Below are 60948 nucleotides of genomic sequence, written 5' to 3' on the forward strand. Positions count from 1 at the left end.
TCTTTATTTTTATTATTTTATTTTATTTAGAGATACAGCACTGAAACAGGCCCTTCGCCCCACCGAGTCTGTGCCGACCATCAACCACCCATTTATACCAATCCTACATTAATCGCTTATTCCTACCACATCCCCATCTTCCCTCAATTCCCCTACCACCTATCTATACGAAGGTCAATTTATAATGGCCAATTTACCTATCAACCTGCCAGTCTTTGGGAGGAAACCGGAGCACCCGGCGAAAATTCACGTGGTCACAGGGAGAACTTGCAAACTTGACACAGGCAGTACCCAGAACTGAACCCAGGTCGCTGGAGCTGTGAGGCTGCAGTGCTAACCACTGCGCCACTGTGCCACCCCAATCCTTCTGTTAACAGGAACAGTTTCTCCCCATTTACTCTGTCCAGACGCCTCGTGATTTTGAACACCTCTATCAAATCTCCTCTTCTCCAGAAGAACATACCCAGCTTCTCCAATCTATCCATGTAACTGACGTTCCTCATCCCTGGAACCATTCTCGTGAATGTTCTCTGCACCCTCTCTAATCTCTACTCTCTACTCATCTTTCCTGAAGTGTGGTTCCCAGAACTGGACATAATATTCGAGTTGAGGCCAAACCAGTGTTTTATACTGGATTACCATAACTTCCTTCCTTGCCTTTGTACTCAATATCTCTACTTATAAAGTCCATGTACCTGTCAGATTTAGATTTAGGGATACAGCACTGAAACAGGCCCTTCAGCCCACCAAGTCTGTGCCGACCATTAACCACCCCTTTATACTAATCCTACACTAATCCCATATTCCTACCACATCCTTACCTGTCCCTATATTCCCCTACCACCTATCTATACTAGGGGCAATTTATAATGGCCAATTTACCTGTCAACCTGCAAGTCTTTTGGTTGTGGGAGGAAACCGGAGCACCCGGAGGAAACCCACGCAAACACAGGGAGAACTTGCAAACTCCACACAGGCTGTACCCAGAATTGAACCCGGGTCGCTGGAGCTGTGAGGCTGCGGTGCTAACCACTGCGCTGCTTTTGAACAGCTTTCTCAACCTATCCTGCCACCTTCAATCATTTGTGCACATATACCCCCAGGTCCCTCTGCTCCTGCACCCTATTTAGAAATATACCCTTTATTTTATATTGCCTCTCCTCGTCCTTCCTACCAAAATGTATCACTTCACATTTCTCTGTATTAAGTTTCATCTTCCACTTGTCCACACATTCCACTGTCCTGTCAATGTCCTTGTGAAGTTTATCACTATCCTCCTCACAGTACACAATACTTCCAAGTTTTGTGTCATCCGCAAATTTTGAAATTGTGCCCTGTACTCCCAAGTCAAGGTCATTGATATATATCAGAAAAAGTAGTGATCCTAACAAAAATCCCTCGGGAACCCCACTGTATACCTTCCTCCAGTCTGAGAAACCAACACTCAGCCAATTTCAGACCCATGCTGCTACTCTCCCTCTTATTCCATGGGCTCTAACTTTGCCGACAAGCCTGTTATGTGGCTCTTTATCAAATGCCTTTTAGAGGTCCAGGTACATCACATGAAACACATTATCCTCATCAACGCACTGTTTCCTCATCAAAAAACTCCAGCAATAAGTTCAGCACAATTTGCCCTCTGAAATGTCCCAGCAAGCCACTCAGGGCGATTAGGGACAGGCAATAAATGTTGACCTAGTCAGCAACGCCCACATCCTCCAAACAAATAAAATAAATCATTTCCAAAAGCCTTTACGCCACCGACATTAAACTGACTGGCCTGTAATTGCTGGGCTCATCCTTACACCCTTTCTTGAACAAGGGTGCAACATTTGCAATTCTCCAGTCCTCTGGCACCACCTCAGTATCTAAGGAAGATTATGTCCAGTGGAGACTCGATAGAGGTTTAGAACCATAGAAAAGTTACAGCACAGAAGGAAGCCATTCAGCCCATCATGTCTGCGCCAGCTGAAAAAAAAACTAGCCACCCAATCTAATCCCACTTTCCAGCATCTGCTCCTTGCAGGTTACTGCATTTCAGCTGCAGGTCCAGGTAACTTTTAAATGGGTTGAGCGTTTCTGCCTCCACCACTGATCCGGGCAGTGAATTCCAGACACCACCACCCTCTGGTTGGACAATATTTTCTTCACGTCCCCTCTAATTCTTCTATCAATCACCTTAAATCTGTGCCCTCAGTAAGTGACCTCTCCGCGAGGGGAAACAGGTCCTTCCTGTCTACTCTATCTTGGCCCCTCATAATTTTATACACCTCAATTAGTCAGCCCTCAGCCTCCTCGGTTCTGAGGAAAACAACCCTAGACGAACCAATCTTTCCTCATAGCGGCAATTTTACCAAGATTATGACAGGTTTGGATAAGATCGATAAAGAAATGCTGTTCCCATTAGTTGATGCTATGAGGACTAGGGGCCACAGATCTAAGATTTTGTGTAAGAGATGCAGGGGGGAGTGGAAAATATGAGGGAGAATTTTCTTCACAGCAAGTGTCAATGAGCTGAAACTCGCTGTCTCTCAGGACAGTGGAAGTGGAGATGATCAATGATTTATCAATGAAATTGGATGGGCACTTGAGAGAAATAAATTTGAAAAGCTATGGGGATAGAACAGGGGTATGGGGCTGACTGGATTGCACTACAGAGAGCCAGCATGGACGCAATGGGCCAAATGGCCTCCTTCTGTGCTGTAATACCTCAATTTAAGACTTGCGGTCAAACTAGTTGCATGAAAAAGCAGAGGCAGTGGAGGTGTCGAGAGAGGTGCAGCAGAGTGTTGTCAGTGGACATGTGAAAGCTGAGCCCTTGTCTTTACATTGTGTCTCCAAGGAGCAGCATAAGGATGAGAAATAGGAGGGGGTGAGGAGAGATCCATGGGGGTCTCCAGAGGCAATGGTGCAGGGGCAGGAAGAGAAGCCACTGAACAAGATTCTCTGGCTATCATTGGATGGGTAAGAGTGGAAACAAGTGAGTTCAGTCCCATTGAGCTGGACAATGAAGGAGAGGCACCGAAGCAGGATGTGTAGGAATCGGTTCGGACCTGTATAGGTAAAGAAGTCTCGACACCATTCGAAATCAATTACTCTTTATTGCTTGCAAGCTGAACTCAGCTGATTCTACTGCGCAGGAGCACACGCCCCACTGACAGTGTCACAAGTGAGTTCAGTTTAAACAATGCGAGTAGCATTTATACATTTCAGAGCGTCACTTGTTATTCTAAATTTAGTGTGGTTGCATAAGCAATTTACAGAAGCAGAAGGTTCAGCAGATTATTCTTTGCTCACATCCCCATATCTGTCATGGGTTCCGTCTACACCTTGAGACAGTTAGTGTGGTTAGATTAGGTACAAGCTGCATCCTGTTATCACTGTTTCTGAAGCGTTAGCACACCCAATCTGGAGGTCACGAACTTGCAATAGTTAGTGAATGAGTCATTTTTGTCTGCTGAGCTTTCTTATCCGAACAAACCAGATGGAACATTTTACTGCTGACATGACCTCGCAGATCATGCAGCCGGGAGTTTAGTCTCGTTTTCTCTAAAACTTGTTTTCATTGTCTTTTCTGGGTCAGGGCTAGGAGTCCGAGCAATTTTCCACATTTCCTCCTTTTATCATATCATGACAACAAAACATGCGGAGCGGAGAGGTAGGGGGCTTAAAGTAGTCGTGATCATTAAGTCCTTCAACATCAATACCTGCCAGTCGGGTAACCTCCCTGATTTCCACCTCGTCAGTAGCAGAGGTGCTTCTGGGAGGCTCCGAAGCGGTGGGACGATAACGTACGGGGAGCTGGGTCATGGTAGTCATTTCCCCACAATATCGGATCAGGAGGCACTTAATGATGCTTTGGAAGGCGGAAAAAAGGAGCATAACCACGACTATTACCAAAGAATGCATAATCCAGGTTCCCCAGCCACCGCCAAACAGCCAGTTCAGCCAATCCTCTCCTACTTTAGGGCCCTGCCTGAAATCATCAAGCTGGTCTTTAATGGCGTTAATGGCCTCGGTGATGTTGAGCGATTCATCCCGTACATTGGTAATACATTTGTCCCCCACGATCATACACACTCCCCCTTGCTGGGCCAGGGGGTAGTCTATAGCATAACGGGTCTGTTGGGTGTATAGTCGCAGTTCGGACAGCTCTCGATTGATGGCTTCCAGACCCCTTCTAGTGCTATTTCCCAGGATAGTTAGGCCGCAAATGAGATAATTCCTATTCTTAGCAGCTACGACTCCCGCCGATCCTCCCAGCGAGAGAGCACTAAGGAATCCGTAGCCCAGTGACGATCCCAGGGTAATAGGATCCTTCCAATCGGCGCAGAAGTCTGAACTGATAGCCCGGGCCACTATTCTCCTGCGAGTGTGAGAGTCTCTTGGGGGCATGGGACGGTGAGTGGTCCTATTGCTCCGACTGCAAAACGAATCGGGAGAGTTGGTGTTGCCGTTGTGTAAGTGCCGTTGAGGAGAAACATGAATCCCCTCTTGGCTCGGTAACATGTAATAATTTTGTTATTGATCTGTGTGAACTGGACGTACCACCAGTTGCGGGGGTCGGTTGATCTTCCATTTGACCCGATCATTTGGTGCGAATCGAATGGATACGACCATGCGTCTGAGCTCACATGGGTTCCATTACAATGGCCGCAAATGAATTGCCTGCCTGCCGTGACGTTGAAACATCTTTCCTTATCACATGTACATGAAAACTGGCCTCGGTGTATTTGGCAATGCTGGCGAGCACACTGTCTCTGTACACAAGTAGCGTTCTTAGGGACGAGGGCATAGGCACATCCCCAGCCCTGTCCCGTAAAACACAGGGGAAAATCCTCCCTCTTTGAACAGCTAGTCCCCCCTGTCCCCTGCACCCCCCTGCAATTGGGATGAGTGGGATCTATTAATTCTACACATCTTCCCTGCATACTCCTGTTGTATCTGCCCTCCTGTCCCTCACAGGGTTGACCTGATGTCTCGACAGTGTACAGTTGGAGAGGGTTCCAACCAGGAGTGGCCACAAATAAGGCCTCAACCGATCTGGCCAAGGGGTAACATACAGTCCGATTTCCATACAATTTGGTATGGACCTGGTGGAAAAGATTATCCTTCAATCCTTTGACCTGGGTGACCGTGACAATGTAGGTTATCGCAACTAAGAGTCCAAAGCTGAGGAGACTTTTTTGCAATGGCTCTTGTGAACCCATTTTGGTTTTCCTTTTAACTTGACAGCTGTAGGGGTTGTCAGGATGATATGGTACGGTCCTCTCCACCGGGTGCCGAGCTTCCGCTTGTTCCACTCTTTAATCAGGATGAAATCGCCGGGTTTCAGATCGCTCGACCAGTCGGCTGGTGATTCATCAGTCCCTTGGCATTTTTTTTCTGGACCGCTCTAACCTGCGAATGGAGAGCTTTGAGAGCAGAGGTTAGTGCCATCATTTAAGATATCATCTGGTCACTCATTACAGATCTAGAGTTCCCACAGGGTCAGTGGTTCATGGAGTCCTCATTGGTCGGCCATATAATATTTCGGCCGCCGAGAGTCCATGAGTTGTTTGAGGAGTGATCCTCATATGAAACAGGGCGATTGGTAAGACCTGAAGCCAATTTAGTCTAGTTTCGATTGTCAATTTTGCAAGTTTGGTTTTCAATGTTTGGTTAGCTCTTTCCACTACTCCAGCAGCTTGTGGCCGCTGTGGACAGTGGAATTGTTGTCTAATTTTTAATGCCGAACATAATTCAACGTTTATTTGTCCCACAAAATGTGGACCATTATCTGAACTTATAGCGTGAGGTATGCCGAACCTTGGAATGACATCCTTCATCAATATTTTCACCACTGTTTCAGCAGTATTATCTACTGTGGGGTAAGCTTCTATCCACCTCATAAATACATCGAATAAAACAAGACAATATTTGTAACTATGTACACGGGGTAATTCAATAAAATCAATCTGAACAGTTGAAAAAGGTCCATCTGGCAAGGGTGTGGAGCCCTGCTTACATTTTGCGCCCTGGCCAATGTTGTATTTCTGACAAGTTGTGCACCTTGCAGCCACTCTTTCAGCGCTTGAAGAGAAATTCGGGCTCCACCAGGATTGCAATAATAATTTTACCATTCCCTCCTTGCCAAGATGTGTACATGTGTGGACAGAGTCCAGGAATAATGGTAAAAATGCATCGGGCAGACAGACCTGCCCTGCAGGGGAAGTCCAAAGGTTGGATTTGTTGTCAAAGGTATAACCCGAGGACTGCCAAACCCGTTTTTCTGAGTCAGAGGTGTCCCTCTGACATTCAGAAACAACCTCAATGCTCGGTAAAGCCTCGGTATCAGAAGTGGGAATCACTGAATCAGGTTTTTTCCTGTTCATCATTTGAGGGACTACCAAAGCACAAAAGGTGCGAGCATGTTTGGCTGCCAAATCAGCTCTATTGTTACCTTGAGCGACATCAGAATCAAGGGGAACGTGAGCAGGACATTTAATGATCGCCAATTGTCGGGGCAACTGGATAGCCTGTAAAAGATTCTCAACGTAGACCTCATTGCAAATGGACGTGCCGGCAGATGTGAAAAATCCGCGCTGGGACCAAAGTTGGGCAAAATCATGGGCGACTCCGAAAGCGTATTGGGAGTCCGTATAAAGGTTCACAACCTTGTCCTGGGCCAGAATACATGCACGGGTCAGGGCAAAGAGTTCAGCTTTCTGAGCTGAAGTAGATTCCAGGAAGGCAGCTGCTTCCAGGACGTGGTGATCATCCACAATAGCGTATCCAGCAGAGCGTTGGCCGTCAGGTGTCAATGAGGAACTGCCGTCTACGTATAGGATCAGCTCCGTGTTCAGAAAGGGCTGGTCGGAGAGGTCGGAACGGGAGACCGTGAGGTGGTGGTTTAACTCGATACAATCATGAGGGGGACTGGACAGAGTGGACGGAGGATCTTCAAGAAAGAGGGCTGGGTTGATGGCTGAACAATAGTGAAAGGATATAAAGAAATTCTGCAGTAGCGATATCTCATAGCGACTTTGCCGGGCAGTAGTGAGGTGCTGGGTCTGTTGGCTTGTGAGTAAGGCCACCACTGAGTGCGTGGTATAAATATGGACCAGTTTCTGTAATGTGAGACTGGAGGAGGCCTGGACAAGTGCGTGTGTCAAGAATGGCGGGGAACAAGGAGGGTTCCAGCGAAACATGGGCTCCTTCTGACCGTACCAAATATCGCCCTCGTCGTCAGTGTCCGTGTTCCCCATATCGGAGTCATCTTCTCGTTGGTATAGTTCTTTAGGGAGTAACTTGGATGGTTCCGAAGCGGGTTTAGGTTCGTTTTTGGTTCTCAGTCTTGTCCGGGTAGTGATCGGGTCAGTGGATGAACGTGGGCTGTGTCGGGGGGTGGGCATGGGCGGCTGTAGTGGAGGTCCAGGGGTTAGGGGAGGGGACGGTCTCAACGAGGGGGCCGTCGTAGAACCCTCCACAGGGCCGGCAAGGAAGGAAACCAACTCAAAAGTAAACTTATATTTTAGAGACAGCAAGATATTGGAGATGCTGGAAGTCTGAAAAAAACCAATAAAATGTTGGAAACCCTCAGTGGGTCAGACAGTGTCTGTGGGGAGAGGATGGTGAGGTTAATGGTTCAGGTTGATGACCATTCCTGAGAACAGGATCAGGATCTGAAACATTAACCCCACCTTCCTCTCTCCACAGATACTCTCTGATCCACTGAGTATTTCCAGCATTTTCTGCTTTATTTCTAATATCATTCCTCACCCCATTTCAGACTAGATTCTGTGTTTTCTTGGTTTGGATTCTATTTCAGAATACACTAGGAAACTGATGTTGGCTTTGTATCCAACATTGATTTTGGAAGCACATTCCCTGCTTGCTTTGACCACTGTTGTTCGATTTCTGTATTGTGTGTCTCTGAGACCAATGAAATAGGAGGTAAACACTCACCCGGTGTTTAATGTCTTTTACCATCTCCAGTACTAAACATTGGGCTTGTTGAAAGGTAATGAAGCTGTGTTCAGCATTCACTATCTGACAATACACCACATCTGCTGGTCAGAGGCCATGCTGATCTTTGAGGTTTGTCTCTGCATCGTGTTCAGTGAATTGACAGGAATGAGTTTCACAGTTCAATCTCCTATTTGATTTGTCCCCAAATCTGAGACATTTTAACACTGATCGGACGGATGATGTTGGTGTGAGTTCAGCCCCACGTAATAAACAGACAGGTGTCCATCTGCTGGGCTCTGCCCAAGACGAGAGTCACCCCTCAGATCAAATCCCTTTACTCAAAATTGTACACAAGATTCACTTGGACCTCTGTGTGGTTATGAAGGTGTTTCTGGTTTTTGTGTATTTTGAGACAGAAACTGATCTCACTTCACATTCCACTGCACGGCCTCATTCTGGGTAATTGTTCTCGATGGTCAGACTCTCCCAGTCTCATTCTCACCATTTCCTAAATTACCTCATTAGCTTTTTACTGTCTACAGGACCAGTGTTTCTCAGAGTAAATTGGACTTTCTCTTACCTTTCTCCCCAGTCGATCTATGGAAGCTCTTTGAATCAAAGGGTTCTCTCTGGTTGGTGCTTTCACAATCCTGTGCTAGTTCACCTGCTGTTGTTCCTCAGTTGACAATCCCTGTTTACATCCAGCTGTGGACGTTTCTCATCACTCCGTCATTCACCAGGAGATCTAACTACAGCATAACAGAAAATGAGAAGGATGCAGGCGGTGTGAGGTAATGTAATGTACACTTGTCTTCTAACCCATCAAAGTGAAATTTAAGAGACAAATTTTTCTGTTTGATTTTGTTCCTTTCCACAGATCCCCGGTCTGTCCAACTGGGCTACAGGAAAACAACCAGTGTTTGCGGCAGAAACGTGACTTTTTTCTCGGCACCGTGGACATACTGACACGGTAATAGAAACTGTCTCTTGGATTGCTGAGGTAACAGAGGGACCAACGGCTGCTGGGATCCTCCACGTCTTCAGGATCAGGGCCTTGTGTGTCTGGTGAATTCAGTCCCTTTCTCAGATCCCCAACTCACCCACCTGGAATTCCCACAAACCTTCACAAATGAATATGGAAATGTGGCATTTTACCTCTGTACTAGAGGCAAACGTCTGATCTCACTGGGTCCATCCTCCCCAGGTTACACACTGTCTGATCTCACTGGGTCCATCCTCCCCGGGTTACACACTGTCTGATCTCACTGGGTCCATCCTCCCCAGGTGACACACTGTCTGATCACACTGGGTCCATCCTCCCCGGGTTACACACTGTCTGATCTCACTGGGTCCAGTCTCCCGGGAGACACACTGTCAGATCACACTGGGTCCATCCTCCCCCGGTTCCACACTGTCTGATCTCACTGGGTCCATCCCCCCCGGGTTACACACAGTCTGATCTCACTGGGTCCATCCTCCCCGGGTTACAGACTGTCTGATCTCACTGGATCCACCCTCCCCCGGTTACACACTGTCTGATCACACTGGGTCCATCCTACCCGGGTTACTCACTGACTGATCTCACTGGGTCCATCCTCCCCGGGTTACACACTGTCTGATCTCACTGGGTCCATCCTCCCCGGGTTAGACACTGTCTGATCTCACTGGGTCCATTCTCCCCGGGTTACACACTGTCTGATCTCACTAGGTCCATCCTTCCCGGGTTACACACTGTCTGATCTCACTGGGTCCATCCTCCCCGGGTTCCACACTCTCTGATCTCACTGGGTCCATCCTCCCCGGGTTCCACACTGTCTGATCTCACTGGGTACATCCTTCCCGGGATACACACTGTCTGATCTCACTGGGTCCATCCTTCCCGGGTAACACACTGTCTGATCTCACCGGGTCCATCCTCCCCCGGTTACACACTGTCTGATCTCACTGGGTCCATCCTCCCCTGCTTACACACTGTCTCATCTCACTGGGTCCATCCTCCCCGGGTTACACACTGTCTGATCACACTGGGTCCATCCTCCCCGGGTTAGACACTGTCTGATGTCACTGGGTCCATCCTCCCCGGGTTACACACTGCCTGATCTCACTGGGTCCATCCTGCCCGGGTTAGACACTGTCTGACCTCACTGGGTCCATCCTCCCCAGGTGACACACTGTCTGATCTCACTGGTTCCATCCTCCCCGGGTTACACACTGTCTGATCACACTGGGTCCATCCTCCCCGGGTTACACACTGTCTGATCACACTGGGTCCATCCTCCCCGGGTTACATACTGTCTGATCACACTGTGTCCATCCTCCCCGGGTTACACACTGTCTGATCACACTGGGTCCATCCTCCCCGGGTGACACACTGTCTGATCTCACTGGGTCCATCCTCCCCGGGTGACACACTGTCTGATCTCACTGGGTCCATCCTGCCCGGGCTACTCACTGTCTGATCTCACTGGGTCCATACTCCCAGTGTTACACACTGTATGATCACACTGGCTCCATCCTCCCCAGGATACACACTGTCTGATCTCACTGGGTCCATCCTGCCCGGGTTACACACTGTCTGATCTCACTGGGTCCATTCTCCCCAGGTTACACACTGTCTGATCTCACTGGGTCCATCCTTCGCGGGTTACACACTGTCTGATCTCACTGGGTCCTTCCTTCCCGGTTTACACACTGTCTGATCTCACTGGGTCCATACTCCCAGTGTTACACACTGTATGATCACACTGGGTCCATCCTCCCCAGGATACACACTGTCTGATCTCACTGGGTCCATCCTCCCCGGGTTTCACACTGTCTGATCTCACTGGGTCCATCCTCCCCGGGTTACACACTGTCTGATCTCACTGGGTCCATCCTCCCCGGGTTACACACTGTCTGATCTCACTGGGTCCATCCTCCCCGGGTTACAGACTGTCTGATCTCACTGGATCCACCCTCCCCCGGTTACACACTGTCTGATCTCACTGGGTCCATCCTCCCCGGGTTTCACACTGTCTGATCTCACTGGGTCCATCCTCCCCGGGTTACACACTGTCTGATCTCACTGGGTCCATCCTACCCGGGTTACTCACTGACTGATCTCACTGGGTCCAGCCTCCCCGGGTTACAGACTGTCTGATCTCACCGGGTCCATCCTCCCCGGGTTACACACTGTCTGATCTCACTGGGTCCATCCTCCCCGGGTTACACACTGTCTGATCTCACTGGGTCCATCCTCCCCGGGTTAGACACTGTCTGATCTCACTGGGTCCATTCTCCCCGGGTTACACACTGTCTGATCTCACTAGGTCCATCCTTCCCGGGTTACACACTGTCTGATCTCACTGGGTCCATCCTCCCCGGGTTCCACACTGTCTGATCTCACTGGGTCCATCCTCCCCGGGTTCCACACTGTCTGATCTCACTGGGTACATCCTTCCCGGGATACACACTGTCTGATCTCACTGGGTCCATCCTTCCCGGGTTACACACTGTCTGATCTCACCGGGTCCATCCTCCCCCGGTTACACACTGTCTGATCTCACCGGGTCCATCCTCCCCGGGTTGCACACTGTCTGATCACAGTGGGTTCATCCTCCCCCGGTTACACACTGTCTGATCTCACCGGGTCCATCCACCCCGGGTTCCACACTGTCTTATCTCACTGGGTCCATCCTCCCCGGGTTACACACTGTCTGATCTCACTGGGTCCATCCACCCCGGGTTACACACTGTCTGATCTCACTGGGTCCTTCCTCCCCGGGATACACACTGTCTGATCTCACTGGGTCCATCCTCCCCTGGTTACACACTGTCTGATCTCACTGGGTCCATACTCCCAGTGTTACACACTGTATGATCACACTGGCTCCATCCTCCCCAGGATACACACTGTCTGATCTCACTGGGTCCATCCTGCCCGGGTTACACACTGTCTGATCTCACTGGGTCCATCCTCCCCGGGTTACACACTGCCTGATCTCACTGGGTCCATCCTCCCCAGGTTACACACTGTCTGATCACACTGGTTCCATCCTCCCCGGGTTACACACTGTCTGATCACACTGGGTCCATCCTCCCCGGGTTACACACTGTCTGATCACACTGGGTCCATCATTCCCGGGTTACACACTGTCTGATATAACTGGGTCCATCCATCCCGGGTTACAAACTGGGTCCATCCCCCCCCGGGTTACACACTGTCTGATCACACTGGGTCCATCCTTCCCGGGTTACACACTGTCTGATCTCACCGGGTCCATCCTCCCCGGGTTACACACTGTCTGATCTCACCAGGTCCATCCTGCCCGGGATACTCACTGTCTGATCACACTGGGTCCATCCTCCCCGGGTTACTCAATGTCTGATCTCACTGGGTCCATCCTCCCCGGGTTACACACTGTCTGATCACACTGGGTCCATCCTCCCCGGGTGACACACTGTCTGATCACACTGGGTCCATCCTCCCCGGGTTACATACTGTCTGATCACACTGGGTCCATCCTCCCCGGGTTACACACTGTCTGATCTCACTGGGTCCATCGTCCCCGGGTTACATACTGTCTGATCACACTGTGTCCATCCTCCCCGGGTTACACACTGTCTGATCTCACCGGGTCCATCCTCCCCGGGTTACACACTGTCTGATCTCACCGGGTCCATCCTCCCCGGGTTACACAATGTCTGATCTCACTGGGTCCATCCTGCCCGGGTTACTCACAGTCTGATCACACTGGGTCCATCCTCCCCGGGTTACACACTGATCACACCGGGTCCACCCTCCCCGGGTTACACACTGTCTGATCACACTGGGTCCATCCTCCCCGGGTTACACACTGTCTGATCACACTGGGTCCATCCTCCCCGGGTTACACACTGTCTGATCACACTGGGTCCATCCTCCACGGGTTACACACTGTCTGATCACACTGGGTCCATCCTCCCCGGGTTACTCAGTCTGATCTCACTGGGTCCATCCTCCCCGGGTTGCACACTGTCTGATCTCACTGGGTCCATCCTCCCCGGGTTGCACACTGTCTGATCTCATTGGGTCCATCCTCCCCGGGTTACACACTGTCTGATCACACTGGGTCCATCCTCCCCGGGTTACACACTGTCTGATCACACTGGGTCCATCCTCCCCTGGTTGCACACTGTCTGATCACACTGGGTCCATCCTCCCCGGGTTACACACTGTCTGATCTCACTGGGTACATCCTCCCCGGGTTACACACTGTCTGATCTCACTTGGTCCATCCTCCCCGGGTTAGACACTGTCTGATCTCAGTGGGTCCATCCTCCCCGGGTTGCACACTGTCTGATCACACTGGGTCCATCCTCCCCCGGTTACACACTGCCTGATCTCACCGGGTCCCTCCTCCCCCGGTTACACACTGTCTGATATCACTGGGTCCATACTCCCAGTGTTACACACTGTATGATCACACTGGGTCCATCCTCCCCAGGATACACACTGTCTGATCTCACTGGGTCCATCCTCCCCGGGTTACACACTGTCTGATCTCACTGGGTCCATCCTCCCCGGGTTACACACTGTCTGATCTCACTGGGTCCATCCTCCCCGGGTTACACACTGTCTGATCTCACTGGGTCCATCCTCCCCGGGTTACAGACTGTCTGATCTCACTGGATCCATCCTCCCCCGGTTACACACTGTCTGATCACACTGGGTCCATCCTAGCCGGGTTACTCACTGTCTGATCTCACCGGGTCCATCCTCCCCGGGTTTCAGACTGTCTGATCTAACTGGGCCCATCCTTCCCGGGTTACACACTGTCTAATCTCACTGGGTCCATCCTCCCCGGGTTACACACTGTCTGATCTCACTGGGTCCATCCTTCCCGGGTTACACACTGTCTGATCTCTCTGGGTCCATCCACCCCGGGTTACACACTGTCTGATCTCACTGGGTCCATCCTCCCCGGGATACACACTGTCTGATCTCACTGGGTCCATCCTCCCCTGGTTACACACTGTCTGATCTCACTGGGTCCATACTCCCAGTGTTACACACTGTATGATCACACTGGGTCCATCCTCCCCGGGTTACACACTGTCTGATCACACTGGGTCCATCCTCCCCGGGTTACATACTGTCTGATCACACTGGGTCCATCCTCCCCGGGTTACACACTATCTGATCTCACTGGGTCCATCCTCCCCGGGTTACACACTGTCTGATCTCACTGGGTCCATCCTGCCCGGGCTACTCACTGTCTGATCACACTGGGTCCATCCTCCCCGGGTTACACACTGATCACACCGGGTCCATCCTCCCCGAGTTACACACCGTCTGATCTCACCGGGTCCATCCTTCCCGGGTTACACACTGTCTGATCACACTGGGTCCATACCCCCCCCCGGTTACACACTGTCTGATCTCACTGGGTCCATCCTTCCCGGGTTACACACTGTCTGATCACACTGGGTACATCCTCCCCTGGGTTACACACTATCTGATCGCACTGGGTCCATCCTCCCCGGGTTACACACTGTCTGATCACACTGGGTCCATCCTCCCCGGGTTACTCACTATCTGATCACACTGGGTCCATCCTCCCCGGGTTACACACTGTCTGATCACACTGGGTCCATCCTCCCCGGGTTACACACTGTCTGATCACACTGGGTACATCCTCTCCGGGTTACACACTGTCTGATCGCACTGGGTCCATCCTCCCCGGGTTACACACTGTCTGATCACACTGGGTCCATCCTCCCCGGGTTACTCACTATCTGATCACACTGGGTCCATCCTCCCCGGGTTACACACTGTCTGATCACACTGGGTCCATCCTTCCCAGGTTACACACTGTCTGATCACACTGGGTCCATTCCCTCCCCGGGTTACACACTGTCTGATCGCACTGGGTCCATCCTCCCCGGGTTACACACTGTCTGATCACACTGGGTCCATCCTCCCCGGGTTACATACTGTTGATCACACTGTGTCCATCCTCCCCGGGTTACACACTATCTGATCTCACTGGGTCCATCCTCCCCGGGTTACACACTGTCTGATCTCACCGGGTCCATCCTCCCCGGGTTGCACAATGTCTGATCTGACTGGGTCCATCCTGCCCGGGTGACTCACTGTGTGATCACACTGGGTCCATCCTCCCCGGGTTACATACTGTCTGATCACACTGTGTCCATCCTCCCCGGGTTACACACTATCTGATCTCACTGGGTCCATCCTCCGCGGGCTACACACTGTCTGATCTCACCGGGTCCATCCTCCCCGGGTTACACAATGTCTGAACTCACTGGGTCCATCCTCCCCGGGTTACACACTGTCTGATCTCACTGGGTCCATCCTGCCCGGGTTACACACTGTCTGATCTCACTGGGTACATCCTCCCCGGGTTACACACTGTCTGATCTCACTGGGTCCATCCTCCCCTGGTTGCACACTGTCTGATCACACTGGGTCCATCCTCCCCTGGTTGCACACTGTCTGATCACACTGGGTCCATCCTCCCCGGGTTGCACACTGTCTGATCACACTGGGTCCATCCTCCCCGGGTTACTCACTGTCTGATCACACAGGGTCCATCCTCCCCGGGTTACACACTGATCACACCGGGTCCATCCTCCGGGGGTTACACACTGTCTGATCACACTGGGTCCATCCTCCCCGGGTTACACACTGTCTGATCACACTGGGTCCATCCTCCCCGGGTTACACACTGTCTGATCACACTGGGTCCATCCTCCACGGGTTACACACTGTCTGATCACACTGGGTCGATCCTCCCCGGGTTACTCACTGTCTGATCTCACTGGGTCCATCCTCCCCGGGTTGCACACTGTCTGATCTCACTGGGTCCATCCTCCCCGGGTTACACACTGTCTGATCTCACTGGGTCCATCCTCCCCGGGTTACAGACTGTCTGATCTCACTGGATCCATCCTCCCCCGGTTACACACTGTCTGATCACACTGGGTCCATCCTACCCGGGTTACTCACTGTCTGATCTCACTGGGTCCATCCTCCCCGGGTTACAGACTGTCTGATCTCACCGGGTCCATCCTCCCCGGGTTTCAGACTGTCTGATCTCACTGGGTCCATCCTTCCCGGGTTACACACTGTCTAATCTCACTGGGTCCATCCTCCCCGGGTTACACACTGTCTGATCTCACTGGGTCCATCCTTCCCGGGTTACACACTGTCTGATCTCTCTGGGTCCATCCACCCCGGGTTACACACTGTCTGATCTCACTGGGTCCATCCTCCCCGGGATACACATTGTCTGATCTCACTGGGTCCATCCTCCCCTGGTTACACACTGTCTGATCTCACTGGGTCCATACTCCCAGTGTTACACACTGTATGATCACACTGGGTCCATCCTCCCCGGGTTACACACTGTCTGATCACACTGGGTCCATCCGCCCCGGGTTACATACTGTCTGATCACACTGGGTCCATCCTCCCCGGGTTACACACTGTCTGATCACACTGGGTCCATCCTCCCCGGGTTACATACTGTCTGATCACACTGGGTCCATCCTCCCCGGGTTACACACTGTCTGATCTCACTGGGTCCATCCTGCCCGGGCTACTCACTGTCTGATCACACTGGGTCCATCCTCCCCGGGTTACACACTGATCACACCGGGTCCATCCTCCCCGAGTTACACACCGTCTGATCTCACCGGGTCCATCCTTCCCGGGTTACACACTGTCTGATCACACTGGGTCCATACCCACCCCCGGGTTACACACTGTCTGATCTCACTGGGCCCATCCTTCCCGGGTTACACACTGTCTGATCACACTGGGTACATCCTCCCCTGGGTTACACACTGTCTGATCGCACTGGGTCCATCCTCCCCGGGTTACACACTGTCTGATCACACTGGGTCCATCCTCCCCGGGTTACTCACTATCTGATCACACTGGGTCCATCCTCCCCGGGTTACACACTGTCTGATCACACTGGGTCCATCCTCCCCGGGTTACACACTGTCTGATCACACTGGGTACATCCTCTCCGGGTTACACACTGTCTGATCGCACTGGGTCCATCCTCCCCGGGTTACACACTGTCTGATCACACTGGGTCCATCCTCCCCGGGTTACTCACTATCTGATCACACTGGGTCCATCCTCCCCGGGTTACACACTGTCTGATCACACTGGGTCCATCCTTCCCAGGTTACACACTGTCTGATCACACTGGGTCCATTCCCCCCCCGGGTTACACACTGTCTGATCGCACTGGGTCCATCCTCCCCGGGTTACACACTGTCTGATCACACTGGGTACATCCTCCCCTGGGTTACACACTGTCTGATCGCACTGGGTCCATCCTCCCCGGGTTACACACTGTCTGATCACACTGGGTCCATCCTCCCCGGGTTACTCACTATCTGATCACACTGGGTCCATCCTCCCCGGGTTACACACTGTCTGATCACACCGGGTCCATCCTCCCCGGGTTACACACTGTCTGATCTCACCGGGTCCATCCTCCCCGGGTTGCACACTGTCTGATCTGACCGGGTCCATCCTGCCCGGGTTACTCACTGTCTGATCACACTGGGTCCATCCTCGCCGGGTTACATACTGTTGATCACACTGTGTCCATCCTCCCCGGGTTACACACTATCTGATCTCACTGGGTCCATCCTCCCCGGGTTACACACTGTCTGATCTCACCGGGTCCATCCTCCCCGGGTTGCACAATGTCTGATCTGACTGGGTCCATCCTGCCCGGGTGACTCACTGTGTGATCACACTGGGTCCATCCTCCCCGGGTTACATACTGTCTGATCACACTGTGTCCATCCTCCCCGGGTTACACACTATCTGATCTCACTGGGTCCATCCTCCGCGGTTTACACACTGTCTGATCTCACCGGGTCCATCCTCCCCGGGTTACACAATGTCTGAACTCACTGGGTCCATCCTCCCCGGGTTACACACTGTCTGATCTCACTGGGTCCATCCTGCCCGGGTTACACACTGTCTGATCTCACTGGGTACATCCTCCCCGGGTTACACACTGTCTGATCTCACTGGGTCCATCCTCCCCTGGTTGCACACTGTCTGATCACACTGGGTCCATCCTCCCCTGGTTGCACACTGTCTGATCACACTGGGTCCATCCTCCCCGGGTTGCACACTGTCTGATCACACTGGGTCCATCCTCCCCGGGTTACTCACTGTCTGATCACACAGGGTCCATCCTCCCCGGGTTACACACTGATCACACCGGGTCCATCCTCCGGGGGTTACACACTGTCTGATCACACTGGGTCCATCCTCCCCGGGTTACACACTGTCTGATCACACTGGGTCCATCCTCCCCGGGTTACACACTGTCTGATCACACTGGGTCCATCCTCCACGGGTTACACACTGTCTGATCACACTGGGTCGATCCTCCCCGGGTTACTCACTGTCTGATCTCACTGGGTCCATCCTCCCCGGGTTGCACACTGTCTGATCTCACTGGGTCCATCCTCCCCGGGTTACACACTGTCTGATCTCACTGGGTCCATCCTCCCCGGGTTACAGACTGTCTGATCTCACTGGATCCATCCTCCCCCGGTTACACACTGTCTGATCACACTGGGTCCATCCTACCCGGGTTACTCACTGTCTGATCTCACTGGGTCCATCCTCCCCGGGTTACAGACTGTCTGATCTCACCGGGTCCATCCTCCCCGGGTTTCAGACTGTCTGATCTCACTGGGTCCATCCTTCCCGGGTTACACACTGTCTAATCTCACTGGGTCCATCCTCCCCGGGTTACACACTGTCTGATCTCACTGGGTCCATCCTTCCCGGGTTACACACTGTCTGATCTCTCTGGGTCCATCCACCCCGGGTTACACACTGTCTGATCTCACTGGGTCCATCCTCCCCGGGATACACATTGTCTGATCTCACTGGGTCCATCCTCCCCTGGTTACACACTGTCTGATCTCACTGGGTCCATACTCCCAGTGTTACACACTGTATGATCACACTGGGTCCATCCTCCCCGGGTTACACACTGTCTGATCACACTGGGTCCATCCTCCCCGGGTTACATACTGTCTGATCACACTGGGTCCATCCTCCCCGGGTTACACACTGTCTGATCACACTGGGTCCATCCTCCCCGGGTTACATACTGTCTGATCACACTGGGTCCATCCTCCCCGGGTTACACACTGTCTGATCTCACTGGGTCCATCCTGCCCGGGCTACTCACTGTCTGATCACACTGGGTCCATCCTCCCCGGGTTACACACTGATCACACCGGGTCCATCCTCCCCGAGTTACACACCGTCTGATCTCACCGGGTCCATCCTTCCCGGGTTACACACTGTCTGATCACACTGGGTCCATCCTTCCCAGGTTACACACTGTCTGATCACACTGGGTCCATTCCCTCCCCGGGTTACACACTGTCTGATCGCACTGGGTCCATCCTCCCCGGGTTACACACTGTCTGATCACACTGGGTCCATCCTCCCCGGGTTACATACTGTTGATCACACTGTGTCCATCCTCCCCGGGTTACACACTATCTGATCTCACTGGGTCCATCCTCCCCGGGTTACACACTGTCTGATCTCACCGGGTCCATCCTCCCCGGGTTGCACAATGTCTGATCTGACTGGGTCCATCCTGCCCGGGTGACTCACTGTGTGATCACACTGGGTCCATCCTCCCCGGGTTACATACTGTCTGATCACACTGTGTCCATCCTCCCCGGGTTACACACTATCTGATCTCACTGGGTCCATCCTCCGCGGGTTACACACTGTCTGATCTCACCGGGTCCATCCTCCCCGGGTTACACAATGTCTGAACTCACTGGGTCCATCCTCCCCGGGTTACACACTGTCTGATCTCACTGGGTCCATCCTGCCCGGGTTACACACTGTCTGATCTCACTGGGTACATCCTCCCCGGGTTACACACTGTCTGATCTCACTGGGTCCATCCTCCCCTGGTTGCACACTGTCTGATCACACTGGGTCCATCCTCCCCTGGTTGCACACTGTCTGATCACACTGGGTCCATCCTCCCCGGGTTACTCACTGTCTGATCACACAGGGTCCATCCTCCCCGGGTTACACACTGATCACACCGGGTCCATCCTCCGGGGGTTACACACTGTCTGATCACACTGGGTCCATCCTCCCCGGGTTACACACTGTCTGATCACACTGGGTCCATCCTCCCCGGGTTACACACTGTCTGATCACACTGGGTCCATCCTCCACGGGTTACACACTGTCTGATCACACTGGGTCGATCCTCCCCGGGTTACTCACTGTCTGATCTCACTGGGTCCATCCTCCCCGGGTTGCACACTGTCTGATCTCACTGGGTCCATCCTCCCCGGGTTACACACTGTCTGATCTCACTGGGTCCATCCTCCCCGGGTTACAGACTGTCTGATCTCACTGGATCCATCCTCCCCCGGTTACACACTGTCTGATCACACTGGGTCCATCCTACCCGGGTTACTCACTGTCTGATCTCACTGGGTCCATCCTCCCCGGGTTACAGACTGTCTGATCTCACCGGGTCCATCCTCCCCGGGTTTCAGACTGTCTGATCTCACTGGGTCCATCCTTCCCGGGTTACACACTGTCTAATCTCACTGGGTCCATCCTCCCCGGGTTACACACTGTCTGATCTCACTGGGTCCATCCTTCCCGGGTTACACACTGTCTGATCTCTCTGGGTCCATCCACCCCGGGTTACACACTGTCTGATCTCACTGGGTCCATCCTCCCCGGGATACACATTGTCTGATCTCACTGGGTCCATCCTCCCCTGGTTACACACTGTCTGATCTCACTGGGTCCATACTCCCAGTGTTACACACTGTATGATCACACTGGGTCCATCCTCCCCGGGTTACACACTGTCTGATCACACTGGGTCCATCCTCCCCGGGTTACATACTGTCTGATCACACTGGGTCCATCCTCCCCGGGTTACACACTGTCTGATCACACTGGGTCCATCCTCCCCGGGTTACATACTGTCTGATCACACTGGGTCCATCCTCCCCGGGTTACACACTGTCTGATCTCACTGGGTCCATCCTGCCCGGGCTACTCACTGTCTGATCACACTGGGTCCATCCTCCCCGGGTTACACACTGATCACACCGGGTCCATCCTCCCCGAGTTACACACCGTCTGATCTCACCGGGTCCATCCTTCCCGGGTTACACACTGTCTGATCACACTGGGTCCATACCCACCCCCGGGTTACACACTGTCTGATCTCACTGGGCCCATCCTTCCCGGGTTACACACTGTCTGATCACACTGGGTACATCCTCCCCTGGGTTACACACTGTCTGATCGCACTGGGTCCATCCTCCCCGGGTTACACACTGTCTGATCACACTGGGTCCATCCTCCCCGGGTTACTCACTATCTGATCACACTGGGTCCATCCTCCCCGGGTTACACACTGTCTGATCACACTGGGTCCATCCTTCCCAGGTTACACACTGTCTGATCACACTGGGTCCATTCCCCCCCCGGGTTACACACTGTCTGATCGCACTGGGTCCATCCTCCCCGGGTTACACACTGTCTGATCACACTGGGTACATCCTCCCCTGGGTTACACACTGTCTGATCGCACTGGGTCCATCCTCCCCGGGTTACACACTGTCTGATCACACTGGGTCCATCCTCCCCGGGTTACTCACTATCTGATCACACTGGGTCCATCCTCCCCGGGTTACACACTGTCTGATCACACCGGGTCCATCCTCCCCGGGTTACACACTGTCTGATCTCACCGGGTCCATCCTCCCCGGGTTGCACACTGTCTGATCTGACCGGGTCCATCCTGCCCGGGTTACTCACTGTCTGATCACACTGGGTCCATCCTCGCCGGGTTACATACTGTTGATCACACTGTGTCCATCCTCCCCGGGTTACACACTATCTGATCTCACTGGGTCCATCCTCCCCGGGTTACACACTGTCTGATCTCACCGGGTCCATCCTCCCCGGGTTGCACAATGTCTGATCTGACTGGGTCCATCCTGCCCGGGTGACTCACTGTGTGATCACACTGGGTCCATCCTCCCCGGGTTACATACTGTCTGATCACACTGTGTCCATCCTCCCCGGGTTACACACTATCTGATCTCACTGGGTCCATCCTCCGCGGGTTACACACTGTCTGATCTCACCGGGTCCATCCTCCCCGGGTTACACAATGTCTGAACTCACTGGGTCCATCCTCCCCGGGTTACACACTGTCTGATCTCACTGGGTCCATCCTGCCCGGGTTACACACTGTCTGATCTCACTGGGTACATCCTCCCCGGGTTACACACTGTCTGATCTCACTGGGTCCATCCTCCCCTGGTTGCACACTGTCTGATCACACTGGGTCCATCCTCCCCTGGTTGCACACTGTCTGATCACACTGGGTCCATCCTCCCCGGGTTGCACACTGTCTGATCACACTGGGTCCATCCTCCCCGGGTTACTCACTGTCTGATCACACAGGGTCCATCCTCCCCGGGTTACACACTGATCACACCGGGTCCATCCTCCGGGGGTTACACACTGTCTGATCACACTGGGTCCATCCTCCCCGGGTTACACACTGTCTGATCACACTGGGTCCATCCTCCCCGGGTTACACACTGTCTGATCACACTGGGTCCATCCTCCCCGGGTTACACACTGTCTGATCACACTGGGTCCATCCTCCACGGGTTACACACTGTCTGATCACACTGGGTCGATCCTCCCCGGGTTACTCACTGTCTGATCTCACTGGGTCCATCCTCCCCGGGTTGCACACTGTCTGATCTCACTGGGTCCATCCTCCCCGGGTTACACACTGTCTGATCTCACTGGGTCCATCCTCCCCGGGTTACAGACTGTCTGATCTCACTGGATCCATCCTCCCCCGGTTACACACTGTCTGATCACACTGGGTCCATCCTACCCGGGTTACTCACTGTCTGATCTCACTGGGTCCATCCTCCCCGGGTTACAGACTGTCTGATCTCACCGGGTCCATCCTCCCCGGGTTTCAGACTGTCTGATCTCACTGGGTCCATCCTTCCCGGGTTACACACTGTCTAATCTCACTGGGTCCATCCTCCCCGGGTTACACACTGTCTGATCTCACTGGGTCCATCCTTCCCGGGTTACACACTGTCTGATCTCTCTGGGTCCATCCACCCCGGGTTACACACTGTCTGATCTCACTGGGTCCATCCTCCCCGGGATACACATTGTCTGATCTCACTGGGTCCATCCTCCCCTGGTTACACACTGTCTGATCTCACTGGGTCCATACTCCCAGTGTTACACACTGTATGATCACACTGGGTCCATCCTCCCCGGGTTACACACTGTCTGATCACACTGGGTCCATCCTCCCCGGGTTACATACTGTCTGATCACACTGGGTCCATCCTCCCCGGGTTACACACTGTCTGATCACACTGGGTCCATCCTCCCCGGGTTACATACTGTCTGATCACACTGGGTCCATCCTCCCCGGGTTACACACTGTCTGATCTCACTGGGTCCATCCTGCCCGGGCTACTCACTGTCTGATCACACTGGGTCCATCCTCCCCGGGTTACACACTGATCACACCGGGTCCATCCTCCCCGAGTTACACACCGTCTGATCTCACCGGGTCCATCCTTCCCGGGTTACACACTGTCTGATCACACTGGGTCCATACCCACCCCCGGGTTACACACTGTCTGATCTCACTGGGCCCATCCTTCCCGGGTTACACACTGTCTGATCACACTGGGTACATCCTCCCCTGGGTTACACACTGTCTGATCGCACTGGGTCCATCCTCCCCGGGTTACACACTGTCTGATCACACTGGGTCCATCCTCCCCGGGTTACTCACTATCTGATCACACTGGGTCCATCCTCCCCGGGTTACACACTGTCTGATCACACTGGGTCCATCCTCCCCGGGTTACACACTGTCTGATCACACTGGGTACATCCTCTCCGGGTTACACACTGTCTGATCGCACTGGGTCCATCCTCCCCGGGTTACACACTGTCTGATCACACTGGGTCCATCCTCCCCGGGTTACTCACTATCTGATCACACTGGGTCCATCCTCCCCGGGTTACACACTGTCTGATCACACTGGGTCCATCCTTCCCAGGTTACACACTGTCTGATCACACTGGGTCCATTCCCCCCCCGGGTTACACACTGTCTGATCGCACTGGGTCCATCCTCCCCGGGTTACACACTGTCTGATCACACTGGGTACATCCTCCCCTGGGTTACACACTGTCTGATCGCACTGGGTCCATCCTCCCCGGGTTACACACTGTCTGATCACACTGGGTCCATCCTCCCCGGGTTACTCACTATCTGATCACACTGGGTCCATCCTCCCCGGGTTACTCACTATCTGATCACACTGGGTCCATCCTCCCCGGGTTACACACTGTCTGATCACACCGGGTCCATCCTCCCCGGGTTACACACTGTCTGATCTCACCGGGTCCATCCTCCCCGGGTTGCACACTGTCTGATCTGACCGGGTCCATCCTGCCCGGGTTACTCACTGTCTGATCACACTGGGTCCATCCTCGCCGGGTTACATACTGTTGATCACACTGTGTCCATCCTCCCCGGGTTACACACTATCTGATCTCACTGGGTCCATCCTCCCCGGGTTACACACTGTCTGATCTCACCGGGTCCATCCTCCCCGGGTTGCACAATGTCTGATCTGACTGGGTCCATCCTGCCCGGGTGACTCACTGTGTGATCACACTGGGTCCATCCTCCCCGGGTTACATACTGTCTGATCACACTGTGTCCATCCTCCCCGGGTTACACACTATCTGATCTCACTGGGTCCATCCTCCGCGGGTTACACACTGTCTGATCTCACCGGGTCCATCCTCCCCGGGTTACACAATGTCTGAACTCACTGGGTCCATCCTCCCCGGGTTACACACTGTCTGATCTCACTGGGTCCATCCTGCCCGGGTTACACACTGTCTGATCTCACTGGGTACATCCTCCCCGGGTTACACACTGTCTGATCTCACTGGGTCCATCCTCCCCTGGTTGCACACTGTCTGATCACACTGGGTCCATCCTCCCCTGGTTGCACACTGTCTGATCACACTGGGTCCATCCTCCCCGGGTTGCACACTGTCTGATCACACTGGGTCCATCCTCCCCGGGTTACTCACTGTCTGATCACACAGGGTCCATCCTCCCCGGGTTACACACTGATCACACCGGGTCCATCCTCCGGGGGTTACACACTGTCTGATCACACTGGGTCCATCCTCCCCGGGTTACACACTGTCTGATCACACTGGGTCCATCCTCCCCGGGTTACACACTGTCTGATCACACTGGGTCCATCCTCCACGGGTTACACACTGTCTGATCACACTGGGTCGATCCTCCCCGGGTTACTCACTGTCTGATCTCACTGGGTCCATCCTCCCCGGGTTGCACACTGTCTGATCTCACTGGGTCCATCCTCCCCGGGTTACACACTGTCTGATCTCACTGGGTCCATCCTCCCCGGGTTACAGACTGTCTGATCTCACTGGATCCATCCTCCCCCGGTTACACACTGTCTGATCACACTGGGTCCATCCTACCCGGGTTACTCACTGTCTGATCTCACTGGGTCCATCCTCCCCGGGTTACAGACTGTCTGATCTCACCGGGTCCATCCTCCCCGGGTTTCAGACTGTCTGATCTCACTGGGTCCATCCTTCCCGGGTTACACACTGTCTAATCTCACTGGGTCCATCCTCCCCGGGTTACACACTGTCTGATCTCACTGGGTCCATCCTTCCCGGGTTACACACTGTCTGATCTCTCTGGGTCCATCCACCCCGGGTTACACACTGTCTGATCTCACTGGGTCCATCCTCCCCGGGATACACATTGTCTGATCTCACTGGGTCCATCCTCCCCTGGTTACACACTGTCTGATCTCACTGGGTCCATACTCCCAGTGTTACACACTGTATGATCACACTGGGTCCATCCTCCCCGGGTTACACACTGTCTGATCACACTGGGTCCATCCTCCCCGGGTTACATACTGTCTGATCACACTGGGTCCATCCTCCCCGGGTTACACACTGTCTGATCACACTGGGTCCATCCTCCCCGGGTTACATACTGTCTGATCACACTGGGTCCATCCTCCCCGGGTTACACACTGTCTGATCTCACTGGGTCCATCCTGCCCGGGCTACTCACTGTCTGATCACACTGGGTCCATCCTCCCCGGGTTACACACTGATCACACCGGGTCCATCCTCCCCGAGTTACACACCGTCTGATCTCACCGGGTCCATCCTTCCCGGGTTACACACTGTCTGATCACACTGGGTCCATACCCACCCCCGGGTTACACACTGTCTGATCTCACTGGGCCCATCCTTCCCGGGTTACACACTGTCTGATCACACTGGGTACATCCTCCCCTGGGTTACACACTGTCTGATCGCACTGGGTCCATCCTCCCCGGGTTACACACTGTCTGATCACACTGGGTCCATCCTCCCCGGGTTACTCACTATCTGATCACACTGGGTCCATCCTCCCCGGGTTACACACTGTCTGATCACACTGGGTCCATCCTCCCCGGGTTACACACTGTCTGATCACACTGGGTACATCCTCTCCGGGTTACACACTGTCTGATCGCACTGGGTCCATCCTCCCCGGGTTACACACTGTCTGATCACACTGGGTCCATCCTCCCCGGGTTACTCACTATCTGATCACACTGGGTCCATCCTCCCCGGGTTACACACTGTCTGATCACACTGGGTCCATCCTTCCCAGGTTACACACTGTCTGATCACACTGGGTCCATTCCCCCCCCGGGTTACACACTGTCTGATCGCACTGGGTCCATCCTCCCCGGGTTACACACTGTCTGATCACACTGGGTACATCCTCCCCTGGGTTACACACTGTCTGATCGCACTGGGTCCATCCTCCCCGGGTTACACACTGTCTGATCACACTGGGTCCATCCTCCCCGGGTTACTCACTATCTGATCACACTGGGTCCATCCTCCCCGGGTTACACACTGTCTGATCACACCGGGTCCATCCTCCCCGGGTTACACACTGTCTGATCTCACCGGGTCCATCCTCCCCGGGTTGCACACTGTCTGATCTGACCGGGTCCATCCTGCCCGGGTTACTCACTGTCTGATCACACTGGGTCCATCCTCGCCGGGTTACATACTGTTGATCACACTGTGTCCATCCTCCCCGGGTTACACACTATCTGATCTCACTGGGTCCATCCTCCCCGGGTTACACACTGTCTGATCTCACCGGGTCCATCCTCCCCGGGTTGCACAATGTCTGATCTGACTGGGTCCATCCTGCCCGGGTGACTCACTGTGTGATCACACTGGGTCCATCCTCCCCGGGTTACATACTGTCTGATCACACTGTGTCCATCCTCCCCGGGTTACACACTATCTGATCTCACTGGGTCCATCCTCCGCGGGTTACACACTGTCTGATCTCACCGGGTCAATCCTCCCCGGGTTACACAATGTCTGATCTCACTGGGTCCATCCTCCCCGGGTTACACACTGTCTGATCTCACTGGGTCCATCCTGCCCGGGTTACACACTGTCTGATCTCACTGGGTACATCATCCCCGGGTTACACACTGTCTGATCTCACTGGGTCCATCCTCCCCTGGTTGCACACTGTCTGATCACACTGGGTCAATCCTCCCCGGGTTGCACACTGTCTGATCTCACTGGGTCCATCCTCCCCGGGTTGCACACTGTCTGATCTCACTGGGTCCATCCTCCCCGGGTTGCACACTGTCTGATCTCACTGGGTCCATCCTCCGCGGGTTGCACACTGTCTGATCACACTGGGTCCATCCTCCCCGGGTTACTCAGTCTGATCACACAGGGTCCATCCTCCCCGGGTTACACACTGATCACACCGGGTCCATCCTCCGGGGGTTACACACTGTCTGATCACACTGGGTCCATCCTCCCCGGGTTACACACTGTCTGATCACACTGGGTCCATCCTCCCCGGGTTACACACTGTCTGATCACACTGGGTCCATCCTCCACGGGTTACACACTGTCTGATCACACTGGGTCGATCCTCCCCGGGTTACTCACTGTCTGATCTCACTGGGTCCATCCTCCCCGGGTTGCACACTGTCTGATCTCACTGGGTCCATCCTCCCCGAGTTGCACACTGTCTGATCTCACTGGGTCCATCCTCCCCGGATTACACACTGTCTGATCACACTGTGTCCATCCTCCCCGGGTTACACACTGTCTGATCACACTGGGTCCATCCTCCCCGGGTTACACACTGTCTGATCTCACTGGGTACATCCTCCCCGGGTTACACACTGTCTGATATCACTGGGTCCATCCTCCCTGGGTTAGACACTGTCTGATCTCACTGGGTCCATCCTCCCCGGGTTGCACACTGTCTGATCACACTGGGTCCATCCTCCCCCGGTTACTCACTGCCTGATCTCACTGGGTCCATACTCCCAGCGTTACACACTGTATGATCACAATGGGACCATCCTCCCCAGGATACACACTGTCTGATCTCACTGGGTCCATCCTCCCCGGGTTACACACTGTCTGATCTCACTGGGTCCACCCTCCCCCGGTTACAGACTGTCTGATCACACTGGGTCCATCCTCCCCCGGTTACACACTGTCTGATCTCACTGGGTCCATCCTCCCTGGGTTACACACTGTCTGATCACACTGGGTCCATCCTCCCCGGGTTACAGACTGTCTGATCTCACCGGGTCCATCCTCCCCGGGTGACAGACTGTCTCATCTCACTGGGTCCATCCTTCCCGGGTTACACACTGTCTAATCTCACTGGGTCCATCCTCCCCGGGTTACACACTGTCTGATCTCACTGGGTCCATCCTCCCCGGGTTAGACACTGTCTGATCTCACTGGGTCCATTCTCCCCGGGTTACACACTGTCTGATCTCACTGGGTCCATCCTTCCCGGGTTACACACTGTCTGATCTCACTGGGTCCATCCTCCCCGGGTTCCACACTGTCTGATCTCACTGGGTCCATCCTCCCCGGGTTACACACTGTCTGATCTCACTGGGTCCATCCTTCCCGGGTTACACACTGTCTGATCTCACTGGGTCCATCCTCCCCGGGTTACACACTGTCTGATCTCTCTGGGTCCATCCACCCCGGGTTACACACTGTCTGATCTCACTGGGTCCATCCTCCCCGGGATACACACTGTCTGATCTCACTGGGTCCATCCTCCCCTGGTTACACACTGTCTGATCTCACTGGGTCCATACTCCCAGTGTTACACACTGCATGATCACACTGGGTCCATCCTGCCCGGGTTACACACTGTCTGATCTCACTGGGTCCACCCTGCCCGGGTTACACACTGTCTGATCTCACTGGGTCCATCCTCCCCAGGTTACACACTGTCTGATCTCACTGGGTCCATCCTCCCCGGGTTACACACTGTCTGATCACACTGTGTCCATCCTCCCCGGGTTACACACTATCTGATCTCACTGGGTCCATCCTCCCCGGGTTACACACTGTCTGATCTCACTGGGTCCATCCTGCCCGGGCTACTCACTGTCTGATCACACTGGGTCCATCCTCCCCGGGTTACACACTGATCTCACCGGGTCCATCCTTCCCGGGTTACACACTGTCTGATCACACTGGGTCCATCCCCACCCCGGGTTACACACTGTCTGATCTCACTGGGTCCATCCTCCCCGGGTTACACACTGTCTGATCACACTGGGTCCATCCTCCCCCGGGTTATTCACTGTCTGATCTCACTGGGTCCATCCTCCCCGGGTTACACACTGGGTCCATCCCCCCCCGGATTACACACTGTCTGATCACACTGGGTCCATCCTCCCCGGGTTACACACTGTCTGATCTCACCGGGTCCATCCTCCCCGGGTTACACACTGTCTGATCTCACCGGGTCCATCCTGCCAGGGTTACTCACTGTCTGATCACACAGGGTCCATCCTCCCCGGGTTACTCACTATCTGATCACACTGGGTCCATCCTCCCCGAGTTACACACTGTCTGATTGACCGGGTCCATCCTCCCCGGGTTGCACACTGTCTGATCTGACCGGGTCCATCCTGCCCGGGTTACTCACTGTTTGATCACACTGGGTCCATCCTCCCCGGGTTACATACTGTTGATCACACTGTGTCCATCCTCCCCGGGTTACATACTGTTGATCACACTGTGTCCATCCTCCCCGGGTTACACACTGTCTGATCACACTGGGTCCATCCTCCCCGGGTTACACACTGATCACACTGGGTCCATCCTCCCCGGGTTACACACTGTCTGATCACACTGGGTCCATCCTCCCCGGGTTACACACTGTCTGATCACACTGGGTCCATCCTCCCCGGGTTACACACTGTCTGATCACACTGGGTCCATCCTCCACGGGTTACACACTGTCTGATCACACTGGGTCCATCCTCCCCGGGTTACAGACTGTCTGATCTCACTGGGTCCATCCTCCCCGGGTTGCACACTGTCTGATCTCACTGGGTCCATCCTCCCCGGGTTGCACACTGTCTGATCTCACTGGGTCCATCCTCCCCGGGTTACACACTGTCTGATCACACTGGGTCCATCCTCCCCGGGTTACACACTGTCTGATCTCACTGGGTACATCCTCCCCGGGTTACACACTGTCTGATCACACTGGGTCCATCCTCCCCTGGTTGCACACTGTCTGATCACACTGGGTCCAGCCTCCCCGGGTGACACACTGTCTGATCTCACTGGGTACATCCTCCCTGGGTTAGACACTGTTTGATCACACTGGGTCCATCCTCCCCGGGTTACACACTGTCTGATCTCACTGGGTCCATCCTGCCGGGTTACACACTGTCTGATCACACTGGATCCATCCTCCCCGGCATACACAGTCTTATCTCACTGGGTCCAACCTCCCCGGGTTACACACTGTCTGATCTCACTGGGTCCATCCTCCCCGGGTTACACACTGTCTGATCTCACTGGGTCCATCCTCCCCGGGTTACACACTGTCTGATCACACTGGGTCCATCCTCCCCGGGTTACACACTGTCTGATCACACTGGGTCCATCCTCCCCGGGTTACATACTGTCTGATCACACTGGGTCCATCCTCCCCGGGTTACACACTGTCTGATCTCACTGGGTCCATCCTCCCCGGGTTACACACTGTCTGATCACACTGGGTCCATCCTCCCCGGGTTACACACTGTCTGATCACACTGGGTCCATCCTCCCCGGGTTACATACTGTCTGATCACACTGGGTCCATCCTCCCCGGGTTACACACTATCTGATCTCACTGGGTACATCCTCCCCGGGTTACACACTGTCTGATCTCACTGGGTCCATCCTGCCCGGGCTACTCACTGTCTGATCACACTGGGTCCATCCTCCCCGGGTTACACACTGATCACACCGGGTCCATCCTCCCCGAGTTACACACCGTCTGATCTCACCGGGTCCATCCTTCCCGGGTTACACACTGTCTGATCACACTGGGTCCATACCCCCCCCCGGGTTACACACTGTCTGATCTCACTGGGCCCATCCTTCCGGGGTTACACACTGTCTGATCACGCTGGGTACATCCTCCCCTGGGTTACACACTGTCTGATCGCACTGGGTCCATCCTCCCCGGGTTACACACTGTCTGATCACACTGGGTCCATCCTCCCCGGGTTACTCACTATCTGATCACACTGGGTCCATCCTCCCCGGGTTACACACTGTCTGATCACACTGGGTCCATCCTCCCCGGGTTACACACTGTCTGATCGCACTGGGTCCATCCTCCCCGGGTTACACACTGTCTGATCTCTCTGGGTCCATCCACCCCGGGTTACACACTGTCTGATCTCACTGGGTCCATCCTCCCCGGGATACACACTGTCTGATCTCACTGGGTCCATCCTCCCCTGGTTACACACTGTCTGATCACACTGGGTCCATCCTCCCCGGGTTACACACTGTCTGATCACACTGGGTCCATCCTCCACGGGTTACACACTGTCTGATCACACTGGGTCGATCCTCCCCGGGTTACTCACTGTCTGATCTCACTGGGTCCATCCTCCCCGGGTTGCACACTGTCTGATCTCACTGGGTCCATCCTCCCCGAGTTGCACACTGTCTGATCTCACTGGGTCCATCCTCCCCGGATTACACACTGTCTGATCACACTGTGTCCATCCTCCCCGGGTTACACACTGTCTGATCACACTGGGTCCATCCTCCCCGGGTTACACACTGTCTGATCTCACTGGGTACATCCTCCCCGGGTTACACACTGTCTGATATCACTGGGTCCATCCTCCCTGGGTTAGACACTGTCTGATCTCACTGGGTCCATCCTCCCCGGGTTGCACACTGTCTGATCACACTGGGTCCATCCTCCCCCGGTTACTCACTGCCTGATCTCACTGGGTCCATACTCCCAGCGTTACACACTGTATGATCACAATGGGACCATCCTCCCCAGGATACACACTGTCTGATCTCACTGGGTCCATCCTCCCCGGGTTACACACTGTCTGATCTCACTGGGTCCACCCTCCCCCGGTTACAGACTGTCTGATCACACTGGGTCCATCCTCCCCCGGTTACACACTGTCTGATCTCACTGGGTCCATCCTCCCTGGGTTACACACTGTCTGATCACACTGGGTCCATCCTCCCCGGGTTACAGACTGTCTGACCTCACCGGGTCCATCCTCCCCGGGTGACAGACTGTCTCATCTCACTGGGTCCATCCTTCCCGGGTTACACACTGTCTAATCTCACTGGGTCCATCCTCCCCGGGTTACACACTGTCTGATCTCACTGGGTCCATCCTCCCCGGGTTAGACACTGTCTGATCTCACTGGGTCCATTCTCCCCGGGTTACACACTGTCTGATCTCACTGGGTCCATCCTTCCCGGGTTACACACTGTCTGATCTCACTGGGTCCATCCTCCCCGGGTTCCACACTGTCTGATCTCACTGGGTCCATCCTCCCCGGGTTACACACTGTCTGATCTCATTGGGTCCATCCTTCCCGGGTTACACACTGTCTGATCTCACTGGGTCCATCCTCCCCGGGTTACACACTGTCTGATCTCTCTGGGTCCATCCACCCCGGGTTACACACTGTCTGATCTCACTGGGTCCATCCTCCCCGGGATACACACTGTCTGATCTCACTGGGTCCATCCTCCCCTGGTTACACACTGTCTGATCTCACTGGGTCCATACTCCCAGTGTTACACACTGCATGATCACACTGGGTCCATCCTGCCCGGGTTACACACTGTCTGATCTCACTGGGTCCACCCTGCCCGGGTTACACACTGTCTGATCTCACTGGGTCCATCCTCCCCAGGTTACACACTGTCTGATCTCACTGGGTCCATCCTCCCCGGGTTACACACTGTCTGATCACACTGTGTCCATCCTCCCCGGGTTACACACTATCTGATCTCACTGGGTCCATCCTCCCCGGGTTACACACTGTCTGATCTCACTGGGTCCATCCTGCCCGGGCTACTCACTGTCTGATCACACTGGGTCCATCCTCCCCGGGTTACACACTGATCTCACCGGGTCCATCCTTCCCGGGTTACACACTGTCTGATCACACTGGGTCCATCCCCACCCCGGGTTACACACTGTCTGATCTCACTGGGTCCATCCTCCCCGGGTTACACACTGTCTGATCACACTGGGTCCATCCTCCCCCGGGTTATTCACTGTCTGATCTCACTGGGTCCATCCTCCCCGGGTTACACACTGGGTCCATCCCCCCCCGGATTACACACTGTCTGATCACACTGGGTCCATCCTCCCCGGGTTACACACTGTCTGATCTCACCGGGTCCATCCTCCCCGGGTTACACACTGTCTGATCTCACCGGGTCCATCCTGCCAGGGTTACTCACTGTCTGATCACACAGGGTCCATCCTCCCCGGGTTACTCACTATCTGATCACACTGGGTCCATCCTCCCCGAGTTACACACTGTCTGATTGACCGGGTCCATCCTCCCCGGGTTGCACACTGTCTGATCTGACCGGGTCCATCCTGCCCGGGTTACTCACTGTTTGATCACACTGGGTCCATCCTCCCCGGGTTACATACTGTTGATCACACTGTGTCCATCCTCCCCGGGTTACATACTGTTGATCACACTGTGTCCATCCTCCCCGGGTTACACACTGTCTGATCACACTGGGTCCATCCTCCCCGGGTTACACACTGATCACACTGGGTCCATCCTCCCCGGGTTACACACTGTCTGATCACACTGGGTCCATCCTCCCCGGGTTACACACTGTCTGATCACACTGGGTCCATCCTCCCCGGGTTACACACTGTCTGATCACACTGGGTCCATCCTCCACGGGTTACACACTGTCTGATCACACTGGGTCCATCCTCCCCGGGTTACAGACTGTCTGATCTCACTGGGTCCATCCTCCCCGGGTTGCACACTGTCTGATCTCACTGGGTCCATCCTCCCCGGGTTGCACACTGTCTGATCTCACTGGGTCCATCCTCCCCGGGTTACACACTGTCTGATCACACTGGGTCCATCCTCCCCGGGTTACACACTGTCTGATCTCACTGGGTACATCCTCCCCGGGTTACACACTGTCTGATCACACTGGGTCCATCCTCCCCTGGTTGCACACTGTCTGATCACACTGGGTCCAGCCTCCCCGGGTGACACACTGTCTGATCTCACTGGGTACATCCTCCCTGGGTTAGACACTGTTTGATCACACTGGGTCCATCCTCCCCGGGTTACACACTGTCTGATCTCACTGGGTCCATCCTGCCGGGTTACACACTGTCTGATCACACTGGATCCATCCTCCCCGGCATACACAGTCTTATCTCACTGGGTCCAACCTCCCCGGGTTACACACTGTCTGATCTCACTGGGTCCATCCTCCCCGGGTTACACACTGTCTGATCTCACTGGGTCCATCCTCCCCGGGTTACACACTGTCTGATCACACTGGGTCCATCCTCCCCGGGTTACACACTGTCTGATCACACTGGGTCCATCCTCCCCGGGTTACATACTGTCTGATCACACTGGGTCCATCCTCCCCGGGTTACACACTGTCTGATCTCACTGGGTCCATCCTCCCCGGGTTACACACTGTCTGATCACACTGGGTCCATCCTCCCCGGGTTACACACTGTCTGATCACACTGGGTCCATCCTCCCCGGGTTACATACTGTCTGATCACACTGGGTCCATCCTCCCCGGGTTACACACTATCTGATCTCACTGGGTACATCCTCCCCGGGTTACACACTGTCTGATCTCACTGGGTCCATCCTGCCCGGGCTACTCACTGTCTGATCACACTGGGTCCATCCTCCCCGGGTTACACACTGATCACACCGGGTCCATCCTCCCCGAGTTACACACCGTCTGATCTCACCGGGTCCATCCTTCCCGGGTTACACACTGTCTGATCACACTGGGTCCATACCCCCCCCCGGGTTACACACTGTCTGATCTCACTGGGCCCATCCTTCCGGGGTTACACACTGTCTGATCACGCTGGGTACATCCTCCCCTGGGTTACACACTGTCTGATCGCACTGGGTCCATCCTCCCCGGGTTACACACTGTCTGATCACACTGGGTCCATCCTCCCCGGGTTACTCACTATCTGATCACACTGGGTCCATCCTCCCCGGGTTACACACTGTCTGATCACACTGGGTCCATCCTCCCCGGGTTACACACTGTCTGATCGCACTGGGTCCATCCTCCCCGGGTTACACACTGTCTGATCTCTCTGGGTCCATCCACCCCGGGTTACACACTGTCTGATCTCACTGGGTCCATCCTCCCCGGGATACACACTGTCTGATCTCACTGGGTCCATCCTCCCCTGGTTACACACTGTCTGATCTCACTGTGTCCATACTCCCAGTGTTACACACTGTATGATCACACTGGGTCCATCCTCCCCAGGATACACACTGTCTGATCTCACTGGGTCCATCCTGCCCGGGTTACACACTGTCTGATCTCACTGGGTCCATCCTGCCCGGGTTACACACTGTCTGATCTCACTGGGTCCATCCTCCCCGGGTTACACACTGTCTGATCTCTCTGGGTCCATCCACCCCGGGTTACACACTGTCTGATCTCACTGGGTCCATCCTCCCCGGGATACACACTGTCTGATCTCACTGGGTCCATCCTCCCCGGGTTACACACTGTCTGATCTCTCTGGGTCCATCCACCCCGGGTTACACACTGTCTGATCTCACTGGGTCCATCCACCCCGGGATACACACTGTCTGATCTCACTGGGTCCATCCTCCCCTGGTTACACACTGTCTGATCTCACTGGGTCCATACTCCCAGTGTTACACACTGCATGATCACACTGGGTCCATCCTGCCCGGGTTACACACTGTCTGATCTCACTGGGTCCACCCTGCCCGGGTTACACACTGTCTGATCTCACTGGGTCCATCCTCCCCGGGTTACACACTGTCTGATCTCACCGGGTCCATCCTACCCGGGTTACACAATGTCTGATCTCACTGGGTCCATCCTCCCCGGGTTACACACTGTCTGATCTCACTGGGTCCATCCTGCCCGGGTTACACACTGTCTGATCTCACTGGGTACATCCTCCCCGGGTTACACACTGTCTGATCTCACTGGGTCCATCCTCCCCTGGTTGCACACTGTCTGATCACACTGGGTCAATCCTCCCCGGGTTGCACACTGTCTGATCTCACTGGGTCCATCCTCCCCGGGTTGCACACTGTCTGATCTCACTGGGTCCATCCTCCCCGGGTTGCACACTGTCTGATCACACTGGGTCCATCCTCCCCGGGTTACTCACTGTCTGATCACACAGGGTCCATCCTCCCCGGGTTACTCACTGTCTGATCACACAGGGTCCATCCTCCCCGGGTTACACACTGATCACACCGGGTCCATCCTCCGGGGGTTAGACACTGTCTGATCACACTGGGTCCATCCTCCCCGGGTTACACACTGTCTGATCACACTGGGTCCATCCTACACGGGTTACACACTGTCTGATCACACTGGGTCGATCCTCCCCGGGTTACTCACTGTCTGATCTCACTGGGTCCATCCTCCCCGGGTTGCACACTGTCTGATCTCACTGGGTCCATCCTCCCCGGGTTGCACACTGTCTGATCACACTGTGTCCATCCTCCCCGGGTTACACACTGTCTGATCACACTGGGTCCATCCTCCCCTGGTTGCACACTATCTGATCACACTGGGTCCATCCTCCCCGGGTTACACACTGTCTGATCTCACTGGGTACATCCTCCCCGGGTTACACACTGTCTGATCTCACTGGGTCCATCCTCCCTGGGTTAGACACTGTCTGATCTCACTGGGTCCATCCTCCCCGGGTTGCACACTGTCTGATCACACTGGGTCCATCCACCCCCGGTTACACACTGCCTGATCTCACTGGGTCCATACTCCCAGTGTTACACACTGTATGATCACACTGGGACCATCCTCCCCAGGATACACACTGTCTGATCTCACTGGGTCCATCCTCCCCGGGTTACACACTGTCTGATCTCACTGGATCCATCCTCCCCCGGTTACACACTGTCTGATCACACTGGGTCCATCCTCCCCCGGTTACACACTGTCTGATCTCACTGGGTCCATCCTCCCCGGGTTACACACTGTCTGATCACACTGGGTCCATCCTCCCCGGGTTACAGACTGTCTGATCTCACCGGGTCCATCCTCCCCGGGTGACAGACTGTCTGATCTCACTGGGTCCATCCTTCCCGGGTTACACACTGTCTAATCTCACTGGGTCCATCCTCCCCGGGTTACACACTGTCTGATCTCACTGGGTCCATCCTCCCCGGGTTAGACACTGTCTGATCTCACTGGGTCCATTCACCCTGGGTTACACACTGTCTGATCTCACTGGGTCCATCCTTCCCGGGTTACACACTGTCTGATCTCACTGGGTCCATCCTCCCCGGGTTCCACACTGTCTGATCTCACTGGGTCCATCCTCCCCGGGATACACACTGTCTGATCTCACTGGGTCCATCCTTCCCGGGTTACACACTGTCTGATCTCACTGGGTCCATCCTCCCCGGGTTCCACACTGTCTGATCTCACTGGGTCCATCCTCCCCGGGTTAGACACTGTCTGATCTCACTGGGTCCATTCTCCCCGGGTTACACACTGTCTGATCTCACTGGGTCCATCCTTCCCGGGTTACACACTGTCTGATCTCACTGGGTCCATCCTCCCCGGGTTCCACACTGTCTGATCTCACTGGGTCCATCCTCCCCGGGTTACACACTGTCTGATCTCACTGGGTCCATCCTTCCCGGGTTACACACTGTCTGATCTCACTGGGTCCATCCTCCCCGGGTTCCACACTGTCTGATCTCACTGGGTCCATCCTCCCCGGGTTACACACTGTCTGATCTCACTGGGTCCATCCTTCCCGGGTTACACACTGTCTGATCTCACTGGGTCCATCCTCCCCGGGTTACACACTGTCTGATCTCTCTGGGTCCATCCACCCCGGGTTACACACTGTCTGATCTCACTGGGTCCATCCTCCCCGGGATACACACTGTCTGATCTCACTGGGTCCATCCTCCCCTGGTTACACACTGTCTGATCTCACTGGGTCCATACTCCCAGTGTTACACACTGTATGATCACACTGGGTCCATCCTCCCCAGGATACACACTGTCTGATCTCACTGGGTCCATCCTGCCCGGGTTACACACTGTCTGATCTCACTGGGTCCATCCTGCCCGGGTTACACACTGTCTGATCTCACTGGGTCCATCCTCCCCGGGTTACACACTGTCTGATCTCTCTGGGTCCATCCACCCCGGGTTACACACTGTCTGATCTCACTGGGTCCATCCTCCCCGGGATACACACTGTCTGATCTCACTGGGTCCATCCTCCCCGGGTTACACACTGTCTGATCTCTCTGGGTCCATCCACCCCGGGTTACACACTGTCTGATCTCACTGGGTCCATCCACCCCGGGATACACACTGTCTGATCTCACTGGGTCCATCCTCCCCTGGTTACACACTGTCTGATCTCACTGGGTCCATACTCCCAGTGTTACACACTGCATGATCACACTGGGTCCATCCTGCCCGGGTTACACACTGTCTGATCTCACTGGGTCCACCCTGCCCGGGTTACACACTGTCTGATCTCACTGGGTCCATCCTTCCCGGGTTACACACTGTCTGATCTCACCGGGTCCATCCTACCCGGGTTACACAATGTCTGATCTCACTGGGTCCATCCTCCCCGGGTTACACACTGTCTGATCTCACTGGGTCCATCCTGCCCGGGTTACACACTGTCTGATCTCACTGGGTACATCCTCCCCGGGTTACACACTGTCTGATCTCACTGGGTCCATCCTCCCCTGGTTGCACACTGTCTGATCACACTGGGTCAATCCTCCCCGGGTTGCACACTGTCTGATCTCACTGGGTCCATCCTCCCCGGGTTGCACACTGTCTGATCTCACTGGGTCCATCCTCCCCGGGTTGCACACTGTCTGATCACACTGGGTCCATCCTCCCCGGGTTACTCACTGTCTGATCACACAGGGTCCATCCTCCCCGGGTTACTCACTGTCTGATCACACAGGGTCCATCCTCCCCGGGTTACACACTGATCACACCGGGTCCATCCTCCGGGGGTTACACACTGTCTGATCACACTGGGTCCATCCTCCCCGGGTTACACACTGTCTGATCACACTGGGTCCATCCTCCACGGGTTACACACTGTCTGATCACACTGGGTCGATCCTCCCCGGGTTACTCACTGTCTGATCTCACTGGGTCCATCCTCCCCGGGTTGCACACTGTCTGATCTCACTGGGTCCATCCTCCCCGGGTTGCACACTGTCTGATCTCACTGGGTCCATCCTCCCCGGATTACACACTGTCTGATCACACTGTGTCCATCCTCCCCGGGTTACACACTGTCTGATCACACTGGGTCCATCCTCCCCTGGTTGCACACTATCTGATCACACTGGGTCCATCCTCCCCGGGTTACACACTGTCTGATCTCACTGGATCCATCCTCCCCCGGTTACACACTGTCTGATCACACTGGGTCCATCCTCCCCCGGTTACATACTGTCTGATCTCACTGGGTCCATCCTCCCCGGGTTACACACTGTCTGATCACACTGGGTCCATCCTCCCCGGGTTACAGACTGTCTGATCTCACCGGGTCCATCCTCCCCGGGTGACAGACTGTCTGATCTCACTGGGTCCATCCTTCCCGGGTTACACACTGTCTAATCTCACTGGGTCCATCCTCCCCGGGTTACACACTGTCTGATCTCACTGGGTCCATCCTCCCCGGGTTAGACACTGTCTGATCTCACTGGGTCCATTCACCCTGGGTTACACACTGTCTGATCTCACTGGGTCCATCCTTCCCGGGTTACACACTGTCTGATCTCACTGGGTCCATCCTCCCCGGGTTCCACACTGTCTGATCTCACTGGGTCCATCCTCCCCGGGTTACACACTGTCTGATCTCACTGGGTCCATCCTTCCCGGGTTACACACTGTCTGATCTCACTGGGTCCATCCTCCCCGGGTTCCACACTGTCTGATCTCACTGGGTCCATCCTCCCCGGGTTACACACTGTCTGATCTCACTGGGTCCATCCTTCCCGGGTTACACACTGTCTGATCTCACTGGGTCCATCCTCCCCGGGTTACACACTGTCTGATCTCTCTGGGTCCATCCACCCCGGGTTACACACTGTCTGATCTCACTGGGTCCATCCTCCCCGGGATACACACTGTCTGATCTCACTGGGTCCATCCTCCCCTGGTTACACACTGTCTGATCTCACTGGGTCCATACTCCCAGTGTTACACACTGTCTGATCTCACTGGGTCCATCCTCCCCAGGATACACACTGTCTGATCTCACTGGGTACATCCTGCCCGGGTTACACACTGTCTGATCTCACTGGGTCCATCCTCCCCGGGTTACACACTGTCTGATCTCTCTGGGACCATCCACCCCGGGTTACACACTGTCTGATCTCACTGGGTCCATCCTCCCCGGGATACACACTGTCTGATCTCACTGGGTCCATCCTCTCCGGGTTACACACTGTCTGATCTCTCTGGGTCCATCCTTCCCGGGTTACACACTGTCTGATCTCACCGGGTCCATCCTACCCGGGTTACACAATGTCTGATCTCACTGGGTCCATCCTCCCCGGGTTACACACTGTCTGATCTCACTGGGTCCATCCTGCCCGGGTTACACACTGTCTGATCTCACTGGGTACATCCTCCCCGGGTTACACACTGTCTGATCTCACTGGGTCCATCCTCCCCTGGTTGCACACTGTCTGATCACACTGGGTCAATCCTCCCCGGGTTGCACACTGTCTGATCTCACTGGGTCCATCCTCCCCGGGTTGCACACTGTCTGATCTCACTGGGTCCATCCTCCCCGGGTTGCACACTGTCTGATCACACTGGGTCCATCCTCCCCGGGTTACTCACTGTCTGATCACACAGGGTCCATCCTCCCCGGGTTACTCACTGTCTGATCACACAGGGTCCATCCTCCCCGGGTTACACACTGATCACACCGGGTCCATCCTCCGGGGGTTACACACTGTCTGATCACACTGGGTCCATCCTCCCCGGGTTACACACTGTCTGATCACACTGGGTCCATCCTCCACGGGTTACACACTGTATGATCACACTGGGTCCATCCTCCCCAGGATACACACTGTCTGATCTCACTGGGTCCATCCTGCCCGGGTTACACACTGTCTGATCTCACTGGGTCCATCCTGCCCGGGTTACACACCGTCTGATCTCACTGGGTCCATCCTCCCCGGGTTACACACTGTCTGATCTCTCTGGGTCCATCCACCCCGGGTTACACACTGTCTGATCTCACTGGGTCCATCCTCCCCGGGATACACACTGTCTGATCTCACTGGGTCCATCCTCCCCGGGTTACACACTGTCTGATCTCTCTGGGTCCATCCACCCCGGGTTACACACTGTCTGATCTCACTGGGTCCATCCACCCCGGGATACACACTGTCTGATCTCACTGGGTCCATCCTCCCCTGGTTACACACTGTCTGATCTCACTGGGTCCATACTCCCAGTGTTACACACTGCATGATCACACTGGGTCCATCCTGCCCGGGTTACACACTGTCTGATCTCACTGGGTCCACCCTGCCCGGGTTACACACTGTCTGATCTCACTGGGTCCATCCTTCCCGGGTTACACACTGTCTGATCTCACCGGGTCCATCCTACCCGGGTTACACAATGTCTGATCTCACTGGGTCCATCCTCCCCGGGTTACACACTGTCTGATCTCACTGGGTCCATCCTGCCCGGGTTACACACTGTCTGATCTCACTGGGTACATCCTCCCCGGGTTACACACTGTCTGATCTCACTGGGTCCATCCTCCCCTGGTTGCACACTGTCTGATCACACTGGGTCAATCCTCCCCGGGTTGCACACTGTCTGATCTCACTGGGTCCATCCTCCCCGGGTTGCACACTGTCTGATCTCACTGGGTCCATCCTCCCCGGGTTGCACACTGTCTGATCACACTGGGTCCATCCTCCCCGGGTTACTCACTGTCTGATCACACAGGGTCCATCCTCCCCGGGTTACTCACTGTCTGATCACACAGGGTCCATCCTCCCCGGGTTACACACTGATCACACCGGGTCCATCCTCCGGGGGTTACACACTGTCTGATCACACTGGGTCCATCCTCCCCGGGTTACACACTGTCTGATCACACTGGGTCCATCCTCCACGGGTTACACACTGTCTGATCACACTGGGTCGATCCTCCCCGGGTTACTCACTGTCTGATCTCACTGGGTCCATCCTCCCCGGGTTGCACACTGTCTGATCTCACTGGGTCCATCCTCCCCGGGTTGCACACTGTCTGATCTCACTGGGTCCATCCTCCCCGGATTACACACTGTCTGATCACACTGTGTCCATCCTCCCCGGGTTACACACTGTCTGATCACACTGGGTCCATCCTCCCCTGGTTGCACACTATCTGATCACACTGGGTCCATCCTCCCCGGGTTACACACTGTCTGATCTCACTGGATCCATCCTCCCCCGGTTACACACTGTCTGATCACACTGGGTCCATCCTCCCCCGGTTACATACTGTCTGATCTCACTGGGTCCATCCTCCCCGGGTTACACACTGTCTGATCACACTGGGTCCATCCTCCCCGGGTTACAGACTGTCTGATCTCACCGGGTCCATCCTCCCCGGGTGACAGACTGTCTGATCTCACTGGGTCCATCCTTCCCGGGTTACACACTGTCTAATCTCACTGGGTCCATCCTCCCCGGGTTACACACTGTCTGATCTCACTGGGTCCATCCTCCCCGGGTTAGACACTGTCTGATCTCACTGGGTCCATTCACCCTGGGTTACACACTGTCTGATCTCACTGGGTCCATCCTTCCCGGGTTACACACTGTCTGATCTCACTGGGTCCATCCTCCCCGGGTTCCACACTGTCTGATCTCACTGGGTCCATCCTCCCCGGGTTACACACTGTCTGATCTCACTGGGTCCATCCTTCCCGGGTTACACACTGTCTGATCTCACTGGGTCCATCCTCCCCGGGTTCCACACTGTCTGATCTCACTGGGTCCATCCTCCCCGGGTTACACACTGTCTGATCTCACTGGGTCCATCCTTCCCGGGTTACACACTGTCTGATCTCACTGGGTCCATCCTCCCCGGGTTACACACTGTCTGATCTCTCTGGGTCCATCCACCCCGGGTTACACACTGTCTGATCTCACTGGGTCCATCCTCCCCGGGATACACACTGTCTGATCTCACTGGGTCCATCCTCCCCTGGTTACACACTGTCTGATCTCACTGGGTCCATACTCCCAGTGTTACACACTGTCTGATCTCACTGGGTCCATCCTCCCCAGGATACACACTGTCTGATCTCACTGGGTACATCCTGCCCGGGTTACACACTGTCTGATCTCACTGGGTCCATCCTCCCCGGGTTACACACTGTCTGATCTCTCTGGGACCATCCACCCCGGGTTACACACTGTCTGATCTCACTGGGTCCATCCTCCCCGGGATACACACTGTCTGATCTCACTGGGTCCATCCTCTCCGGGTTACACACTGTCTGATCTCTCTGGGTCCATCCTTCCCGGGTTACACACTGTCTGATCTCACCGGGTCCATCCTACCCGGGTTACACAATGTCTGATCTCACTGGGTCCATCCTCCCCGGGTTACACACTGTCTGATCTCACTGGGTCCATCCTGCCCGGGTTACACACTGTCTGATCTCACTGGGTACATCCTCCCCGGGTTACACACTGTCTGATCTCACTGGGTCCATCCTCCCCTGGTTGCACACTGTCTGATCACACTGGGTCAATCCTCCCCGGGTTGCACACTGTCTGATCTCACTGGGTCCATCCTCCCCGGGTTGCACACTGTCTGATCTCACTGGGTCCATCCTCCCCGGGTTGCACACTGTCTGATCACACTGGGTCCATCCTCCCCGGGTTACTCACTGTCTGATCACACAGGGTCCATCCTCCCCGGGTTACTCACTGTCTGATCACACAGGGTCCATCCTCCCCGGGTTACACACTGATCACACCGGGTCCATCCTCCGGGGGTTACACACTGTCTGATCACACTGGGTCCATCCTCCCCGGGTTACACACTGTCTGATCACACTGGGTCCATCCTCCACGGGTTACACACTGTCTGATCACACTGGGTCGATCCTCCCCGGGTTACTCACTGTCTGATCTCACTGGGTCCATCCTCCCCGGGTTGCACACTGTCTGATCTCACTGGGTCCATCCTCCCCGGGTTGCACACTGTCTGATCTCACTGGGTCCATCCTCCCCGGATTACACACTGTCTGATCACACTGTGTCCATCCTCCCCGGGTTACACACTGTCTGATCACACTGGGTCCATCCTCCCCTGGTTGCACACTATCTGATCACACTGGGTCCATCCTCCCCGGGTTACACACTGTCTGATCTCACTGGATCCATCCTCCCCCGGTTACACACTGTCTGATCACACTGGGTCCATCCTCCCCCGGTTACATACTGTCTGATCTCACTGGGTCCATCCTCCCCGGGTTACACACTGTCTGATCACACTGGGTCCATCCTCCCCGGGTTACAGACTGTCTGATCTCACCGGGTCCATCCTCCCCGGGTGACAGACTGTCTGATCTCACTGGGTCCATCCTTCCCGGGTTACACACTGTCTAATCTCACTGGGTCCATCCTCCCCGGGTTACACACTGTCTGATCTCACTGGGTCCATCCTCCCCGGGTTAGACACTGTCTGATCTCACTGGGTCCATTCACCCTGGGTTACACACTGTCTGATCTCACTGGGTCCATCCTTCCCGGGTTACACACTGTCTGATCTCACTGGGTCCATCCTCCCCGGGTTCCACACTGTCTGATCTCACTGGGTCCATCCTCCCCGGGTTACACACTGTCTGATCTCACTGGGTCCATCCTTCCCGGGTTACACACTGTCTGATCTCACTGGGTCCATCCTCCCCGGGTTCCACACTGTCTGATCTCACTGGGTCCATCCTCCCCGGGTTACACACTGTCTGATCTCACTGGGTCCATCCTTCCCGGGTTACACACTGTCTGATCTCACTGGGTCCATCCTCCCCGGGTTACACACTGTCTGATCTCTCTGGGTCCATCCACCCCGGGTTACACACTGTCTGATCTCACTGGGTCCATCCTCCCCGGGATACACACTGTCTGATCTCACTGGGTCCATCCTCCCCTGGTTACACACTGTCTGATCTCACTGGGTCCATACTCCCAGTGTTACACACTGTCTGATCTCACTGGGTCCATCCTCCCCAGGATACACACTGTCTGATCTCACTGGGTACATCCTGCCCGGGTTACACACTGTCTGATCTCACTGGGTCCATCCTCCCCGGGTTACACACTGTCTGATCTCTCTGGGACCATCCACCCCGGGTTACACACTGTCTGATCTCACTGGGTCCATCCTCCCCGGGATACACACTGTCTGATCTCACTGGGTCCATCCTCTCCGGGTTACACACTGTCTGATCTCTCTGGGTCCATCCACCCCGGGTTACACACTGTCTGATCTCACTGGGTCCATCCACCCCGGGATACACACTGTCTGATCTCACTGGGTCCATCCTCCCCTGGTTACACACTGTCTGATCTCACTGGGTCCATACTCCCAGTGTTACACACTGCATGATCACACTGGGTCCATCCTGCCCGGGTTACACACTGTCTGATCTCACTGGGTCCACCCTGCCCGGGTTACACACTGTCTGATCTCACTGGGTCCATCCTCCCCAGGTTACACACTGTCTGATCTCACTGGGTCCATCCTCCCCGGGTTACACACTGTCTGATCACACTGGGTCCATCCTCCCCGGGTTACACACTGTCTGATCACACTGTGTCCATCCTCCCCGGGTTACACACTATCTGATCTCACTGGGTCCATCCTCCCCGGGTTACACACTGTCTGATCTCACTGGGTCCATCCTGCCCGGGCTACTCACTGTCTGATCACACTGGGTCCATCCTCCCCGGGTTACACACTGATCTCACCGGGTCCATCCTTCCCGGGTTACACACTGTCTGATCACACTGGGTCCATCCCCCCCCCGGGTTTCACACTGTCTGATCTCACTGGGTCCATCCTTCCCGGGTTACACACTGTCTGATCTCACTGGGTCCACCCTTCCCGGGTTACACACTGGGTCCACCCCCCCCCCCGGGTTACACACTGTCTGATCACACTGGGTCCATCCTCCCCGGGTTACACACTGTCTGATTGACCGGGTCCATCCTCCCCGGGTTGCACACTGTCTGATCTGACCGGGTCCATCCTGCCCGGGTTACTCACTGTATGATCACACTGGGTCCATCCTCCCCGGGTTACATACTGTTGATCACACTGTGTCCATCCTCCCCGGGTTACATACTGTAGATCACACTGTGTCCATCCTCCCCGGGTTACACACTGTCTGATCACACTGGGTCCATCCTCCCCGGGTTACACACTGATCACACTGGGTCCATCCTCCCCGGGTTACACACTGTCTGATCACACTGGGTCCATCCTCCCCGGGTTACACACTGTCTGATCACACTGGGTCCATCCTCCCCGGGTTACTCACTGTCTGATCTCACTGGGTCCATCCTCCCCGGGTTGCACACTGTCTGATCTCACTGGGTCCATCCTCCCCGGGTTGCACACTGTCTGATCACACTGGGTCCATCCTCCCCGGGTTACTCACTGTCTGATCACAGAGGGTCCATCCTCCCCGGGTTACTCACTGTCTGATCACACAGGGTCCATCCTCCCCGGGTTACACACTGATCACACCGGGTCCATCCTCCGGGGGTTACACACTGTCTGATCACACTGGGTCCATCCTCCCCGGGTTACACACTGTCTGATCACACTGGGTCCATCCTCCACGGGTTACACACTGTCTGATCACACTGGGTCGATCCTCCCCGGGTTACTCACTGTCTGATCTCACTGGGTCCATCCTCCCCGGGTTGCACACTGTCTGATCTCACTGGGTCCATCCTCCCCGGGTTGCACACTGTCTGATCTCACTGGGTCCATCCTCCCCGGATTACACACTGTCTGATCACACTGTGTCCATCCTCCCCGGGTTACACACTGTCTGATCACACTGGGTCCATCCTCCCCTGGTTGCATACTATCTGATCACACTGGGTCCATCCTCCCCGGGTTACACACTGTCTGATCTCACTGGGTACATCCTCCCCGGGTTACACACTGTCTGATCTCACTGGGTCCATCCTCCCTGGGTTAGACACTGTCTGATCTCACTGGGTCCATCCTCCCCGGGTTGCACACTGTCTGATCACACTGGGTCCATCCACCCCCGGTTACACACTGCCTGATCTCACTGGGTCCATACTCCCAGTGTTACACACTGTATGATCACACTGGGACCATCCTCCCCAGGATACACACTGTCTGATCTCACTGGGTCCATCCTCCCCGGGTTACACACTGTCTGATCTCACTGGATCCATCCTCCCCCGGTTACACACTGTCTGATCACACTGGGTCCATCCTCCCCCGGTTACACACTGTCTGATCTCACTGGGTCCATCCTCCCCGGGTTACACACTGTCTGATCACACTGGGTCCATCCTCCCCGGGTTACAGACTGTCTGATCTCACTGGGTCCATCCTTCCCGGGTTACACACTGTCTAATCTCACTGGGTCCATCCTCCCCGGGTTACACACTGTCTGATCTCACTGGGTCCATCCTCCCCGGGTTACACACTGTCTGATCTCACTGGGTCCATCCTCCCCGGGTTCCACACTGTCTGATCTCACTGGGTCCATCCTCCCCGGGTTAGACACTGTCTGATCTCACTGGGTCCATTCTCCCCGGGTTACACACTGTCTGATCTCACTGGGTCCATCCTTCCCGGGTTACACACTGTCTGATCTCACTGGGTCCATCCTCCCCGGGTTCCACACTGTCTGATCTCACTGGGTCCATCCTCCCCGGGTTACACACTGTCTGATCTCACTGGGTCCATCCTTCCCGGGTTACACACTGTCTGATCTCACTGGGTCCATCCTCCCCGGGTTCCACACTGTCTGATCTCACTGGGTCCATCCTCCCCGGGTTACACACTGTCTGATCTCACTGGGTCCATCCTTCCCGGGTTACACACTGTCTGATCTCACTGGGTCCATCCTCCCCGGGTTACACACTGTCTGATCTCTCTGGGTCCATCCACCCCGGGTTACACACTGTCTGATCTCACTGGGTCCATCCTCCCCGGGATACACACTGTCTGATCTCACTGGGTCCATCCTCCCCTGGTTACACACTGTCTGATCTCACTGGGTCCATACTCCCAGTGTTACACACTGTATGATCACACTGGGTCCATCCTCCCCAGGATACACACTGTCTGATCTCACTGGGTCCATCCTGCCCGGGTTACACACTGTCTGATCTCACTGGGTCCATCCTGCCCGGGTTACACACTGTCTGATCTCACTGGGTCCATCCTCCCCGGGTTACACACTGTCTGATCTCTCTGGGTCCATCCACCCCGGGTTACACACTGTCTGATCTCACTGGGTCCATCCTCCCCGGGATACACACTGTCTGATCTCACTGGGTCCATCCTCCCCGGGTTACACACTGTCTGATCTCTCTGGGTCCATCCACCCCGGGTTACACACTGTCTGATCTCACTGGGTCCATCCACCCCGGGATACACACTGTCTGATCTCACTGGGTCCATCCTCCCCTGGTTACACACTGTCTGATCTCACTGGGTCCATACTCCCAGTGTTACACACTGCATGATCACACTGGGTCCATCCTGCCCGGGTTACACACTGTCTGATCTCACTGGGTCCACCCTGCCCGGGTTACACACTGTCTGATCTCACTGGGTCCATCCTCCCCGGGTTACACACTGTCTGATCTCACCGGGTCCATCCTACCCGGGTTACACAATGTCTGATCTCACTGGGTCCATCCTCCCCGGGTTACACACTGTCTGATCTCACTGGGTCCATCCTGCCCGGGTTACACACTGTCTGATCTCACTGGGTACATCCTCCCCGGGTTACACACTGTCTGATCTCACTGGGTCCATCCTCCCCTGGTTGCACACTGTCTGATCACACTGGGTCAATCCTCCCCGGGTTGCACACTGTCTGATCTCACTGGGTCCATCCTCCCCGGGTTGCACACTGTCTGATCTCACTGGGTCCATCCTCCCCGGGTTGCACACTGTCTGATCACACTGGGTCCATCCTCCCCGGGTTACTCACTGTCTGATCACACAGGGTCCATCCTCCCCGGGTTACTCACTGTCTGATCACACAGGGTCCATCCTCCCCGGGTTACACACTGATCACACCGGGTCCATCCTCCGGGGGTTACACACTGTCTGATCACACTGGGTCCATCCTCCCCGGGTTACACACTGTCTGATCACACTGGGTCCATCCTCCACGGGTTACACACTGTCTGATCACACTGGGTCGATCCTCCCCGGGTTACTCACTGTCTGATCTCACTGGGTCCATCCTCCCCGGGTTGCACACTGTCTGATCTCACTGGGTCCATCCTCCCCGGGTTGCACACTGTCTGATCTCACTGGGTCCATCCTCCCCGGATTACACACTGTCTGATCACACTGTGTCCATCCTCCCCGGGTTACACACTGTCTGATCACACTGGGTCCATCCTCCCCTGGTTGCACACTATCTGATCACACTGGGTCCATCCTCCCCGGGTTACACACTGTCTGATCTCACTGGGTACATCCTCCCCGGGTTACACACTGTCTGATCTCACTGGGTCCATCCTCCCTGGGTTAGACACTGTCTGATCTCACTGGGTCCATCCTCCCCGGGTTGCACACTGTCTGATCACACTGGGTCCATCCACCCCCGGTTACACACTGCCTGATCTCACTGGGTCCATACTCCCAGTGTTACACACTGTATGATCACACTGGGACCATCCTCCCCAGGATACACACTGTCTGATCTCACTGGATCCATCCTCCCCCGGTTACACACTGTCTGATCACACTGGGTCCATCCTCCCCCGGTTACACACTGTCTGATCTCACTGGGTCCATCCTCCCCGGGTTACACACTGTCTGATCACACTGGGTCCATCCTCCCCGGGTTACAGACTGTCTGATCTCACCGGGTCCATCCTCCCCGGGTGACAGACTGTCTGATCTCACTGGGTCCATCCTTCCCGGGTTACACACTGTCTAATCTCACTGGGTCCATCCTCCCCGGGTTACACACTGTCTGATCTCACTGGGTCCATCCTCCCCGGGTTAGACACTGTCTGATCTCACTGGGTCCATTCACCCTGGGTTACACACTGTCTGATCTCACTGGGTCCATCCTTCCCGGGTTACACACTGTCTGATCTCACTGGGTCCATCCTCCCCGGGTTCCACACTGTCTGATCTCACTGGGTCCATCCTCCCCGGGTTACACACTGTCTGATCTCACTGGGTCCATCCTTCCCGGGTTACACACTGTCTGATCTCACTGGGTCCATCCTCCCCGGGTTCCACACTGTCTGATCTCACTGGGTCCATCCTCCCCGGGTTACACACTGTCTGATCTCACTGGGTCCATCCTTCCCGGGTTACACACTGTCTGATCTCACTGGGTCCATCCTCCCCGGGTTACACACTGTCTGATCTCTCTGGGTCCATCCACCCCGGGTTACACACTGTCTGATCTCACTGGGTCCATCCTCCCCGGGATACACACTGTCTGATCTCACTGGGTCCATCCTCCCCTGGTTACACACTGTCTGATCTCACTGGGTCCATACTCCCAGTGTTACACACTGTCTGATCTCACTGGGTCCATCCTCCCCAGGATACACACTGTCTGATCTCACTGGGTCCATCCTGCCCGGGTTACACACTGTCTGATCTCACTGGGTCCATCCTGCCCGGGTTACACACTGTCTGATCTCACTGGGTCCATCCTCCCCGGGTTACACACTGTCTGATCTCTCTGGGACCATCCACCCCGGGTTACACACTGTCTGATCTCACTGGGTCCATCCTCCCCGGGATACACACTGTCTGATCTCACTGGGTCCATCCTCTCCGGGTTACACACTGTCTGATCTCTCTGGGTCCATCCACCCCGGGTTACACACTGTCTGATCTCACTGGGTCCATCCACCCCGGGATACACACTGTCTGATCTCACTGGGTCCATCCTCCCCTGGTTACACACTGTCTGATCTCACTGGGTCCATACTCCCAGTGTTACACACTGCATGATCACACTGGGTCCATCCTGCCCGGGTTACACACTGTCTGATCTCACTGGGTCCACCCTGCCCGGGTTACACACTGTCTGATCTCACTGGGTCCATCCTCCCCAGGTTACACACTGTCTGATCTCACTGGGTCCATCCTCCCCGGGTTACACACTGTCTGATCACACTGGGTCCATCCTCCCCGGGTTACACACTGTCTGATCACACTGTGTCCATCCTCCCCGGGTTACACACTATCTGATCTCACTGGGTCCATCCTCCCCGGGTTACACACTGTCTGATCTCACTGGGTCCATCCTGCCCGGGCTACTCACTGTCTGATCACACTGGGTCCATCCTCCCCGGGTTACACACTGATCTCACCGGGTCCATCCTTCCCGGGTTACACACTGTCTGATCACACTGGGTCCATCCCCCCCCCGGGTTTCACACTGTCTGATCTCACTGGGTCCATCCTTCCCGGGTTACACACTGTCTGATCTCACTGGGTCCACCCTTCCCGGGTTACACACTGGGTCCACCCCCTCCCCCGGGTTACACACTGTCTGATCACACTGGGTCCATCCTCCCCGGGTTACACACTGTCTGATTGACCGGGTCCATCCTCCCCGGGTTGCACACTGTCTGATCTGACCGGGTCCATCCTGCCCGGGTTACTCACTGTATGATCACACTGGGTCCATCCTCCCCGGGTTACATACTGTTGATCACACTGTGTCCATCCTCCCCGGGTTACATACTGTTGATCACACTGTGTCCATCCTCCCCGGGTTACACACTGTCTGATCACACTGGGTCCATCCTCCCCGGGTTACACACTGATCACACTGGGTCCATCCTCCCCGGGTTACACACTGTCTGATCACACTGGGTCCATCCTCCCCGGGTTACACACTGTCTGATCACACTGGGTCCATCCTCCCCGGGTTACACACTGTCTGATCACACTGGGTCCATCCTCCACGGGTTACACACTGTCTGATCACACTGGGTCCAGCCTCCCCAGGTTACAGACTGTCTGATCTCACCGGGTCCATCCTCCCCGGGTTGCACACTGTCTGATCTCACTGGGTCCATCCTCCCCGGGTTGCACACTGTCTGATCTCACTGGGTCCATCCTCCCCGGGTTACACACTGTCTGATCTCACTGGGTACATCCTCCCCGGGTTACACACTGTCTGATCACACTGGGTCCATCCTCCCCTGGTTGCACACTGTCTGATCACACTGGGTCCATCCTCCCCGGGTTACACACTGTCTGATCTCACTGGGTACATCCTCCCTGGGTTAGACACTGTTTGATCACACTGGGTCCATCCTCCCCGGGTTACTCAATGTCTGATCTCACTGGGTCCATCCTCCCCGAGTTACACACTGTCTGATCACACTGGATCCATCCTCCCCGGCATACACAGTCTTATCTCACTGGGTCCAACCTCCCCGGGTTACACACTGTCTGATCTCACTGGGTCCATCCTCCCCGGGTTACACACTGTCTGATCTCACTGGGTCCATCCTCCCCGGGTTACACACTGTCTGATCACACTGGGTCCATCTTCCCCGGGTTACACACTGTCTGATCTCACTGGGTCCATCCTCCCCGGGTTACACAATGTCTGATCTCACTGGGTCCATCCTGCCCGGGTTACTCACTGTCTGATCACACTGGGTCCATCCTCCCCGGGTTGCACACTGTCTGATCTCACTGGGTCCATCCTCCCCGGGTTACACACTGTCTGATCACACTGGGTCCATCCTCCCCGGGTTACACACTGATCACACTGGGTCCATCCTCCCCGGGTTACACACTGTCTGATCACACTGGGTCCATCCTCCCCGGGTTACACACTGTCTGATCACACTGGGTCCATCCTCCCCGGGTTACACACTGTCTGATCACACTGGGTCCATCCTCCACGGGTTACACACTGTCTGATCACACTGGGTCCATCCTCCCCGGGTTACAGACTGTCTGATCTCACTGGGTCCATCCTCCCCGGGTTGCACACTGTCTGATCTCACTGGGTCCATCCTCCCCGGGTTACACACTGTCTGATCACACTGGGTCCATCCTCCCCGGGTTACACACTGTCTGATCTCAATGGGTACATCCTCCCCGGGTTACACACTGTCTGATCACACTGGGTCCATCCTCCCCGGGTTACACACTGTCTGATCTCACTGGGTCCATCCTCCCCGGGTTACACACTGTCTGATCACACTGGGTCCATCCTCCCCGGGTTACACACTGTCTGATCTCACTGGGTCCATCCTCCCCGGGTTACACACTGTCTGATCTCACTGGGTCCATCCTCCCCGGGTTACACACTGTCTGATCACACTGGGTCCATCCTCCCCGGGTTACACACTGTCTGATCTCACTGGGTCCATCCTCCCCGGGTTACACACTGTCTGATCTCACTGGGTACATCCTCCCCGGGTTACACACTGTCTGATCACACTGGGTCCATCCTCCCCGGGTTACACACTGTCTGATCACACTGGGTCCATCCTCCCCGGGTTACACACTGTCTGATCACACTGGGTCCATCCTCCCCGGGTTACACACTGTCTGATCACACTGAGTCCATCCTCCCCGGGTTACACACTGTCTGATCTCACTGGGTCCATCCTCCCCGGGTTACACACTGTCTGATCACACTGGGTCCATCTTCCCCGGGTTACACACTGTCTGATCTCACTGGGTCCATCCTCCCCGGGTTACACAATGTCTGATCTCACTGGGTCCATCCTGCCCGGGTTACTCACTGTCTGATCACACTGGGTCCATCCTCCCCGGGTTGCACACTGTCTGATCTCACTGGGTCCATCCTCCCCGGGTTACACACTGTCTGATCACACTGGGTCCATCCTCCCCGGGTTACACACTGATCACACTGGGTCAATCCTCCCCGGGTTGCACACTGTCTGATCTCACTGGGTCCATCCTCCCCGGGTTGCACACTGTCTGATCTCACTGGGTCCATCCTCCCCGGGTTGCACACTGTCTGATCACACTGGGAACATCCTCCCCGGGTTACTCACTGTCTGATCACACAGGGTCCATCCTCCCCGGGTTACTCACTGTCTGATCACACAGGGTCCATCCTCCCCGGGTTACACACTGATCACACCGGGTCATTCCTCCGGGGGTTACACACTGTCTGATCACACTGGGTCCATCCTCCCCGGGTTACACACTGTCTGATCACACTGGGTCCATCCTCCACGGGTTACACACTGTCTGATCACACTGGGTCGATCCTCCCCGGGTTACTCACTGTCTGATCTCACTGGGTCCATCCTCCCCGGGTTGCACACTGTCTGATCTCACTGGGTCCATCCTCCCCGGGTTGCACACTGTCTGATCTCACTGGGTCCATCCTCCCCGGATTACACACTGTCTGATCACACTGTGTCCATCCTCCCCGGGTTACACACTGTCTGATCACACTGGGTCCATCCTCCCCTGGTTGCACACTATCTGATCACACTGGGTCCATCCTCCCCGGGTTACACACTGTCTGATCTCACTGGGTACATCCTCCCCGGGTTACACACTGTCTGATCTCACTGGGTCCATCCTCCCTGGGTTAGACACTGTCTGATCTCACTGGGTCCATCCTCCCCGGGTTGCACACTGTCTGATCACACTGGGTCCATCCACCCCCGGTTACACACTGCCTGATCTCACTGGGTCCATACTCCCAGTGTTACACACTGTATGATCACACTGGGACCATCCTCCCCAGGATACACACTGTCTGATCTCACTGGGTCCATCCTCCCCGGGTTACACACTGTCTGATCTCACTGGATCCATCCTCCCCCGGTTACACACTGTCTGATCACACTGGGTCCATCCTCCCCCGGTTACACACTGTCTGATCTCACTGGGTCCATCCTCCCCGGGTTACACACTGTCTGATCACACTGGGTCCATCCTCCCCGGGTTACACACTGTCTGATCTCACCGGGTCCATCCTCCCCGGGTGACAGACTGTCTGATCTCACTGGGTCCATCCTTCCCGGGTTACACACTGTCTAATCTCACTGGGTCCATCCTCCCCGGGTTACACACTGTCTGATCTCACTGGGTCCATCCTCCCCGGGTTAGACACTGTCTGATCTCACTGGGTCCATTCACCCTGGGTTACACACTGTCTGATCTCACTGGGTCCATCCTTCCCGGGTTACACACTGTCTGATCTCACTGGGTCCATCCTCCCCGGGTTCCACACTGTCTGATCTCACTGGGTCCATCCTCCCCGGGTTACACACTGTCTGATCTCACTGGGTCCATCCTTCCCGGGTTACACACTGTCTGATCTCACTGGGTCCATCCTCCCCGGGTTCCACACTGTCTGATCTCACTGGGTCCATCCTCCCCGGGTTACACACTGTCTGATCTCACTGGGTCCATCCTTCCCGGGTTACACACTGTCTGATCTCACTGGGTCCATCCTCCCCGGGTTACACACTGTCTGATCTCTCTGGGTCCATCCACCCCGGGTTACACACTGTCTGATCTCACTGGGTCCATCCTCCCCGGGATACACACTGTCTGATCTCACTGGGTCCATCCTCCCCTGGTTACACACTGTCTGATCTCACTGGGTCCATACTCCCAGTGTTACACACTGTCTGATCTCACTGGGTCCATCCTCCGCAGGATACACACTGTCTGATCTCACTGGGTCCATCCTGCCCGGGTTACACACTGTCTGATCTCACTGGGTCCATCCTGCCCGGGTTACACACTGTCTGATCTCACTGGGTCCATCCTCCCCGGGTTACACACTGTCTGATCTCTCTGGGACCATCCACCCCGGGTTACACACTGTCTGATCTCACTGGGTCCATCCTCCCCGGGATACACACTGTCTGATCTCACTGGGTCCATCCTCTCCGGGTTACACACTGTCTGATCTCTCTGGGTCCATCCACCCCGGGTTACACACTGTCTGATCTCACTGGGTCCATCCACCCCGGGATACACACTGTCTGATCTCACTGGGTCCATACTCCCAGTGTTACACACTGCATGATCACACTGGGTCCATCCTGCCCGGGTTACACACTGTCTGATCTCACTGGGTCCACCCTGCCCGGGTTACACACTGTCTGATCTCACTGGGTCCATCCTCCCCAGGTTACACACTGTCTGATCTCACTGGGTCCATCCTCCCCGGGTTACACACTGTCTGATCACACTGGGTCCATCCTCCCCGGGTTACACACTGTCTGATCACACTGTGTCCATCCTCCCCGGGTTACACACTATCTGATCTCACTGGGTCCATCCTCCCCGGGTTACACACTGTCTGATCTCACTGGGTCCATCCTGCCCGGGCTACTCACTGTCTGATCACACTGGGTCCATCCTCCCCGGGTTACACACTGATCTCACCGGGTCCATCCTTCCCGGGTTACACACTGTCTGATCACACTGGGTCCATCCCCCCCCCGGGTTTCACACTGTCTGATCTCACTGGGTCCATCCTTCCCGGGTTACACACTGTCTGATCTCACTGGGTCCACCCTTCCCGGGTTACACACTGGGTCCACCCCCCCCCCCCCGGGTTACACACTGTCTGATCACACTGGGTCCATCCTCCCCGGGTTACACACTGTCTGATTGACCGGGTCCATCCTCCCCGGGTTGCACACTGTCTGATCTGACCGGGTCCATCCTGCCCGGGTTACTCACTGTATGATCACACTGGGTCCATCCTCCCCGGGTTACATACTGTTGATCACACTGTGTCCATCCTCCCCGGGTTACATACTGTTGATCACACTGTGTCCATCCTCCCCGGGTTACACACTGTCTGATCACACTGGGTCCATCCTCCCCGGGTTACACACTGATCACACTGGGTCCATCCTCCCCGGGTTACACACTGTCTGATCACACTGGGTCCATCCTCCCCGGGTTACACACTGTCTGATCACACTGGGTCCATCCTCCCCGGGTTACACACTGTCTGATCACACTGGGTCCATCCTCCACGGGTTACACACTGTCTGATCACACTGGGTCCATCCTCCCCGGGTTACAGACTGTCTGATCTCACTGGGTCCATCCTCCCCGGGTTGCACACTGTCTGATCTCACTGGGTCCATCCTCCCCGGGTTGCACACTGTCTGATCTCACTGGGTCCATCCTCCCCGGGTTACACACTGTCTGATCTCACTGGGTCCATCCTCCCCGGGTTACACAATGTCTGATCTCACTGGGTCCATCCTGCCCGGGTTACTCACTGTCTGATCACACTGGGTCCATCCTCCCCGGGTTGCACACTGTCTGATCTCACTGGGTCCATCCTCCCCGGGTTACACACTGTCTGATCACACTGGGTCCATCCTCCCCGGGTTACACACTGTCTGATCACACTGGGTCCATCCTCCCCGGGTTACACACTGATCACACTGGGTCCATCCTCCCCGGGTTACACACTGTCTGATCACACTGGGTCCATCCTCCCCGGGTTACACACTGTCTGATCTCACTGGGTCCATCCTCCCCGGGTTACACACTGTCTGATCTCACTGGGTCCATCCTCCCCGGGTTACACACTGTCTGATCTCACTGGGTCCATCCTCCCCGGGTTACACACTGTCTGATCTCACTGGGTACATCCTCCCCGGGTTACACACTGTCTGATCACACTGGGTCCATCCTCCCCGGGTTACACACTGTCTGATCACACTGGGTCCATCCTCCCCGGGTTACACACTGTCTGATCTCTCTGGGTCCATCCTCCCCGGGTTACACACTGTCTGATCACACTGAGTCCATCCTCCCCGGGTTACACACTGTCCAATCTCACTCGGTCCATCCTCCCCAGTTTATTTACTGTTTCTGGTCTGTTTTGCTGTTTGTTTTCACTGCGATTTCTGTTGCAGGAAATGCGCCATTTTCTCTCAAATGCAGTTGAACCAACCCCAAAGCATTCGCTGCATTTATATCAAAACACGGGCACTATGATAGATATTAGCACTGTCATGTTGTATACTACGCTCCACATTCATACTCAAATTGGAATTATTTCTCACCGTCTCTCACAAATGCTCCCTCGCGTTGTAACTCCGATTCCCCGACAACGGCAGGAAGTAACACTGCGCCTGCGTGTGCGGTATGCCGTAGCATTGCGCCTGTGCAGTATATGTTGACCGTAACACTGCGCCTGCGCGTTGAGTATTTATTTGAACTGACTGAAATTCAACATCAATCTGTGCGTGGAGTTCGGCGCAGGCGCACTGCGTCAGATCGCGGACATGTGCCGTCGGCGGGGCTCTGACGACACGCTCGCTGCTCGGCCGGCTCAGCCGCAGACTCGTTTTTTCTTTCAAGCCTCCGGAGAGCGCGCGACCAACTGCCGGTCACTGAAGTGGGCGGGACTTTGCGGACCCCCTGTCCTGATTAGTGGGAGCGGACTGTCAATCCCCGGTCTCAGCCAGTAGGAGGAGCGGGTTTGAAGAGGGGAGTCACTCTCCAGCGTCACACCAGATGATGGTGGAAATGTTGAGCATTATATAGAGAGAGAAAGGCTGATTATATAGAGAGAGAAAGAGAGTTAACAGTTCAGGACCGGGAGACATGGTCAGAAGAGGGAAAGTGAGTGCAGAGGCAAGGAAAGCGGGTGCAGGAGGAAAGGGAAGGTGGAGGGCGGTGTTGGTGTTGAGTTGGGAGACAGGGGGCAGATCATGGCAGTCTGACATAGCAGGATCACCCTGATCAGACCAGTACTGTACCCGGCAGGAAGATCACTGATAGTCTCCTGATACTCAGGGATATGATCACCTCTGTGCAGGACAGGGGGGTGAACACCTGCTTCATCAGCTTGGACCAGGAGAAGGCTTTTGACAGGCAATCGCACACATACATGATGGACGTGCTTTCCAAAATGGGGTTTGGGGAGGGAATCCGCCATTGGATCAAACTGCTGGACACAAACATTAGTAACGCAGTCTCAATCAATGGGTGGGAATCAGAAAGTTTCCTGACCCAATCTGGATTCAGACAGGGCTGTCCTCTCGCCCCTGTCTTGTTTGTTTGCTGTATCGAACCCTTTGCTGAGTCTATTAGGAAGGATGCAAGCATAAGAGGGGTGACAATCCCAGGCAGCGAAGGCACTCAGGTTAAAACTTCCCTGTACATGGACGATGTTGCCGTCTTCTGCTCGGATCCACCTTCTGTTCGGAGGCTGTTGAGCATCTGCGACCAGTTCGAACTGACCTCGGGAGACAAAGTAAATTGCGGTAAGAGCAAGGCCATGTTCTTTAGGAACTGGGCCGACTGAGCCTTTGTCCCCTTCACCGTCAGATCAGACTACCTAAAGGTGCTGGGGATATTGTTTGGGGGGGCCGGGGCGTGTACCAAATCCTCCATTGTGGTTAAGAACCTGGTCATCAGGTGCAAAGCACTAATGTTTTTGCTGTATGTGCCCAGGTCTGGCCCATACCCCACTCCTGCACCGTGACGGTCACTCGAGCATTTTCCACTTTATCTGGAGATCCAAAATGGACTGTGTCTAGAGGGACACGATGTTCAAACCTTTGGATAAGGGCAGGAAAAAACGTACCAAATGTCGCCCTCATCCTGATAGCCACTTTTGTGTGCAGCTGCATCCAGCTGTGCGTAGAACTTCAGTACGCAAACACCACGTGTCACTACGTGCTGAGGTTCTCTCTGTTCCCAGTGTTGTGAAGGATGGGTCTGGCCACATTGCCGCGGAACCCTCCATCCAGTTGGACTATGCCGTACCACCGATCCTTCTTGGAAAAGTTTGTGCAGAAAAACACCTTTGACCTCCAGGTCTGCGTGGAATGTCCTCAAGGCCCTCTGGGAAAAGGAAATGGTGGATCCTGTCGGATGGTTCCTCAAGCAGACTGCAAAAGTCATTTGG

At 55.2% G+C, this 60948-nt stretch overlaps 1 protein-coding gene across 2 annotated transcripts; it reads right to left on the reverse strand.

Moving 5' to 3' along the window:
• Nucleotides 1-3081: 3081 nt before the first annotated feature.
• LOC137385159 (endogenous retrovirus group FC1 Env polyprotein-like) lies at nucleotides 3082-59237 on the reverse strand. Of its 2 annotated transcripts, none has more exons than XM_068060122.1 (3): nucleotides 59096-59237; nucleotides 8531-8695; nucleotides 3082-5414 (listed from the first exon to the last, which is right to left on the reverse strand). In XM_068060122.1, exon 3 carries the CDS (start codon nucleotides 4507-4509, stop codon nucleotides 3586-3588), a length of 924 nt encoding a protein of 307 aa, XP_067916223.1. In that variant the 5' UTR covers nucleotides 4510-5414; nucleotides 8531-8695; nucleotides 59096-59237; the 3' UTR covers nucleotides 3082-3585. The 2 variants fall into 2 exon arrangements, with proteins under 2 accessions (XP_067916223.1, XP_067916221.1); XM_068060120.1 differs by having other exon boundaries at nucleotides 8531-8699.
• Nucleotides 59238-60948: the final 1711 nt, after the last annotated feature.

Source organism: Heterodontus francisci, chromosome 28 (genome assembly GCF_036365525.1).
Source record: "Heterodontus francisci isolate sHetFra1 chromosome 28, sHetFra1.hap1, whole genome shotgun sequence".
Lineage (NCBI taxonomy): Eukaryota > Metazoa > Chordata > Chondrichthyes > Heterodontiformes > Heterodontidae > Heterodontus > Heterodontus francisci.

Coding starts and splice junctions, on each gene's coding strand:
- LOC137385159 (XM_068060122.1), bottom strand. CDS start 4,509: ATGTTACCGAGCCAAGAGGGGATTCATGTTTCTCCTCAACGGCACTTA.